The sequence below is a fragment of the Augochlora pura genome, chromosome 10, assembly GCF_028453695.1.
Source record: "Augochlora pura isolate Apur16 chromosome 10, APUR_v2.2.1, whole genome shotgun sequence".
In the NCBI taxonomy this organism is placed as follows: domain Eukaryota; kingdom Metazoa; phylum Arthropoda; class Insecta; order Hymenoptera; family Halictidae; genus Augochlora; species Augochlora pura.
This window is the reverse complement of record NC_135781.1, coordinates 9841491-9902438: the sequence shown is the minus strand read 5'-3', so window position 1 is coordinate 9902438 and position 60948 is coordinate 9841491. Positions and strand designations below refer to the sequence as shown.

The 60948-nt window shown below is 33.1% G+C and overlaps 14 protein-coding genes across 25 annotated transcripts; 4 read left to right on the top strand and 10 right to left on the bottom strand.

Moving 5' to 3' along the window:
- Positions 1-978: 978 nt before the first annotated feature.
- On the bottom strand, positions 979-6360 carry LOC144475509 (odorant receptor 10-like). Of its 3 annotated transcripts, XR_013494881.1 has the most exons (7): positions 4635-6360; positions 3497-3833; positions 2628-2840; positions 2310-2423; positions 1789-1944; positions 1548-1656; positions 979-1270 (listed from the first exon to the last, which is right to left on the bottom strand). XR_013494881.1 is itself a non-coding variant. In XM_078191476.1 (6 exons), exons 1-6 carry the CDS (start codon positions 4889-4891, stop codon positions 1606-1608), a joined length of 1128 nt encoding a protein of 375 aa, XP_078047602.1. In that variant the 5' UTR covers positions 4892-6360; the 3' UTR covers positions 979-1605. The 3 variants fall into 3 exon arrangements, 2 of the variants coding, with proteins under 2 accessions (XP_078047602.1, XP_078047603.1); XM_078191476.1 differs by having other exon boundaries at positions 979-1656; XM_078191477.1 differs by lacking the exon at positions 2628-2840 and having other exon boundaries at positions 979-1656.
- A 132-nt stretch (positions 6361-6492) lies between these two features.
- LOC144475506 (uncharacterized) lies at positions 6493-11067 on the bottom strand. 2 transcript variants are annotated; one of them, XM_078191471.1, is made up of 6 exons: positions 10664-11067; positions 9685-10021; positions 8783-8995; positions 8594-8707; positions 6737-6892; positions 6493-6607 (listed from the first exon to the last, which is right to left on the bottom strand). In XM_078191471.1, exons 1-6 carry the CDS (start codon positions 10918-10920, stop codon positions 6557-6559), a joined length of 1128 nt encoding a protein of 375 aa, XP_078047597.1. In that variant the 5' UTR covers positions 10921-11067; the 3' UTR covers positions 6493-6556. The 2 variants fall into 2 exon arrangements, with proteins under 2 accessions (XP_078047597.1, XP_078047598.1); XM_078191472.1 differs by lacking the exon at positions 8783-8995.
- Positions 11068-12237: 1170 nt separating this feature from the next.
- LOC144475502 (odorant receptor 13a) lies at positions 12238-19170 on the bottom strand. The gene is made up of 7 exons (XM_078191465.1): positions 19029-19170; positions 18120-18372; positions 16270-16624; positions 15944-16174; positions 12724-12837; positions 12467-12622; positions 12238-12383 (listed from the first exon to the last, which is right to left on the bottom strand). The coding sequence occupies exons 1-7, from the start codon at positions 19033-19035 to the stop codon at positions 12333-12335; spliced, it is 1167 nt and encodes a 388-aa protein (XP_078047591.1). The 5' UTR covers positions 19036-19170; the 3' UTR covers positions 12238-12332.
- On the top strand, positions 18332-33509 carry LOC144475514 (ubiquitin-conjugating enzyme E2 S). 3 transcript variants are annotated; one of them, XM_078191486.1, is made up of 8 exons: positions 18332-18451; positions 19014-19147; positions 19228-19553; positions 31691-31994; positions 32142-32289; positions 32783-32973; positions 33043-33171; positions 33251-33509. In XM_078191486.1, exons 4-8 carry the CDS (start codon positions 31977-31979, stop codon positions 33401-33403), a joined length of 639 nt encoding a protein of 212 aa, XP_078047612.1. In that variant the 5' UTR covers positions 18332-18451; positions 19014-19147; positions 19228-19553; positions 31691-31976; the 3' UTR covers positions 33404-33509. The 3 variants fall into 3 exon arrangements, with proteins under 3 accessions (XP_078047612.1, XP_078047610.1, XP_078047611.1); XM_078191484.1 differs by having other exon boundaries at positions 18344-18466; XM_078191485.1 differs by having other exon boundaries at positions 18367-19147.
- Etf-qo (electron transfer flavoprotein-ubiquinone oxidoreductase) lies at positions 20558-26959 on the bottom strand. 3 transcript variants are annotated; one of them, XM_078191462.1, is made up of 10 exons: positions 26857-26959; positions 26685-26782; positions 26527-26589; positions 25797-25904; positions 25377-25725; positions 24987-25293; positions 24685-24926; positions 24231-24625; positions 23930-24151; positions 20558-21675 (listed from the first exon to the last, which is right to left on the bottom strand). In XM_078191462.1, the coding sequence occupies exons 3-10, from the start codon at positions 26558-26560 to the stop codon at positions 21512-21514; spliced, it is 1821 nt and encodes a 606-aa protein (XP_078047588.1). In that variant the 5' UTR covers positions 26561-26589; positions 26685-26782; positions 26857-26959; the 3' UTR covers positions 20558-21511. The 3 variants fall into 3 exon arrangements, with proteins under 3 accessions (XP_078047588.1, XP_078047590.1, XP_078047589.1); XM_078191464.1 differs by lacking the exons at positions 26685-26782; positions 26857-26959 and having other exon boundaries at positions 25797-25899; positions 26527-26670; XM_078191463.1 differs by lacking the exons at positions 26527-26589; positions 26685-26782; positions 26857-26959 and adding an exon at positions 26230-26516.
- Positions 27190-28810, top strand: LOC144475515 (uncharacterized). Its single transcript, XM_078191488.1, has 3 exons — positions 27190-27449; positions 27696-27869; positions 28086-28810. The coding sequence occupies exons 1-3, from the start codon at positions 27323-27325 to the stop codon at positions 28250-28252; spliced, it is 468 nt and encodes a 155-aa protein (XP_078047614.1). The 5' UTR covers positions 27190-27322; the 3' UTR covers positions 28253-28810.
- Positions 28318-29841, bottom strand: Pex11ab (peroxisomal biogenesis factor 11ab). Its single transcript, XM_078191482.1, has 3 exons — positions 29461-29841; positions 29189-29304; positions 28318-29111 (listed from the first exon to the last, which is right to left on the bottom strand). Exons 1-3 carry the CDS (start codon positions 29514-29516, stop codon positions 28585-28587), a joined length of 699 nt encoding a protein of 232 aa, XP_078047608.1. The 5' UTR covers positions 29517-29841; the 3' UTR covers positions 28318-28584.
- Positions 29996-31796, bottom strand: Arl6ip1 (ADP-ribosylation factor-like 6 interacting protein 1). Its single transcript, XM_078191483.1, has 5 exons — positions 31522-31796; positions 31224-31357; positions 30803-31040; positions 30639-30723; positions 29996-30556 (listed from the first exon to the last, which is right to left on the bottom strand). The coding sequence occupies exons 1-5, from the start codon at positions 31546-31548 to the stop codon at positions 30390-30392; spliced, it is 651 nt and encodes a 216-aa protein (XP_078047609.1). The 5' UTR covers positions 31549-31796; the 3' UTR covers positions 29996-30389.
- Positions 33510-33894: 385 nt separating the features above from the next.
- On the bottom strand, positions 33895-36596 carry Ref1 (RNA and export factor binding protein 1). 2 transcript variants are annotated; one of them, XM_078191481.1, is made up of 6 exons: positions 36267-36596; positions 35567-35704; positions 35333-35480; positions 34913-35053; positions 34718-34821; positions 33895-34030 (listed from the first exon to the last, which is right to left on the bottom strand). In XM_078191481.1, exons 1-6 carry the CDS (start codon positions 36474-36476, stop codon positions 34028-34030), a joined length of 744 nt encoding a protein of 247 aa, XP_078047607.1. In that variant the 5' UTR covers positions 36477-36596; the 3' UTR covers positions 33895-34027. The 2 variants fall into 2 exon arrangements, with proteins under 2 accessions (XP_078047607.1, XP_078047606.1); XM_078191480.1 differs by lacking the exon at positions 33895-34030 and having other exon boundaries at positions 34037-34821; positions 36267-36595.
- Positions 36597-38050: 1454 nt separating this feature from the next.
- Positions 38051-41116, bottom strand: LOC144475665 (BBSome complex member BBS1-like). 3 transcript variants are annotated; one of them, XM_078191770.1, is made up of 8 exons: positions 40800-41116; positions 40565-40662; positions 40331-40505; positions 39954-40163; positions 39577-39872; positions 39240-39489; positions 38991-39170; positions 38051-38934 (listed from the first exon to the last, which is right to left on the bottom strand). In XM_078191770.1, exons 3-8 carry the CDS (start codon positions 40490-40492, stop codon positions 38308-38310), a joined length of 1725 nt encoding a protein of 574 aa, XP_078047896.1. In that variant the 5' UTR covers positions 40493-40505; positions 40565-40662; positions 40800-41116; the 3' UTR covers positions 38051-38307. The 3 variants fall into 3 exon arrangements, with proteins under 3 accessions (XP_078047896.1, XP_078047897.1, XP_078047895.1); XM_078191771.1 differs by having other exon boundaries at positions 40587-40662; XM_078191769.1 differs by lacking the exon at positions 40565-40662.
- A 71-nt stretch (positions 41117-41187) lies between these two features.
- Positions 41188-43391, top strand: LOC144475666 (uncharacterized). 2 transcript variants are annotated; one of them, XM_078191774.1, is made up of 8 exons: positions 41188-41325; positions 41400-41766; positions 41840-41912; positions 41988-42114; positions 42179-42295; positions 42356-42544; positions 42650-42808; positions 42879-43391. In XM_078191774.1, the coding sequence occupies exons 2-8, from the start codon at positions 41538-41540 to the stop codon at positions 43068-43070; spliced, it is 1086 nt and encodes a 361-aa protein (XP_078047900.1). In that variant the 5' UTR covers positions 41188-41325; positions 41400-41537; the 3' UTR covers positions 43071-43391. The 2 variants fall into 2 exon arrangements, with proteins under 2 accessions (XP_078047900.1, XP_078047898.1); XM_078191772.1 differs by having other exon boundaries at positions 41188-41766.
- Positions 43392-47665: 4274 nt separating this feature from the next.
- On the bottom strand, positions 47666-54230 carry LOC144475664 (protein dispatched). Its single transcript, XM_078191768.1, has 10 exons — positions 53578-54230; positions 53367-53504; positions 52637-53293; positions 52180-52561; positions 51904-52105; positions 51429-51816; positions 50764-51342; positions 50314-50614; positions 49942-50242; positions 47666-49872 (listed from the first exon to the last, which is right to left on the bottom strand). The coding sequence occupies exons 1-10, from the start codon at positions 53719-53721 to the stop codon at positions 49638-49640; spliced, it is 3327 nt and encodes a 1108-aa protein (XP_078047894.1). The 5' UTR covers positions 53722-54230; the 3' UTR covers positions 47666-49637.
- Positions 54231-55694: 1464 nt separating this feature from the next.
- On the top strand, positions 55695-57814 carry S2p (membrane-bound transcription factor site-2 protease). Its single transcript, XM_078192956.1, has 6 exons — positions 55695-55824; positions 55938-56228; positions 56300-56650; positions 56724-56882; positions 56950-57207; positions 57289-57814. Exons 1-6 carry the CDS (start codon positions 55750-55752, stop codon positions 57655-57657), a joined length of 1503 nt encoding a protein of 500 aa, XP_078049082.1. The 5' UTR covers positions 55695-55749; the 3' UTR covers positions 57658-57814.
- A 150-nt stretch (positions 57815-57964) lies between these two features.
- Positions 57965-59074, bottom strand: Tfiia-s (general transcription factor IIA subunit 2). Its single transcript, XM_078192957.1, has 4 exons — positions 58899-59074; positions 58514-58618; positions 58295-58424; positions 57965-58226 (listed from the first exon to the last, which is right to left on the bottom strand). Exons 1-4 carry the CDS (start codon positions 58968-58970, stop codon positions 58195-58197), a joined length of 339 nt encoding a protein of 112 aa, XP_078049083.1. The 5' UTR covers positions 58971-59074; the 3' UTR covers positions 57965-58194.
- Positions 59075-60948: the final 1874 nt, after the last annotated feature.

The following is a 60948-nucleotide window of genomic DNA, read 5'->3' as shown; positions in this document are numbered from 1 at the left end:
TTCTTCAAAGTTTGAATATAGGTAAGAGTTCAACTGTGTGGATAATTTGAATGTAAGGTAAATAGTAATTTTGGGTCTTTAAATAAAACTTTACATTCAAACAATATTTGATATGAAGATAACAATACTCAAATAACTGCAATTATTTCAGTTCTGTCGTAAATATGAAGTGCCACAACTTTGCACAGCTTTTATCATTAAGAAAGTTATTAGAAATGGCGAAAATTATTTTAGCAAATTTATTTTAACTGAAAATATATTATCGAGTGATGCTCGCTCATGTAAAAAATAAAATACATTTACCGTGCATATAGAAATCCTCACAAAATTGAGGGCCAACGTAATATATTTGTTACATATTTCGCTCCTAGCATATTGAGAGAAAATGATATTAGTGACGTAGTAAACCTTAAGGGGATTTAAAGAGAGGTTCGAGTGCAGCGATCAATAAAGGATATCATGGTAGGAAAAGGCAGAATTTACTCTCGCCCGGAACAGTACCGCGCTGACTAGCTTAAGCTGGGGCCTTATTTCTTGACCATTTCGGAACATGTTCAAAATCCTGAGGCAGATAAATCTTTTTTAAATGTAATATTTATATCGCTATTGTTTGCAATTAAAACTACCGCACTTGGCATTCTATTAGGTTGGTGCATATGAAATGTCGGATTTCTAAGCGAGTATATAAAACTGCATATCTTTTTTCAAAAGCTATTAATTTAATCAAAATGTGCCCCATTTGTTTCAATACACTTTTCCCAACGCGAGTTTAATTCATAAATGTCTTTCTTCAAGAAATTCTGATTTTTCGGATCAATAAACTGTAGTATGGAATTTTTCAGACTGTCTACATTTAATTCTCCAACAAAACAGGAGATTTACGTTTCTAAAAACATTAAATAATAGCAAAGTATACTATATTCAATCGCAATAGGAAGTCCAGTTTGCTTACTAAATGACTGTAAGAAGAAAGTATTTTTGTGTCATTTCTAAGTGATGAGATTGTTTGTAAAATGCAATTAGATCTTTATTTTCGTAGCTGCTTAATAATATAACTATACAAGCTGTTGAAGAATAATATGTAATGCTCTTGATTGTCAAGCCGCTACATTAGCGTTGTCTCTTAATTCGCAAGTGATTCAGGCGACAAAAAATTAAAAATCTGGCTAAGCTTCTTTTGCACCGCAATAAGGAAACCTTACAATTAATCTTCATTTGAGAAATGATATGGCAATGCAACGATTTAAAGTAAAGAGTGAGGCAGAGGTATCTGTAAATAAATATGTTGGCTGTGAGCTCTATGAAATTATAATGTTGTCAGAATTTCAAGAAAAATTGAAGTGTTAGTGTTGCTTCCGCCACAGCGAAGCAAGCATTGAAACGTTTTTGCATTGTAGAGATTAGTGTTGGCGAGAGAACCATCAAAATCACCATCAAAATACTGAATAAATTGAGTCCTCATAATTATTGGAGTTTACAATGTTATTTGAATAGACAAGCACGTCACTCGAAATAGTGTACATGAAAATAGTTCAACAAATAATTACAAGAAAGTTCACTATCCGATGTACAGCCATTTTTACACTCTGGCGCGAACGGCAATTTTTAAAATATCGCAAGAAGTACCGACATGTAAGACCCGGACGCTTTCATAATCTATGAACACAGAAAAATTACGAACACAAAATTACTACTGGAAATTATCTTTAGATGTGTTGCAAATTGCATCCGTGAGAAGGATAAAGCGATTTGCAATTAACGATCGAATAAATGTAACAGAATCTTTACCTTGGTGAAGCTTGCTAAACTAAGGGTTGAGAAGTTGCCAAATGTTAGTGGCAATCCTGTTTGAGATTTTAGAATTAGAAGTATCAATTGGCGAGTGATGTTAGGTTGTAAGTCGTACCAAGATACTTGATATGCTGCTTCGATGATCATGTTGCTCTAAAATAAAAAGAGAAAAATTAATGCGTTTGTTCGATATATCTGATGAAATATAGTAAAGTTTAGCGATTATTAAAAATTATTTCTTCAATGATTAAACCAGAAAATTTTTCTGTTGAAATGTAGAAAAGAGTTTATCTGTGTGTATAAATTTTCTAAAATTAATAAGATTGTACATTGATTTCTAGTTTAGTAATTAATTAATGATTCTTCTCAACTTTTACATATGTATCGCGTAAATTTCAGGTAGACGTAATCTATGAAGGAGACATATTATTTTGGAAAAAAAAAGATCGAATTAATTATTACTCATATATTCGATGGAATTCATAAAAAATTACAATTTATATATAGTAATTAATTACTTTAGTATTGAGATACTCTCCAGCACAGCAATATACGAATATTTCTAAGCATATCACGATGTAGGCAGACACATTCTTTAACAATAAGGAAAGTCCGTCATCTAACCGTGTTGCCTGAAACACAAAATAGCCAGCAGAATTACAATCAAGACATCTTTTTTATATAATGCATTATTAATAGTTCCTATAACGATGCTAATAATAGTATAGGTAATTCATAGGTGATTCATGTGCATTAGAATTTACGAGTATAAAAGACGTAGAATTTAATTCTTCAAAATCCAACAGGATGAATAACACGAAATCATTTCTGCTTACTGTTATAACTAGATATCCAAGACAGCACGTAACAAGAGTATTCGATATCAATTGACATAGAGATATATGTGTAAAGAGTTTCTCAATCCGCTGTGTAAAAGCGACTATTTCTTGATGTTTAATGATAACGAATCGTATTTTCTCTGTCTCTTCAGTGGTTATGTTCGTTATTATATCGCACAATATGTCTATGAGGCATCCTGCGTGAAGTGTCTGAAAACGATGATACCAAATGATAAGAAAGAAACGTTGTTTTTGCTATATGTAAATTATAATTTTAAACAAAATGCTGTTAGTGCTTTATAAAAGAATATTCAGAAATATTTAGTATTAATAATTAGCTCAAAAGTCACTGCCGTTTAAAATTTGTACAGTGTCTGACTCTTTGTATGATCTATGGAACTCAAATGCCCTCATGCAAGCTCGATAGATTTTATTCAATAATAAACTTTACTTGTATAGTTTTATTATTGAATAAAATTTATCGAACTTGCATTGGAGCATTTTTACTTCGACAATATCAAACGGATATCTACGACATACGAAAGGCGAAAATCAATTGCACAGCTCAACAAAATTCACTATGCAGTTTGATATGACACGGAGGCATATTTATTAGAAACATTTGTTTTAAAACATTCGCATTGAAACAACTGGTAGCGTTACCAGTGGCGTTAAAACCTTGAGGTCAACAAATGTATTATAAAATGAACTGATCAAATTTAATTAAGTTTTAAGAGACGTTTGAACATAGAACATTCTGTATTCACGCTCATCTCTATCAAATGCAGCTCAAGTTGAACGCAACAGAGCGTGCACCGTGTCAGAATCGAAAAAGCGATTACGCAAGCATAATAATGTATACTTACCACCATAACAAGCAGAGCACCGAACATGCCGAAGGTGAACGAGGTCGCCGTTTGATGCAAAATTTGCGCAGCAACTACGAGCTCGTAAGAAGGGGATTCGTTGATCTCGAACGGCAAATCCATCTTCAGGAGGAGCTCTCGGGGCATCGTGTCGTTGGTTCGTAGAAATGCGAGACCCCCGGCTGCGTAAGAGACTGCTGATGCCAAGTAAAGGAACGCAATTGCGGACGTTAAACGATGTGAAAAATCCGCTGTTTTCGATATCACATTATTCGTATCGATAACAGCATATTTCACACAATCTTCCTCCATGGTTGATATTATTTCACATAGCACGCTGCGAGATATCGTTATTAAAGGCAACCGGTCTTCTTCAGCTAAGAGTTATAGTGACAGGCTGTTAGATTAACTTTCGCGATCGGGAAATCAACTGCTTCGAGTACGAGTAAACGAAAGGAATTAACACTGGAACGATCGCATAGAATTTCAGAGTTCTTGTTTTACAAATGCTAAAATTGGAAAAAATATTTTGCAATTGCCAGATGCACCTATTTGTTATGATAGTGCTCGACGATTCTAGTGTTAATCATCACACATCAATTTATTCTACATACTCTGCAGCCACTTCTTTGAAGTTCTTCTAAATGTTGTGATCGAAATTAACATAGAGATTTAATAATTTCAACTTTACATTGGCATTTAAACAATTTTAATTTAGTAAAAAATGATCGAACAACGGTAAACTCATCTCAAACGTACGATAAATTTTTTACCCGGACGATAAATTTCGAAAGAGGCTAACGGTGAATTGTTTGAATAATTATGTGCTACAAAATTAAATTTTTTATTCATAAATAAACAGAATGAAAGAGTAAAAAAAATTTAATATATAAGTGAAATATAAAGTTAGTTATGCCCGAAAACACACCGAAGACACCTAAATTGTCTCCACTACCCTACGTACGTCGCGTTGCAATATGTTGTTTTCAAATTCATGAACGAAAGAGTTGCTACGATCCTAACTCACTCATATGTATTATGATATATCATACAATGGCATTGTACTAATAATTTAGAAACTCAATTTATTGTTCTAATTTGTTGAAATTAGATTACGTCTATAGTAAAAACAACTTACCTGTGATTCATCCAAATAATAAACAGCTTGATCATCACCAAAGTGTATGGTAGTGACATGCTCACACATTCGATTATTTTGATGAGACCGTCGCTTTTGAAATGCGTAACTATGTATTTGTACTGGCAGAACTGCCACAAAGCCATGGAAACTATCCAGTAAAGTTTATGCAGACTCGGCAATGGTGTGCCGGGCCAAATTCCGACGAAATGAAGGCCATACCGAACTGTTTGACTAATTGTATTCCGTAGTGTCATTTCGCGGCTGAACCTGTTCCCTAGACTTCGTGCTTTCTTTGGTACGCCGTGTTCTATCGTACTCGATGCATCGTGTCAATCAGTATTACACCGGACAGGACATCAACCAAGTCCCGTGGTAAACTGCAAACCCACTCGGAAACCATGCTCGAGCAGAAGTTCCTGTAAGCGTGGCCTCTGACCACCGACCACTTGTTTCTTTTCACATGGCCAGCATAAATATTCAGAATAAATGATTGCAGGTTTCGATAGAACAGAAACAGACGAAGAGAGATTCGCCAGAACACAAGTTTTACTTCGAATGATCCGTATAGTCAAGTTTATCGCATAAATGAGCGATTTCCATTAAAAATACAAATGACCGCGCGGCGACGCGTGAGTTCGTTTTCTATTGATTGGAATTCGATTGAGTTCGGCGAGCCGAAGTTTCGAAACTGAAGAAAAAATTGTGACATCGCTCGAGGATAGATTGAAACGGTAATCCCGTTTCTGTCGCGAAATGCCGAGCACAGAAAAAGTTTCTACCTACGTGTCTTCTAATTGTCGGAAGTCTATTACGTTCGAAGCTTCCTGCCAATCATTGTTGCACTCGGCAGAACACCAACGAAGTCCTACAATGCACAGAAAACCTATTCGAAAATTACTCGATTGGTCGTGGCCGTGGTTCTTTTTCACTTTTCGCACGCGCACTCATTTTTTATTGATTCATGCAGGATTTTCAGTAAAGCGAAAGTTCTGCAAAAGCTTAAATACTGTATGAGAAACCAATTTGTTTTTCAACATGTTACTTGATTTTCGACTAAGAGTGATTATGTAATGAAAAGGTTAGTATTTCAACAAAAATTATTTAAATCGGTACAATTTTTACGTTCCAGTATTTAAAATTGCTTTGGATTAAATAAATCTGAGAATCATAGTGCCATAGTTGTCACGATAGAGATTCACTTTATATATATATACTGCAATTGCTTATTTTTATTAACTTAAATTACTGCAGCAACAGTCATTCAGAAACCCCATAAAGTTAGCAGAATTCGTGCGTTCTCCGTATTTCATAATTTCTCAGCCTTTACAGTATAATTTTTTTACAGCCCAGATCAGAACTGGAGATTATCTCGTTCGCGATAAAAATGTGCCTTCCGAGTCCTGCCTAGATCTTACAAAGATATTCTAAGTGTTTGTTTCCGATTAATTAACATTTTACCGACCTGTCATTCGGCCGTAAACAGTTTTATATTTTCGTAACACTAGCATTAAACTAATTAACAATTATTTATTTTATTCATCACGAAAGGTATCTAATATTTAAAAAATTACACACAATTGGTTGCCATGAAAATTGATTCACGGGCTACCGGTCAAGATAAAAAACCGATTCATAGGCTACCAGTTGGTAAAGTGTTACTATTATTTCACTGTTTGTCCTAAAACAATGTTGCAACATGAAAACAAGAATGTGATACGGAGATACATATAACAAGAGACAATTATTTCTTGAGCTATAAAAATTGTATATTCGAGATATGTATGCCTGTGATTTTCGAAAGAAATAGTATTAGAAGTTGCGTGGAAAAATAAAAATTACTTCACTTACAAACGTGTTGCTTGAATTTTAAGTTTTAAATTGTCGTATGCTATATATACAATACTTGCAAGGTTTAAATTTCAGGACATCGCAAGAAGTACTGACATGTAAGACCCTGACGCCTTCATGATCTAGAAAGAGAACACGCATAAAGTTCTTTATACCGTTTGAATTGCTATATACACATATTTTTATCTATAAGCAAGCATCTTCTGCAAACATTAGCCATCGTCGTCATACATATAACATAAAAATCTTACGCTTGTGAAACTTTCCAAATTAAGGTTCGAGAACTTTCCAAAAGTTAGAGGTAGTCCCTTTTGAGCTCTTAATATTAAAAGCACAAGTTGTCGACTTTTAATCGGTTCCATGTTGTACCAAAGCGATTCGTACACCGTGTTGCCGATCATTTTGCTCTAAAAATTTGTTGAAAATTTAGCAATATACGCATACGTATGTTCATTGTAAAATATTAGATGTTTATGTACTTTTGTCGAAAACAAATATGAGAAATACAGTAAAATACAAAATATAATTAACCTTCATCCATTCCTCGTGTCAATTTGACGCGTACTTTACTGATTTGTGATTAATCTTATTTTGCACTGATTTCTTTTACCTTAATTTTTCATTCTCGCAGAAAAAATGTACAGAAACAATTATTTACAAGGAACTAATTAACACTGTGATCGCCTGAAACTTACTAATACTTTTCAATGATCGAACTATGTTTAAGAGAAATCAGATAATTCTCTGCTAAATGATAATTTCTACAAAAACTTATCACATTATATTAACTTTAGCATGTTTATGGAAGGGTCAGAAAATGTCCACAGAGTTTTATATATAAATAACTATTCTTCAAATAGAAAAAACAAATAACCCGGTCTTAAGCGAACCCTAATTTTGATTTAAAATCAAAATTACTTTGGCAACATCCCAATACTACCTTAAGCGTTCTAGGGACACAATCTTACATATTTTTTAGATAATGGACGAGATTGTTGTAGTCGTTGAATAATTTTTTTAAGAAATTCTTAGCTGTCGATCTTCGACTTTAAAAGAAATATTTTTAAAAAACTGACGTTGTTAAGTTGGAACAATGAGGGTTGAATGGAGGTTGAATCGAACGATATATTAATCCAAAACATGAACATACTACTGAACATTAAAATCAGTAACAGAGAAACTAAGCTCCTGTTCAGGTTCGTAGCCGAAACAATTTGATTCAGCGCAAATATGTGCAATTTATTTATTATTGATCTAATTATAAGTGTGTTTGGAAACATTGACGTTGTTGACGTATTAAACCGGAAGGGGGGGGGGGGGCGAGCACAAAGAGAAGCCTGAGTGCAGCGGTCAACAAAGGATATCATAATAGCAATAAACAGAGCTGTAGTTCAGTGTTTTAGATTATATTGAATCTCCGTCACAGCTTTCGTCCGCACTGCTTTGACAAACAGGAATTAACTGAAACGAAGTTCGACCGACACCACCATTGACTGTCAACAACGTTAACCCTCGACCGACGAGATAGGGTTTCAATGCCTTCGTAGAACTTCACAAGTGATTAATTATTCAACTATATCTGAATTCTTGATGAAATTAAGTAGAATCATTCTACAAAAATCTTTTGCGTTAGTTGCAGAATACTGGAGACCAATCAAAATTTGTTCAATCTTCATCAATCATTCTAATAAGTTGACGATAACATATGTTTATGTAATATAGTTAATCACAGATGCATTGAATCTGCAATCTGCATGAAACACATAAAAGATCGAGATCCAAGAATAATTTGTTCACTAAAAATCATAAACTTTAACAGAAATTAAGATTTTTCTGTTGTTACTAAAAAAAAACTCAAGGTGACCTTCACATGCTGACAAAAAAGTGAAAAAGATAATTGTTACATTGTGCGCTCCCTTCGAACCATTTTTGCACGCATCAATCATAGGGTTGTTCGAAAATTTCGTTTTCAATCTTTTAATTGTTAGTGCTTTTTCTGATACTCTTACAACACGAAACCTCTTGGAAAAACGCTATTACTTTCCGAACAACCAAATGTTTTACTCCCTGTAATGAATTCCAAACATTAATTGAGTTTATTCAACAACCTTAATGTCGAGGTATTCTCCAGCAAAACAGTATATAAACGCTTCCAGGCAAATAACATAATAGAACAGTACGGATTTGATCAGCATAGGAAGTCCGTTGTCGGTGTTCAGCGTCTGAAACGCAAAATCATTTTCATTCGAAAAATAGATATGCGCTACGTATGCGTATTCGCTTCTGCAATTACATACAATAACAATAAGATAACCTAAGCAACATGTAATCAAAGTGTTCGAAAAGAGTTGGCTAAGAGCTATGTACGTAAAGAGTTGTTCAATCCGTTCCGCAAACAAAATGATTTCTTGTTGTCTGCTGATGAAGAACCGTACGTGTTCATTATTAATCGTAGATAGATCCGATAGAGTGTGGCACAAAATATCAACATGACACCCCAGATGAAGTGTCTAAAAATAATGATTTTATCATTAAACCGTTGCAATAAATAACAAAATAAATTTCTTCTTTAATATAATAAAAGAAATGGCTGACATAAAAACAGTCTTAGCAACATATTCGTCCACAGACATAATACAAATTACACAGAAAGTATTGCTTATATGACCACAATTAAAACAAGGTTAAGATGTACCACCCTGTAAATTAAAAATTAATATCTAATAAACGGTGGCTCAAAGGTACAAATTGAGTTTGAGGCTTTTTAAAATGTTAGAGGAACTAGTTTGTTAGATGGTGACTGACAATATTTTTTTAAATATCAATTCTTTTGATTCAATATTAAAAAAAGCTATTTTAGTTTTAAAAAAAAGTATTCTGTACACATGCATAATATGTTCTGTTGCTGGAACAAATATGTTCCAATATTTTACAAACGATTGATATTTGTACTTTTATGTTTTCTTCAAATCAGAAGCTTTCCACAAATCGTGAATTTTATGTATTTATAACAACTACGTGTAATTGAACATTTGAAACAATAGAAAGAATGTTCAAACATTGCTAAATGGTTTTCTACTTATTAAAAGTGGATAGAAATTGCAAACTGGCTCCCGTTTCTTACAACTGATCCAGAACGTTTTTACTTTACAGAAAGATCCGCAGTGAAGTCGTAATGATTGAACACATTTCCGCTTACCACCATCAAAAGAAGAGCGCTGAAGATGCCAAAGGTAAATGCCGATGACGTTAGAAAGAGAAACTGTGTTGTTACCACGAGCTCGTAAATCGGTGACTCGTTTGTCTCGAATGGCAGATCCATGTTCAAAAGAAGTCGATGTGTCGTTGAATCGTTGCTTTGTTGGAACGCTAAGGTACCGGCTGCATAGAAGCCCGCTGATAGCGGGTAGAGGACAGCAGTTATGGTTGTTAAACGATAGGAAAGCTCTGCCGCTTTCGGTATCAACTTGTTTGTATCGATGGCCGCATATTTCTCACAGTCCTCTTCCATTGTGATCAAAAGATTGCTCAAGACGCTACGAGGTATCAACGTGTCAGATATGTCCTTTTCGTTTCATCGAGGATTACGTAATTTCTGTTTTATAGCTCAATTTCAGTTATCGATCGAATGAAAAATCTGTCCGTTCAATGGTAATCGAGTGTCTCCATTTATTTTGCAATAAAGAGACAGCTCCGCTCTCGTAAAGCAATTAAAAATAAAATACGGTTTCAAACGTACTGGGAATTGATGGTTAGCTAATATTCGTGATAATAAATGATCAGACTAAGAAATAGCATTTCAATGTTGGAGCTACCTCATTCTTAAACCAAAATAAAAGAAAAATGAGCATCGATTAAGGAGAATTAAGAACCTTCCATAAAGATCCGCAGTTTAGTTACAGACGTTACTGTAATGAACGATGTACGCAGAAGTAATAATATTTTAATGACGCAACGAAGTATAAGTTTACGAAGCTGTTACTTCATTTCGAACATCCGTATCATCGCTTGGATCTAATTTACTTTTACACAAAAGAGAAAGATCACGATTTTCAGCGGTACAGAATACGTAACAAACATGTGTTATGTCTTTCAATTTTCGATAAAATATATTGTTGAACAGCACTATATTATAAATTTTATGCAGGATTGGGACTAATCCATTTCAGACAATTTACCTGTGATGTATCCAAGAAACAGTCAGCTTAATTGATACTAAAGAGACCGGCAAAACGATGGTCAAACTGTCGATCAGAGCTTCGAGACTCTCAGTTCTGAATCGTGCTATTATGTATCTGTACTGATAACCTTGAAACAGAACCATGAAGATCACCCAGAGAATTTTGTGTAAACCCGGGAGCGGTGTACCTGGCCAGATGCCGGCAAAATGAAGACCGAACTTAACAGATTTGCTGACTGTACTTGGCGATTTCATCTCACCGCGTTATTTGCTTTCTTCTTCTAAATTCCGCTCCCCTTTGATTTGAAAAATTTCATTATCTTTCGAACTCCACCGTATTTATTGCTCTCCTGGTTTCTAGCGTCCTGCATGGGACTGAAAACTTTCACGAAATTGTTGCGCTGCGTCGGTAGTATGCTCGTGCAAGCGATCATCGCGCATGATCTATATACATATTTCAAATAACGCTGCATGTATCATAAGCTTGTCGAGAATGGAAACGAAGGAAGGAGAAGTTGTTGTAACTTTCTTGCATTGGTAAATGATATTCATCGAAACTACAGAATCTGACGGGCAACACGCAAGAACATGTTAAATTGATTCGATTATGCAAGTTGCGGCGAATTCAAATTCTAAAATGGCAGAGGAAAAACGTTTATAAATAGATACGAGCGCTTACAGTTTCCAGGAATTTTCTTTCGCGATAGAAATACGAAAAGGAAAACAGTTATTTCATTCTTCCGGTTCGAATCCGTAACTGAAGTAGTTTCCGGATGAGTGACAGTGAAACGGTGATCGGAGACTATGGAAACGCCGATCTAAATACAGTTCTCAGCGAGTGTTACATTTTACCGCATCGAATATGACGATCTTGATTACAGTCCTCGAATAAAAGAATCAATTATTGATTTATAAATTAATTTATGAAGTTTATAGATTAAAAGCAGATCGAATATTTAAAATAGAAGTGTAAATAGTCATTGTATAGAATATAGGAGGCAATGACTGCACTCCCCTCCCCAAAGGGCTCGGAATAAAGTGCGCGGCAACAGAGCAGTATCAAGGCCTACGCCTCCTGACTACCTTCGCGGCGACTTGTTACCCCGAGATCTCCTCTTTCGGCTCATTTCGGTAGCGTTTAGGCGGCTACAGATAAAAAAGAACAAAGAATGGTCTAGGGCCAGCAACTGTGCTCCCTCCCTGAATACTGTGCTTCAATTGCTGTACTCCCTCTCTGAACACCATTTTATTCTTCTTTTGTTCGATATTTTCTAAAACTTTTTTATAAGCTCTATAGAAAATGTTACGATTTCAGTATCAAAAATTGAAATAATTTTTGCGGTAGTTTCAGAACTTCAGTGTTTTACATATTTGATTTTAACAAATAGATAATTAATTGAATTTAAATAAAAAAATGTAATACCTCTTACTTGATAAATATAAGGTTAATCATGCTAGAAGATGAACTAAAAATACAGTATTTGGCTACGCCACAGTAACTGATTCCCTTTTCCAATATAAAGTATAAAAGGTCAGATAATTACCGGAGGATAAAAAATACTGAAATTAATTCGGTGGTCTCAGATGTTTATTGAAATATGTGTTGCATAATTTCTGTGCATAAAAATCAATTTCTATTTGCCATGTTGTGAATCGTTCCTCCGTTGTTAATACATGGCGTACAATATGGAAATATACGAGGCAGAAGCCTTCATAACCTGTAAAATGCGAATGATTCCGTCCATTTTTCTTTATGTTTTATTAGTTAGAATATCGTGTTTACAGTAAAAAGGATACTTACGCCGGTAAAGCGTTCTAGCGACAAGTCTATTATGTTTCCAGCGGTAATTGTTGACCTTCTTTGGGATCTTGCTATTAAAAGTATCATTATGCGACTGTCATTGGGATCGAGGAGATACCACAGTGAATTGTAAGCCGCAATATGAACCGATGTACTCTAAACTCAGGCAGGATATATTTTATAATTAAATTATTTTGATTTTCTTAGGTAGATTGCACTAATTATTGTTCGTAAACAATTGCAAAACTGGTGCTCACCTTAGTGCTAAGATACTCTCCTGAGTAGCAAAAGATGAACGCTTCCATCGCGATGCAGAGATAAAAAAAAACTATCTTTACCAGCATTCTTACATGATCATCAGTATCGAACGACTGTAATAATCAATTAAACATTGATCTGTACTTGGAAATTGAAAAAGGTAATCGAAAATATTGTTATTATTGAGTTGGTTAAAGAAACCTTCACTTCGACATTTATTCATATATTAAAATGCAAATGCGACATTGGAAGGAACTCGAGAAATCTTTTTGGATAACTCAGTAATCTGCGGAAAGAAAATTTCGCATGCGCAAGGTGATGTGTAATGCATGGTGGAGTCTCAAAGGACTGCTACTACGTGCGAAAGTAAATCGGAAATGTAGAACGTTTTCATATTATCACATCGAAGAGATATTTTCCATAAATATTGGAGAAGACCTCATAAATTCGATGTAGTTGCAAAATTGATCACTACGATCAACTGCTTCAGAATCATGTAATAATCTTCGACAAAATGTGTGAACTTTCACTAAAATTTCTGAACGCTAATAGACCAAGACAGGTTCAATAATACAACTAATACAATCTTATTAAAATACAGAATACATGAACATCCTCTTTGCATATTATTATATTTCTTGAAAATTAACTCCTCTGAAGGTCATTTGAATGTCAACACATAACAAATGATCGATTTGTCTTTCCATTAGCGATAAGACTAATCACGATACTTGAACGCATTTAGAAAAAAAACACCAATGATATGTACCACAATCGGCGACTTAATGAAACAAACATTTTTATTCCTAAAGAATTTACCATATCACTGATTACGGCCACAACAACTACCGTACTATCATATTTAATAAATTTCTATAACACCCATGAGGTATTATTGTTAATGTGTTTTTCTTTTATTAGTGATATTCCTTGTGGACTTATTGTACTATATCGGGCGATAATTTCGGATCGACTATAAATATGGAAAATAAAACATAAAAAAAATTTTTGATTTAATTATGAAAATTTTATTGAACAATGTTCTCAATGTTCAGATCAATTTATTTGAACCATACCTTAATCAAATTTTGACAATTACATCAAAAATTGTCTTCAAGATTTATTTTCTATATTTATCATCGATCTATCGACGTTATCGATCTATCGATCTATCTGCCGTTCTAATGCACCACGAGTAGTTACTACGGTCGCGCAGATAGATGCACCATCAGAAGGCGTAGTCCTCGCGGCATCGATGTTGCATGCTCGATCGTTCCGTTCTCTAATCTAAACCATCCCTGATAAGTTATATCTCTAATATGTATATTAAATTCCTTTTATACTGAATACTCAATCTGATTGGATCTGTATCCCTTTAACATTTTTTGTGAATACTTTTAAAGACTAAAAGAAAACGACTATTATATCTAATTATAGAAGAAGGTTTCTCAAAATGATTTTTATTCTACTACAATCAACTTCCACGTCATATTAATAAAAGTTAAAGCATTTTTACCACATTCAGTAATAAAACTGTACCGAACATAAAAGAACATTGCCTGCCTTGAGAGTTAGATTGAGGGATAAACACCTTAAAAATTGATAATTCCATAACGAAAGTTTACGTTCAATATTGAATGCTGATCGTTCACAAAAGTTCGCGCGAGTTCGTTCAAAAGGAAAATGAAGAGAGCGGAAATGAGAAATGAGGAAAACGTAAGAAACTTCGGAAAACTTGAGCCAAGTAAGAAAGCACTAAATGGACAAGTTAACGCGTGAAGTTTCATGGCAGGACTGTGGTTGTTTACGTATTTTTAGCTTGCGGAGATTCCGTGAAACAATGAAACGTAAACGGTTATTGTTGAACGCAACTATTAATATAAAAAAAGAATACCACTGTACTTCGTGAAATCGAATAAACAGCAACGGTTACTTAATGGAGAACTGAACGCGAATACTTGTATAACGCATAAAGATATAAATGTCAGGAATAAAAATTCAAAGAAACAGTAAGCTCGAAGAATCAAAACCCAAAGAAACATAACAATAAAAATTATTGTAATGACATTTAGGATGCTACATGGTATTATCTTCGTGCCTTCGTACCTCATAGTACATACAGTTGGTATACGAAGTATTCGTACACCTTTTAAAACGGAATAACTTTTTTATAATTGCGCTAAGCAATCTAAATTTTTTTGGGATGTTAGAGTTTACTAGATGGTACTTACATGGTAATATATGCAGATGTGGCAAGATTGCAAAGTTGAAGCTCTCATAGTGTACTATAAAATGTTACTTGTTATGAGTAACCTGAATTTTGAATAAATATATGTATATTTTGTTTTGTAGGGAAGTGGCATAGTATTGCAGAATATTATGAAAGAGAACACATTAGTATAAATTGGAAGGTTTGGAGAGAAAGCTGGAAGGGAAGTGATGTCTCCATCTTGCTTAGTGTTCAAAGGAATACAGCAAATAGTAAGGACAAGCAACGCATGCGCGGGGTTCCCGCACAGCGGCATGGCGCATCTACTCGGTGAATATTATAATTTTGAACCACGATCGCGACGCAGTGTAGAGCCTCTGTCCGTCTCTTTTCTTTTGCATGAAAACTCGCATTTTAATCATTAATTATCAACACTCTTGTGTATTTCCACTTAAAATAAACTATCTATTTATATTGCGCAGCAAAGCGACATCTTTCGAGGAGTCATGTGCTGCTACTCGTACGGCGCGTTTGTTTGTCAGTTTGTTTTCGGACAAAACTAATTTTCAACACAAAACGAAACTAAACAAAATAAAACATGAAACGAATTTAATATGATTTATTCGATAAATATAATATTAATTATTCCCAAATACAAACCAGAGGCACAACAATTGATCACCGTACAGTAACCTGCTGCATTACACTTTAAATACCAGTTACAGCATTTTTTTCGAAGGAAAGATCAAATCAGATTTAGCAGTGTCTGTTATAGTAGAATTGTCACTTTATAGATACTTTGTGGTATTTCAATTAACATTACTTGGTAATTCTGTAGAAAAATAGGGTTTGCATTGAACAAAATCTTGCACCTCGAGTTTCGTTCTACATTTTCAATTTACTCTGAAATTGATCGCATACTTTTTCTATTACGGTATGTAAAACATTTGATGGAAATTATGAGGCGTTTCTACTACTTCAAAAACGTAACGGACGAAAGTCTTACTCACTATCATCATCATGAAGCCTATACAACAAATACTAATCGTGTTGCACAACATTTGCATCAAAGCAATGAACGAAAACAGGCACTCGATGTATTTTGTGAAGTTAATGATATTCTGATGCTTTTTGAATAAATATTTAAAAGTATGTTTTTGCAAACCATGCTTTTTGCCCTTAAACTGAATGCCTTCTAAAACTTGATGCATCACTTCTACCTGCCCTCCAACGTGTAATATCTGTAGAACGAAATATTAAGTTAACGAATCGTGAACAGATCATGAACAAATAGAAAACAGTGCTATAAAACAACTTTTTCATTTACAGGTATTACCAGCGTAATCAGCAGAGCATCCACGGTAGCTATAGCAAAAGCAACCAATAATAATTGGCAAATTTGTGCGATTATTATGTATTGGAAATTCAGTCTTTCGTAAGCTGCTGATGGAAGTTCCATTTTGATTAACAATTCGGCAGACTCTGGAGAAATATTATTGTGACCAGTGCTACGAATGCCGTTGATGTACACAATACTGTACATGAGCACTGCGCAAACGTACATGCTCAGTATCAATTGGGAGCAGCGATTCGTCAGTTTAACTTTCTCTACCATGGTGTCTACATTTTCTTTCGTAATGGAAGTGTTATCCCAATCAGCATCCATTGTGATTAGAATGGTTTTAAATACTCTGCAAAAATAGCAAAAACTTGTTAATAACGGTTGTTTTGTATCAAACAAGAGTTTGAAGATCTTCTAAATGATAATCCCCTAAGCAACTTATTATGTTACTACTACTGAAACAACCATTGATATTGGACAGCTTGTGAAGAAATCTAATGAATTAAAAACTTTACAAAAAAATTTTACAAAATATAGTCAGTACACGAATGGTTAATAATATTTTTTATGATATTTTGTTACAATATTATCAGCGGCTAAACAAGAATCGTATGTTCATAAATGCCTCGTCTAACGATCGCAAAGAGCGTAACAACAACCCTAAGCCCACGGACCCTAACTGGCCCAAACTTAAGATGCTTCCGTTTATGATCCTGTTGGGTTTACTACCTCGAAGGTGTTCTTATACGGAGTCGTAAACAGAGATTTGGGTCTGACGGCCAATAAAAGTTATTATGACGGTGCAAAATGGCGCTTCGGCCAATAATGTGCAAGACACCCTTTCAAGCAATTGCTGGGAACTTTTAAAGCGCTAAAAAACGGCTTTGGGTCCGAAGACTCTAGCTGAATTGAACTCGCGAAAGGACCTTCTGTTTATAAACTAGAAAACAGTACAGTCTGTTTATAACCCTGAATTTACTGTCTCATTACATTAATACATTCCTCCATTTTGGGTATGCAATACTACACCAGTAAATGAAATTCTAGAACACTCTGATAATATTGAGATAAAATTTTTACAATGAAATTATTTAACGACATTTGCATAATAGGAACATGTCTATTTTAGATTGCGCAATATTCGTCTTGTTAATATCAAGAATAATACGTCAATTTAAAGGAATAAGTCTACGTGATTGGCCCGGTATTAAATACGAAAGTAATGTAAAAAGTTTGTCTTAACGAGTGATTAAAGGATATTAATTTTTAAAAATTACGTTAGTAAAAACAATATTATATCCTTCTGTTTTCTAATTTTTATGGAAAACTCCAGTGATCAATTATAGTTTTCTAACATTATATGTTCTACTGTTGCTTCCATTAATTTTCAAAATGATGTCCACTGCAAGATATAATGTTCGATATTCGCAAATTCGAACAGCATTACCAGCAATGGTTAACAAGCAGCTCGCATCTAGTGGTTGCTGTTTAGCCAATTTTTGATTTAAAGACAAAGCCGTTCACACCCGTTGCGTCTGGCAACGTTGAATAGATTCCAATAACACGAAGTTATTGAAACGTTTATGACTTTTCCATAGAGAATGTTGCATTGCACATTCCATTTAATACATCTGCTACATATAGTATACAACAGTACGTCACAATTATTTGCATGAAAATTGAGACCAAAAAGACTCTGTTCTGCGCAACAAATGCACTTAATATTTGATCTCAGTATTTTCTGAATAATTATAGCAAAGTGTTATCTTATTTATTAATACCTTTCTATTTTATAAATTATGATATTTCAGACAATGCTGAGCGACAAAGCAAATGCTGCTTACCTGCGTTTAGTCCAGAAGATGATCAGTTTGAGGAAGGTCAGAGCGTATGGCATAGCACAGCTTACGCATTCTATCAAGTCTACCAAGTTCTCAGAATTGAATCGGTTCTTTACGTACCAATATTGAATGAATAATGTTGGACTCATCATTAGTACCCAAAACAATCGAAAGAAATTTTCGTAAGCCGACGGCCAAATTCCAGTCAATCGTAGGCCAATTTTTACCGGACGAATGATGTTCTTCGCAAGCATCGCTTTGAGAAATGATATTGATTACCACAAAAATTGAAATTTCTATAGATCTCCATTGTTTTTCTTACACGTATATGTATGGTAAGGCAAAACAACGTAAGTCATATGTTCCCATTTCATAGAATCACTCAAACGCCGAATCTTTTTGACAAAAATATAACCAACTATGGTTATATTTTCGACAACATTTATCATTTTATTTATCAATTATTTTCAAACTTATTTTTTAAAATACTCCCTTTGGGCATCTGAATGGAGCCTCAAGCCCGTCGTCCAAATGTTAAAGCTTCAAATAGCAATTCATTATCTACATAATACGAAATACAATACAAATGTACGTCTAATCAGAGTTTACATAATTTTGTCAGATGTTTCAATTAATATTAACATTGATTCTGATGTAATCAAAATACTACGAGATGTAAGCGCGTATGTTCGTTAAGTTTTTTTAAATTTGGAAAATCTTTTCACTCATATTTACTTGCTTCATTAATACAGAGTAAAATTTTTGGCTTCTAATTTTTTATATAGAAAACAAAATGCTATCCTACAAAGTGCAGTTATGTCATAAACTGAAATGCAACGTATGTTGTTTTGCTTTGCAATAGAAAATATACAGTAAAATTTCGATTTATCGCAATAGGATTGTATCATATACCGATCATTCACGAAGGACGAACAACAATACACTGAGATGTCGCCAAACCGCTAAGACCTCTCGCGGATCGACTACCATAAAATATTTAATACCAAAACGAAAGTTGCAACGTAGAATACGTAAGCATACAACATAAGTAAAGCAAAAGTTGAGCTGTTTTTCCATCAGAATCTAAAATCGCGAACTTTGCCACCTGCAGATTCTCGGACAATTTTCTATAATGTAATAGAACACTGAAAAAACTATAATGGGTAGAAACAGTTTTGTCGGCACTGTTGTTCCAGAGGAAGTACGGTAATGCCTCGATCATTGATGTCTTTGCAACGTAGTTTCTGAACAACGAACTCGAGTTGCAGTTGTTGACGACAAACCATCTCGATGAATGTTTATAGCAAATTACAAATGTTGTTCATATTTTTAGTGAACAGATATATAAAATTGTTCAATAATATTAGCCCATTGTCAGAGTTGTTAAAACAGTGAAAACAAAATGGTTCAACATCGGATCAACCTTAAAAAATCAACGTAAGTTGCATACTTTTATATACAGGATGAGCCGAAATTCGTAGTATAACCAAGTAGAGAGAGTGATTTTACGTGAAAAAAAATAAGAAAAACTTTAGTATGACATTGTTCTATCAGGCGCACCGTTTGTAACAAACTTGAGCTTGAGGTTTGATCATATTTGTGAAGGATTTAATTGTCATCTATTCGTCTATCCACAGTTAACTCCATCCGAAGTGTTTATAATCATTGATAATGGTGGAAACATTTTGTTTACTAGATAGTTCGCAACAATTGATATTTATAAACACTATCTCGGACGGAGGCAACTGCGGTAAAAGAATAGACGATAACCAAATCCTTTACGGTGATGAACAAACTTTAATCCTTTTAGTGCCGACAGAAGAGTCGTGTGTATCTGACAAAAATGTACAAAATTTGTTTGATGTAGTTTGATAAAATTTCGGAAAGATATTGCAAGAATTTTGTAAAACCTGATAATTATCAAATTTAAAAAAGAAGGAGAAATAAGAAATGAAATAGTTATTTAGTAAAAATATTAAGAAAACAATATTTTTTTAAGCATAGCCAACAACGATGTATCGTTCTTTGGAACTAAGAGGATTAAAGTCGATTTTCTTGAAAACAGGCACCACAAACAAAAATATTATATCAAATTTTTTTCATTTTTTTCACGTAGAATCAGCCCCTGCTCGGTTGTATTACGAATTTTGAACCACCCTGTATACGAGAAATTGTTTTGATAACAGAACGCACTCTTACTCTATGTTGTTTTTAAAATATTAATAAGACACCTAGTTTTAATATCGTAATAAGAAAATAACTTATTTATAAATAAATAATTTATCTACATATTATAAATTAAAAAATATTCATATTCTTAATCATTGTTAAAACATTAGTTTAGGAAATGAATATTTATAATATGTTAATCATAATTCGTATTATGGAAGGATTTTTCGGCTTTCTATTAAACGCAGAAATACATGGAAATACGAGGAATAATTTTTGCATTACTTTATTCCAACAAACTTTATTTAAACATCGCTACATCGTTTACAAAAAGTACATATTTGTTGAGTCATACAATTATTATTGATGTACTTATGTAATCAGAATAGAATTTGATTTGAATGTATAACAATAAAAAATATATAAAATATTCTCTAAAAATACGGAAGACATCATGCTAACAAAAAGTTTCATTTCGATCGACGGTTCATTTTTCAATTTGTTGCGAATTTTATAATTCTTCACCTTCTAATTATTAAAACAATTCAGAAAACGGTATAACATATTGTGCAACAAAATGAAAAATAAAAACCATCACAGTTCACCGATCTAGCTACAAGATCTTTAATCTAAAAAATTTACAAGTAAAAACTTTATAAATTCGATCATTTTTAAATGAAATTTACAGACTCCTAGTTGATGGAGTCTTTTCAATAAAAAAAGATAATTAAAATATATATTTATTAAGTATATGTCTCACGGAAGAAATCTATGAAACAAAAATTAGAAAGTGGCAGTGAAATTTTCAACATAATGCATTTTAAAAATTGTGAAAATCATTAATTACTTTCTGCATTAACGTTTACTTTTTTATCAAATGTTGAGCGTAGTATATATTCTACATAAATATATATATATAATTCATCACATATAAAATATTTCTCATTACAACTATTCTCTTAAATAGTATTTAAAGAGTGTAACACTGTTTAAAAATTGATAAGTAAAACTTTTTATGAATTCGATAATTTTACTGTACTCTATGGTATAAAAAATATCCAGTTATTGTTGTGTCGATTCGTTTACAATTTACAGAATTATGTACAGTATTAATGATTATATACTTTTCATTGTTGAGTCTCCAGTCGTTTACGCAAACATTGATCTCACGTAGAAAAATATAATTTGAATGCAGCGTGAATATTCAAGTAATTTTCAATTGCAATTTACATCCCATTGTAAGCTGGACCACCACCTCCTTCCGGCACGACCCAGTTGATATTTTGACTGGGATCTTTGATATCGCATGTTTTACAATGAATGCAATTCTGCGCATTTATTTGCAGTCTTTCCCCGTCTCCGGATTCTAGCGGCACAAATTCGTAAACGCCTGCCAACAATAACAGATGAAAAATAGTTACAAATTGTATTATATTTATCTAACTATCCTAGGAACAACGCAAATCATATTTCACCACATTTGTGAGAACTATGCAAAAATATCGAAACTGCTGGTAAATTGCAATCGCAATTTGAATCCTATATCAAGAAGTCATTTCCAATAACATAATCTAATATAATTTCGTAGTAAAGTATCCCTCCTAGTATAGAAAAAAAATTTCAAGTCCAATTAATATGTTTAATGTGTACGTTGAGTATACTCGTCACAAAAAGATGACTTTTGCATTGGAATTTTGCTATAGTATTTACTATTAAAGTAAAATTGATTAGTCTAATGACATAAAAGAAAATTAAGACGCAATTATATATAAATTTTGTAACATTTCATTTTTCTTTTAATTTCATTGTTCATCATGCATTTACTCTGCTTTTGTCAACAACACTTGTCACAGGTGAATAAATAATTAAACATGGAAATGCACATTCTCAAAATAAAAAGGTTAATAGGCTTGTGGTAGTTTGAAAGTTCTCCAAGAAATATTTATTAAAAATGAAAGACGTGTGTCAATCCGTTCTCCTAGCGATGGATTATCAGAGTGCCATTACAAAGGTCAAATTGTGCTTTCCGCGCCAGACAGTCGATAACCTGTTCCCTTCCACTTTCCAGACATTCGAATTGTCCTGTAGGAAAACAACCCCCATCGAGCTCCTCCCCGTTACCCCGACGACCGATCCTGGGGAAAGCAAGAGGTTGCTCCACGAGGGAAATAGAAAGAAGGTAGAGTGCAGTAAATATCAGAGGTGGTGGGAGGGTTGTAAGCACGGCAGACGTATAAATTTCACCCGTTTACAGATGCCGTCTTGTATCAAATCTGTCTGAGAAACTACACCAAACGTCTGCGATCACCAGACCACAAATAATTTTATCAATTTCTTGACTACGACTGTTTATGCGAATTTCCAAACACAAATTTTCAAATCCACAAAACAAACTTCGTTAAAGAAATTCGTAAACTAAATAATTTTTTTAGTCCTAGACATAATGTATGAATACCTTGAGTAGCTAGTATATTTACTATGAAATTGCATTCTGAAAATATTACAGTATAATAAATAGTAAAGTTATAAATAATAGAGAGACGATATCCACATTTTTGAAAATGGTCAGACAAATCAATTTGTTTAATTGCTCAGAGTATTTGTTGAGTTGAGAAAATAAGGGATAGACAAGTTAAGTTCTTATTGCTTTACACCACTCCAGGAGATTTGATTTCTTTACTCTTACATTGAATGGTTGGTGAAGTGATGAATGGTGTGCAGACGATGCCTACTTTCTTTAGAAAGAGTCAGAAGAAAAAATTCTAAAGAAGGGTTGGTGCCCGCAACTACGCGCACCCTGAATTCGAGACCTGTGCCTGGTCGAGGGTAGTCTAGCCATGAGGGGTGTTCGAATGGCCTCAAGTTCAAGGACACATCGGTCGATAAACCCAGACGAGATTCGTGGAGGGAGAAGAAAAGGAGCAAAAGATGGAAGAGGGGAAATATGTACATAGGGGAAATGTGGATGAGAGCGAACGGTCCTAATCGAAATTGCCGAGACACGGGAAATGGTGAACATACAAGTCGCTAATGGACGTCAAATTAAGTATGGATGCTTCATTGTCTAATGTCGACAGTGACTCATCATCGATCTCCATGAAATGGAATTGCATTAGTCATATTGATGAGGGCAGTATTTGTTTTTACAAATTTTGAAAACCGACTATCTTTTTAAAAACTACGCTGTATCAAGACCAGTTGATATATCCTAAATTAATTAATGAACTGCACGAAATTTATTCGTTGTTGATAGAATATATTTAATAGGAAAATATTATTTGTAAATTATACTGACGATAGAATTAAAAGAATTGAACATTATAATATAAGAAAACAAGACGAGAAATTGATATAAAACTTTAGAAATCTATCTTGTGTATTTCTCGTTATTTATTTACATACTTTCTTATTAATATTTATTCCTAACTTACCTTACATGTTTGCTCAACGGTTACCATTTTTACTGCTGTTTATACGTAATTTAATTTCTAAAGTGTACTCTCGATAAGCATTGTAGCTTACATATTATATCTTTTTATAGTTTTAGAAAACTCAAACATATATTTTTGAAAAGTAATTTATCTTATGCAAACTTTATACAATTGTTAAACGATAAAATGTGTGAAAACAAATGCATTACTCACCAGCAGGACAGAAGCGACCTTCCGGTCCAGCGAAAACGCCTAAATTTCTTTTTACTGGCACAGTATCATCGGCTAAAGTCAAATGAGGAGGCTGATCAGCTTCATGATTCGTGCCAGTAAGTGCTACTGATGACAGCAAATCGAATGATATTTGATTGTCAGGCTTGGGATAATCGATTGATGTGCATTCGGATGCCGGTTTCAACTTTTTATAGTCTGGACCTAGAATTGTTGCATTCGTAATAATAATGGTAATGGGATTTCCTAATTTCGTAGTATACTTTCTAACAAATTATCGTACCCCCATGGGACAAAGTCCATGGTTCCCTTCCACCAATTAGCATAGAAAATCCAGAGTACATCATGCCTCCATAAAGTCCAAGACTTGTATGGAAACTTGGCCGTACATTCCTTACAGCTTTCAACTCCTTATAAATCCAACTACTTTTTATTTTGTTAGTATAAGATTTTGGTTCTAAGCCTTTGGTAGGTGAAGGATTTGTTTCGTCATCAATAATAGCTTCCACGACACTCTCTGCTGCAAGCATTCCACTTTTCATTGCATTATGCGTTCCCTTCACTTTCGGAACGTTGAGAAATCCTGCTGTGCAGCCAACTAGGCAACCACCAGGGAATTGAAGTTTGGGAATAGCTTGTAAACCTCCTTCGACTAAAGCTCTTGCACCATATGCTATTCTAAAATACGAATTTAAATTATAAAAACAGAATATAAACGTGGAATCTGCAAAGTTTACCTTTTTCCATTTTCCAGTACAGGTTTAATACTCGGATGATGTTTAAATCTTTGAAATTCTTTGAATGGATGCAAATAAGGGTTTGAGTAATCTAGTCCTACGACGAAACCTATCGCGATAAGAGGTGCATCTTCATTGAGGTGGTATAAAAAAGAACCACCGTAAGTGTTCTTTTTTAATGGCCAACCAACTGTATGTTCAACAGTACCAGGTTTATGATTTTTTGGATCAATTTCCCATATCTGTGGTAAAAGATTTATTTATTGCAAATGTTTGAACTGTACAAATTTTGTATTAATTACCTCTTTCAATCCTATACCATAGGTTTGAGGCTCGCAATCTTTTCTAAGATCTAGTTTCTTTGAAACCTGTTTCGTAAGATGCCCATGACATCCCTCTGCAAAAATTGTACACTTTGCATGTAATTCCATTCCCCGTTCAAAGTTATCTTTGGGAGAACCATCTTTCGCAATACCAACATCATTTGTAGCAATTCCTTTAACAGAACCATCTTCATGATAAAGCACCTCTGATGCAGCATAGCCAGGATATAATTCTACTCCCACAGCTTCAGCTTGTTGTCCAAGCCAAGCTACAACATGGCCCAATCTATATGAAGTAATGATGAAAAAAGAAACATTCTGAAAAAGTATATTAATAGGGATCTATTTTCAATTATTACAATGTATTACCTAACGATGTAATTGCCATGATTATACATTGGCATTCCTTTTAATATTGGAACTGGTATTCTACCTTTTTCAGTAAGTATTGCAAATTTATCATGTGTAACAGGAGTATTTAATGGTGCACCTAACTCTTTCCAGTTTGGAAAAAGTTCATTCAAAGCAACTGGATCTAGACAAGCTCCACTAAGAATATGACCTCCAATAGTAGCAGCTTTTTCAACAACAGTAACTCTGAGTTCTTTCCCATGTTTTTCAGCTAATTTACGAGCTTGAATGGCAGCTGATAACCCAGCAGGTCCTCCACCAACAATCAAGATGTCTGTTTCGTCCACATATCTTTCCATATTTACATCTGCAAAAAGTATTCAATGATTTAAATGTATTACATCTATAGACATAATAGTTACATTTCTGTACATATACCTTTCCATCTTGGATCAGAATCTCTGTGTACAACTGTATAATGCGTGGTGATTTTTGGAAACTTTTCTTGTGAGTAAGCTCTTTGAAACAACCATTGCAACCTCTGTACTGCCAACAGAGATTAGTATAGTTTGAATAGAGTAATAACATTCAAATCCTTTCACAATTAATGTAAATTTTATACACTACACAGTCATAAAATTTAGTATTAAAATTTTTATGAAACTATATTCTAAATAAATTCGAAAAAGTTTACGTCTATATACTGCATACGTAAATATTTACGTCTACATTTTTTCTAAACATAAATGTTCAATCAGTTCAATATCTGTCACGTGAAATTTGACAGTTCTATCTACATGATATAAACAAAGAAAACAAATGAACTCTAACCTCCACAGTAATATTCTTTTACTTGACTTACTATACATACATTTCAAACTACGAATTATCTGCATAGATGTATATCTATATCGCAAGACCAAAGTTCACTTGCGTTACGTACGTGTGAGATACTGTAATAAACTTTCGCATCATTAATCCGTAGATTTTATTAACACATTTATATTTTACATCAAACTTCGAACCATTTTCACATAGTTAACAGGGTGATTTACTAGTTTAATATGCGATTTGTTTATTATTACCAATAATTATCGAAATTCGTATCGATCACAATAAAACACTTTTGTAAAATTAAAATAAGTATATTATTAACACATGAACTTACGGCTAATTGATGATTTAGTTATTACTCGAGCCATAATTGAACATCCACAGTAAAAAGGGTGATCTAAATAATAGGTATTATATCGGTCAATTATAATACGATAACTACTGGTAACTACTGCCAACTGTTGCTGTAAATGTACTCTACGTAATACATACACTTTTTAAGCTGTAAATACGACTATTTGACACAAGTATAGATAAAAGTATCTGAACGTTGATTGGGATCTCAATTTAGAAATGATCACTAGCGCCTTCTGTTCAGAATTTTGCATACTCAGTCGAAACTTGCAAAATCAATTTCTTACAAAATAACGGAAACCTTCCTTACCTTCCAGTCAAAATGTTTTATCTGCGATTATACAGATTACACATGCCTCATAGAAATTTGAATTTATAACATCTTTAAGTGAATCAGAAAAAGGGTTTGCTCGTGCCATAGTGCGTGCGATAAATCCCAAATTTCTGGATGCGTTTCATAATTTATTAAAAAGTAGGAAATGACTTTTAATAGCTGATAATGTCCCCAAAATAACGTAAAACCATTCAATTAGAAAGCTTGTTCAAATTTGACAAAATGTCAATTATTACTTATTGATTCAAAACTTTATGCAACTTAAAAATATTTTATTTAATAATTTAGTTTTATCAGAAGCAATTATGATTGAGGTATGTAACTTTAAACATGGCTACGTAATATAGTAAAAAGAAAAGTTTTTGCATGACATAGATAGAAGCATAGTGCAGTTTATGCAGCTGATTCATGCATCTCGATCAGTGAAACCAACAATTACAAAATGTCGAAAAATATTATGATACATTTAATAATATGTAGTATCGGTGTGCTTACAGGCCTGTCAGCCTGTATTTTCTTTTTTGGTATTCACCGAAATAAGGAGGTTGGATTTTGGTCAATTCTAATAGGTTAGCACCTATTTTAAAATAATAGTTACCAATAATATAATCTCAGAAACAAACAAACCTTCATTGTATCCGAGACAATCAAAATTTGTATACTATTGTTATGTAGAAACTAAAACAACTGGCTGTTAATTTTTACTTTATCAATTTGTATTATGATTTTTAAGTATTTTATAGCTAAAACTGATTGTCTTTTGTTTGGTTTCATAACACAATACCGAATATATACCCATTTTCGATATTACACAGGTATTGTAGCTGCGATATGTTTTCATTTACATTGGGTCGAAGGGAAAGGAACTTTAGTAAGATGGCACTCAAAAGCTACATTAGCTGTTTTAAATTATATTGGTTTTTCAAGTGCCCTTTCTGGTTTCACAGCGATGATTTGGTACCTCTTTGTTACATTTTATTATAACATTCGTAAGTTTATTACTTTATTTTGAGTGTCGCTATGATCAAGAGAAAGCACCTTAAGTATGCTCATAATTGCCATAGTTGTCCACTTTACTTCTACATTACAAGGTTGAAGTAATAAGAGTGGCATGGACAGCTATTGTGATTGTATACATACTTAAAATATCTTTCTATAAAAAACAGACCATAGAGAAATTGTACAATATGAGATTAACATTTCAGCAATTGAACCACTTTCTACAAGTACAGCAATAACAGCTGTTTATGCGATGATTTGTGGTAAATGGGGTATTATATTAACATATCATTCTCATAAATTTGAGCTGATTATTCAGGAACAGCAGACACCAATATTGACTGAAAGTAATGCCCAAGATTTGTTATATTGATAAGAGTGAACAAACCTCATACATACTAGATCTTTATACATTATTAAAACATAAAAGTTTATAAATCTTTTTTTAATAAAATATATTCTCATAAAAATATAACAAAATCAAATATGTGTACAAGCATACTTCATTATCCCCAACCCTTGTGCAAAATCAACGTCTTATTTTTATCATTATCTACTTTTTCAACAATGTCGAGGTTCCTAGAACCTGTCAGTATTAAAGTAAAAATTTTTATAAAAATTGGTATAAAAGTACTATTTAATTATTGATACAATTTGCTTTTCATTTGTTTTAAGAAAGAACAAAATAGAATGTACAAAAAGATTTTAAGATGGTGTCAATTTATATATTGGATAAATTATTGTATAAAGACCTACAAGTGAAGACATAACACCACACAAACCTATTGTACCAGGAGTAAGTTTAGTGTAACCTAATGCTGTTAATGGAATTAATAAATCACATCCATTTTTAACTGTATCTATTACAACTTCTTTATGATTTTTCATTGGAATCAACATTTCATATTTTTTCCAAGTATTTAACGATATCTTTGATGTATTCAAAAATGCATTCTTTCCCTCATGTCCCAAAATTTTAACAATTTCATGAATATCTCGTATAAGATTCATAATAATATTCAATAACCAACATTTATTAGATATTTTAGTCCACTTTTCTATATTCACTTTATGCAATCCTACACGACCAATCCAAATTATGTGGTCTGCAAATAGAAAAAGAGCATTAGCGATTTTTGATGCTACTAAAATAATTTTTAAAACAGTATCTGGATGTTTCATAATTTTTAGACCAGCATGTATGCTATCCAAACATCGCCCAAGACGTAATACTAAAAGAAATCAGAAATAGATAACATAAATAAATGCCCAAATTGCTCTAAAATCTTGAAGATTAATTATAAAGTACATTTTCTAAATGAACTTAAGGTATATTCCAAACTTCTTATAACTTCTGCTGAATGTTGTGTTATATGAATGCTTTGACCATAGTACCAATAAGCACGACTTCCATATTGAAGCAGTCTGAAATATATATATATATAACCAAATTATTCTTTGTTTCAATATTTCAACTCACATATTAGTTTATAAATTACAACATTTTGCAAGAAGCAACAGGATTCTAATAATAAATTATTAATAAATATTAATATTTATTATAAATAATAAGTTATTTACCTGACAAGTCTATCTCTGCCTGCTGTTTGTTCATTTAATTTTATGATTTTCTCCATGGTTCTTTTATGTATTATAAGAATAATATAATTTCACAATATACTGATTCAAGAATTAGTTAACATAATGCTTAGTCGATATAAAATTGAGATGTAATTATATAGTTTTATTAGTATAATTTGCAAACAAATAAAACAGAATTTAACCAAATCGATGTAACGAATTAAATAGATATTTCCCACTCATGTTTATTGATAAGATTGAAATTATAATAAGTCACGGTATAATCATAAAATACTTGTCATTCCACTTTTGATATGCATACTTATTATTGTGATCGTAAATCTCATAAACGATGATAAACAAACTGATAAACAAAGTGCGTATAGGACAAACTAATAAAAACATACTATCAGCGCCACCTAACACATACTTTACCAAAAGTACCCGCGAACTTTAAATTTATTAGTCGCTGAAAATGGTTGCACGTAGTTAAATCGGTCAAATTAGCATTTATTACTGACCATGATGCATAAATCGATTTTATTAAATACTATTTGTGCTTACACGAGTATTTATGATCTGAAAATTGTCTGCAGTAACGCAATAAACATTTTCAAAATGTTACATAAATATTGTCGTAAATATACTTAACATTATACAACTGTATTATGGAATAAATATTATATATAATAAAAATACGTTCGTAAGTATTAAAACTTCAATTATTAACTTTTAAATTAAACAAATTCTAGAACTAGAGGAAAATTAAACACATATTCACGGTATAAAAGTGCATTGGCAATGAGTTACATGAAATATTATACAAAATTTCAGAAGAAAGAAAGCATAATACACTGTTTATGCTTACGCTTTTTAAAAGCAGAAAGTCTACTTCTTCCTAGATATGAATAAGTACGAAAAATATTAATTTATCTTCGATAACAAATTATGCAGAGAATAAAGAGCAACAATGAGCATACGTAAAAAAGAGCGACTGTGATTTTTTTAGATTGAAATAGGTGATCACGTATAAATGTTATTGCTGATATTGCACGCCCCTTATGTCTGAATCCTGGTAGAAGCAAAATTGCATTCACTGTAACATTTATATAAAAAATTAAGAAATTTACATTATACAAAAATGCACTGCACAAATAAATGAAGTTTTTATTTATTACCTGCAATATAAAACAAAAATAAATTGTTGATTGTACTTCCAATCCATGTACAAAGTATGAGACAAGTTATTATTCCTGCATAATACTGAAACACAAAAATAAAATAGTTGAATAAATATGAAACAAAATATATCATTCTTACTATTTATTTTCTTTTAGCTTACAAAATTTGGACGAGTATTTCGTGTTTCTAACATTGATGCCCATAAATCTTGAAATTGTAAAATTGTGCCAGAAAGGTTCTGACAAATCTCATTCAACTTTTTCTCTTTTTGACCTGTCCAACCATTAGCAGTACACAAAAGTGATGTCATAGGTGGAACAAGATAATCAACTAAGGCTAACACAAGAAGGGTTACAGATATTATTGTAAGAAAAGCAGGTTCCAATATCCATATTAAACTGTAAAAGAAAACAACAAGAAAGAGCTACTTATTACATGAGACAAGACAAATAGATTTAATAAATAGTAAAACAATATTTCTAAGTTAAATATTAGGAATGTAAATAAGATATAACTTCAAATAAATTGTTTTATGTAATGCATTAAAATAAATTCCATGAATGAGAAACAATATTGCTTACAAGAATATTGTACTTGTTACTCCAAATATAAATCCAGGATACCAAGAGCGTTCCCATAATAGAATGGAGTTCATTGGAAGTATTACTTCACGCCAACATTCCATTCTGCGTTTTAATTGCTTCATGTGGTGTTCCTATAATAAATTTGTGTTGTTAAAGAAGATAAATGAGTGTCACTGTCATTGATTTTTCTCCCATAATGAAACTATGATTTCATATTTAAAATGGAATTTTTTAGATAGAAGTTGTACCATATATTAGACAAAATCAAAATTAAATAAAATTAATAAAATCTGACCCTTTCTATTGTTGCACTGTCCGTCATCCTGTTCAATGTATAACGAAATATTTAAATTCGTTCTGACAGAGAATACGATATAACTGCAACGTGAATGTGAAATTATGTGAAACTTATTGTAGAACACAACTATAGTCTCCTTGCATTATCCAGTCTTATATGCTTCTAGATTCGAACATTTCTTCGTCTTTTAATTCAATTACGAAGACGATTGTTCAACAAATGTCCAAGACGCCGGATACCCTTTTTGCTTGAAAACACACGAAATGACGAAGAATCGACTTCTGCCTTCGAGATTATTGTAACTCGCACGCGATTGGCTGTCAGTTCAAAATGTTGGTTATTGCAGGCGATGCCGTGCTGATGTTGTGACGTTAAAGATTTTCTAAGAGTATACATTAAATAATCGCGTCCTGAGCGCGTGTAGTTGATATTTCCTGTAAAATTTGTTGAATATGGCTGCTGTAAGTTCTGTAAGTATACGATGACACATATTATTCCGTAACTGTGAACGTTTAACGATGGTGCTTCTTGTTTATCCCCTGGTTAAGGGGATAGGCTTCTTCGTTGTATACATTCTCACATGCTTATTCAACCTGCTATCATGATTTATATTTTAGAAATCAAATGTCGAAAATCTATCCCCACAAATAATCCGACGGGTAGCCAAGGAAATGAGCGAATTAGCTGCACAACCACCCGAGGGTATTCGTGTTATTTTGAATGAGGAAGATGTTACGGATATCCAAGCAATTATAGAAGGACCATGTAAGATCAATGCTTACGTAATTATTATTTTTGTTAAATGTAAATGGTATAATATTTATCAAACAGTTCTACAATTATTGTACCATAACCTATTCATATGTCATTTACGTATGTATAGGGTGTCGGAAACGTTATGACCATCCGTACTATAGATTATTCTTCATAACATGTTGCACAGATATTTGTAAACAAAAATAGATTTTTTACTTAGAAAGAGTAAAAACTTCTGAAAAAAACGTATGTCAGAAATACCTTGATTTTTTAGAATTAATGATAAAAGTTTTTAAAATTTCTAGTTACCACAGAACTTTTATCTAGTCCTGCAATGTTACACTACCATAAGTAGAAGTGTTATTCAAATTGTTTTATAAAGTTCATATTGTGAAGAATGAATGATCATAATTTTCTTTAGCATATACATGTAAATGTGAATATATTTGTCAAACGTTTATTTTAGTTTTACGTGATTACAATAATATTTCTTTGACACTAGCTGGAACACCATATGCAGGTGGTTTCTTTAGAGTCAAATTAGCACTTGGTAAAGATTTTCCCCAAGGACCACCAAAGGCTTTCTTCCTAACAAAGATCTTTCATCCAAATGTTGCGAAAAATGGAGAAATATGTGTTAATACATTAAAAAAGGATTGGAAATCAGATCTCGGAATTAAACATATATTACTAGTAAGTTCCTTATAATTGAATAAATATTTAATTAGATATAGAAGTTTATAATGTAAATTATAATTTTAGACTGTAAAGTGTCTCTTAATAGTGCCAAATGCAGAATCTGCTTTAAATGAAGAAGCAGGTAAATTACTTTTAGAAAGGTACGATGATTACTCTGAACGAGCAAAAATGATGACAGAGATACATGCACAGGTAAAGTATTACAAAGCATCTTAAATTCACTCATATCTATATCCAGCATAAAATTATGTGCAATGAACTTGTGCCTCAGGGAAATGGAAAAGGCAGCAAAGCGGGTTTGGAAAGTTGTGCTTCCTCTGAAGTCGGAGGACCTCCCTCCAAAAAGCATGCAGGAGACAAAAAAATTTCAGCAGAAAAGAAAAAAATGATAAAAAATAAAAAAAGGACATTAAAGAGATTATAAGAAAAATTAACTTCGTTTATCTATCTTTTATAATTTAAAACACTGGTGTGGTAATGTTGCCTCATATTGTACACAATTATTGCATAGTAAAAGTTTATTATCTAAACACGACTGATCTTATTATTAAGTATTTAGAAAATTAATAATTCCAGAAGCATTGATGAATGACTTCCTAAGATGCAAACAAGTACAACTCTGTAGTGATCTACTTTACAATCACGAGTGGAAAGTAATTTAATCCACTCTGGTATCTAGTAGTAAATATTTTTACATATGTACAAAATACCTCGTGTGATTATTTAAATAAATAAAGAATGTTCTCGAAACCAGTGTTTTCCTTCACAATATTCCTTTGGATACAAACTGTGCTTTTAATATAATAACAAAATAATGGAAATATTCGAAATAAAACATTTAAAAAAAATTTCTACGCATTTTAAACAAACAAAAATTTTATCAAAATACAAAACTGCGATTAGGTGGGAAATAAATATTATTTCATTGTCAAGAGTATTGTTATTTATTAGGTAACGATTCGTCAGTTTGTTTGCTTCAGTCTTGTGCCACTGCATTGCCATTCATACGCTGCATATTTAGAAGCGTATACATTGTCTTACAAGCCCATTACTGCACAGTAAAATATTTCATTAGTTGTTGACTAGATAACAGTATGTCACAGCCTTATTCCACTATGAGCTATTAACTACGCATAGTGGTAAATTTCATTATCCATGGTAAGAAAACAATTTGGTAAACATAATGTACAGAGGTATGGTACTATTAATATATAATAGTAATTGACATATATAGTGTATAATAGGATACTCTACAAGGTGTAAACTAAGTTTAAAAGTGGATACTTAGATCATTCGTTATTCTATGAATCAAAAATTAGATTGAGGGCTAGAAGCACATTCTGTACTTTGATAAACAACAACTTTTAAAGATGAATTTTACTGTATTTTTCATCTGATAACCACACACGCACGATAGTACATACAAATCCATACAGTCTTTACATCATAACTTTTTTTTATTTTTTCATTCTTGTCTGTTGCGGTATCATAAAAAAAATTATGAACTTCTATAAATCATCTTTCTTAAGTCTGTAAAATTTGTATGCCAATTTCCAGAGAAAACGTCAAAAATAAAAAAAAAACTCGTTTAAAAGAAATTTGTTATAACATTTTGCTAATGATACAGTTATTACTTATTTTATATATTCTCATGAAAATAAGGGAAACACATTGCATCGTGTTACGTCGATTTTGAACAAAAACTTAAGAGTGAAGGTTTGTGACGTTGTTACTTTACTTCTTTAACATAAGCTTCCAATTCAGCATCTAGTTCCTCAGCCGTGGGAGTTTTCATCACTTGTCGACTGCCTCCTCTACCACCACGTCGACCGGTTCCACGTCCTTTAAATAGAAAAATTATACGTTTATTAATTGATTTATTTCTTTTTTAAAAAAATTTGCATTATCATCTCCGATTTATAGGATTATATACCTCTGATGGGGCCTGTGCCACGATTACCCCTAAAGCGGGACTGAGGTCTCTGTGTGTAATTACTGCCAGTAAGTCTCGGGCCTCCACGGATCGATGTGACTGGTATTTCAGAGGTAGCAACTTGTATGTTCATTTCACGACCTGCCGATGTACATCACACATTGCAATAACAGATGTGAATATTTGTGCAAATCATAATTCACTAGAACTTCTTTGAAATTTTTGTTTTTCTTTAATTTCATCCCATGTTGGAGTGTTTATGGAAGAATAAAAGAGAAAATGCTCAAACTGTATGTCACTAGGTATAAACTGGAGACCAGATTAATTATTGATACTGAAACCCTAAATATAGGCGGAATTTTATAATTAAAAAAGTGACATTCAAAGAAAAAATTGTAATATAAGCATAAAGCTACACACCATCCAATGGTACACCATTGTACTGTTTCATTGCTTTAATAGCATCTGCTCTTCTTTCAAATATAACGTCCGCAGATCCCAAGGATCGACCGGACCTATCATAATGAACTGCAGCTGACTTCAAGGGACCAAATTCGCTAAATAATTCCTAGAAACACACATAAATGAAACCATTAAAAATCTGTTTCAATTGATTTATTAATATATTAACTTGAATTTGTTTAATTACTGTACCTGAATATCTGAATCTGATACACCAAAATCCAAATTGGATACAAGTAGCTTAGTTGTTCCTGTACTACCTATCGCACTTCGGCCAACCTTTTTTACTCCATCGAACATATCATGCTTCCATGCACTGTTTACATCACCCTATGAATAAAATACACATTTGTCATAAACTTTTTTCTTAATAATAAAACTAGTCACAGAATTAATTATTGGTCTTTATCACACACGACATTAGGTACGCGATAAATTAGAATGTTTTAGTACACAACACTTTTTTTGGAATTAACCGGAAAAATAGTGAGAAACTGTACGAAATTCAAGAAATCTGAACTACTTGAACAATTGGTACACCAGGTGCAAAAACATCTAAGAAATGACGCACGCAATTATCCTTAAAATTAAGCGCCTTCATATAAGTTTAATAAAAAGGTGAATTACAACAACGCCAAAGAGATATATGAAGAAAAAAAATCATTTTTGTCGGAAATCTTATAAACACCGCATAGATGATGTCTTGACCTTCATGAAACTGACTTACTTTGAGATATGATCATTATACCGTTGAAGATTAAAATAATTTATACACGAGCATTTACAGCGGAAGTAACATGATAGGTTCCGATATTACGATGCACATGAGATGTCTATACAATATTAAATAGGAAAAGTTCAACGAAAAAGATAAATTGAACGAATTTCTTACCCTTGTGTATGGAAGAGAACTTCGTGTAATGCCACCACGACTGCGTCCCCGCATGACGCCACCACCAACTCTTTGAGGTCTGCGTACTCCTCTACGAGGTGAGTTACCGGCGCCTCTTCCTCGTCTACTACCGCCGCCGCGCGGTCTAGTCCCTTTGTTTTGCTTGATAATGTCATCCAGACTCATTTCTATTTTATCCACCATCTTCATTTGTGCTACCTTTCGTAAAACGGCACTACCACAGGAAAATCAGCAAAACCAACCTCTTTCGTCTTCGTGAAATGATGGCGGCGAACGAAGACGAAACAAGCGCGCACAGAAACCTGGGTATAAAGACCATTGATTAGAAATTGTTCTCAAGAGACGAAAAATTGTATGCAAAATGTATGCCATCATCAATTTCCGCTTTGCCACCAGATGGCTACGAATACAGTAATGGGTCCTACTTCTGCACACCTCCAAACTGCAGCGTGATTCGTTGTGAAGATTGGTGTAGAACTTCCTTTTGCTCTGGTTGGCTGATGATTCTTTGGTGAGACATAATCCACTGCGGATTGGGTGCACAGTAAAATGGTAGGATTACGCAGCTCAGTTCAGGGGGTAAGAAAAGCGTGCAAGTCTTATACGTAGTCTTTGTGAGTAATTTATTAAATCGAACTACGTTTCGTACACTGTGGTTTGGACTTATGAATCATATGAACAGTTGATAGTACCTACCTAATCCGTAATAATTCCGTGTACTCTTAAAGCGCTGTTGAGTACTTTCGAAGATTGTTCTGAAATTACTGCAGAATGGTATTAACCAATGACATTTGTGAAATCTCTCCTGATTTTCTTCTAGATCCTAACAGCTGCCGAAGTGTGGAGGAACAAAAAATTACTTTCTTTTCAACTGTACGTCGGAATTTATTGACTTTTTAATATACATATTTTGTAAATTTTCGAATAAAGTATTGTCCTTGTATCTAAGAATATACATCACGGGTTCTACTCCTGCACACTTCCAGGTCGCAGCTCGATTCGTTAATAAAGGTTAATATAGAAATTTTGTTTGTTCTGATTCAGTGGCGATTTACTGATGAAACAGTGCTACCTTCATAATCAAGGAAAAAGAGAGAAAATAGCGAGTGAGAAAGAGCATGAAATTAGCGTAACTACATGACGAACAATATAGTTTGTCTCGCTCTATCGTGGTTGCGGTCTGATTCTTTCCGCGCATCCATTCAATCGGCGCGCCATCAAAGGCATGCAGAGCGAAATATATTCTTAGATCTATGGGTTTAACGCACGGATCTCAGATCCATGATTTAGTGTAACGGCGTAAGTTTTGTCGAAATATGAAATCGTCATAACTATTATCTGTAGAAAACTTTAACCAAGAATTTGACCATTTTGTTATTATGTGGTTTGGCGGCACATCTTACAAATGGCGCTATTTAAAAATTTTTAGTAGTATATAGTTTTTACTGGATTTATGAGGGTACTTTTCACTTTCAACAATCAATAATCTTATCTATTGATTAATTGACTGTTTGACGATGTAACTTCCATATTTTACATTCATATTTACCAAACATCTAATCGCTTAGAAAACAACAAATATTAAAGTAGAATTTTACACTTTTATAATTTTAAAACAAACTTTTCGTAAATACAGTGTAAGTATATTAACTTTACAGTAATTGACCAAGATAGAACTTACCAGAATTGGTCGCAACCTACCACACAGATACGTAGAATTCGTTTAAAATTACGTTACGTAACTTACTAATTAAATTAATTACTAACTTACTAATTTAATTAATAAACTGAGAAAATACATAAAACATGAATCCTCTACATCGATCTTTCGATAAATCGTTTTTAAATGTATAAAAGATTCGGGATGAAACAGTTTCTTTCCAATATATTCACTTTAAAATCAAAAGTTTTTGGAAACTTACTTTTCAAAGCGAACTACATTAAGTGACAGAAGACATCCTATAGACCTATTGTAAAATACATTTTTCTATATAATTATTGTTTCATCATTATGAAAAAATTACACCTCAATATCTTCTTCAGCAGCTGGTAGAACCACTGTCACCACGTTAATTGGCTTTGTTCTAGCTTTCTTACACAACAAGATCTGCACTCTTCCTGATATTCTACTGGTCAGAGTTGCATTTAACGCCATAGGAATCGGAATTCCGCTTGGCAGTAAAGGGACATCTATAACACGTGGTCGGACATCCGTGTTTTCACTTCTACAAACGATGTACAATCCTGTGTCGGACATTTCGTCGGACACATTCGTCAGCGTGATACGAATCTGATAGCTCGGCCCTAATCCCAAAACGGTAGCCTCCATCGTGATCAGGCATGGTCCAGAATCTTGACTTTCGTTTAAAGACTCCACCGTCTTTTTAGCGACTATTAAGCGTAGTCGTAGAAGACCCTGCTGAAATGTGCTGTGGATCTTTTTCGCCTCTGATCGTTCCCGTATTGTTTGCTCGACGAACAGTCGTGTTTTCTTTGGTATCGTGAATTTTGGACTATCATTGGTCAGCGAGTCCGTAGTCGTGTTGTGGATGCTGAAGTCAGCAGTCCTCTTTAAAATCTTCACACAAAGTCCACCGCCCACGGTGACCATTGCCATGGTTCGTTCCTCTTGACCCATTCGACCATACTGAAGCAACAAAGAAATATAATCCGATTGTCTGTTAACAATGAAGGAAACATTACCTTCAACGCTGACACCGGCTCCATAATTTTCAAGGTATCCACATGATGCTTTCCATCGTAGATCCGAATACCGAAACCAGCAGTGCTCACAGCAAGCAAAGACAGCCCGCTTTGTGGCACTGGTAAGCTCGCTGAATCAAGAATTGCCCCCGGAACGTCAACGTTCCATAGTTTAATGCCCTATGGGATTAATGCTGCCCTTACCACTCTATTCAACACATCGTATATTGTAAGCATTACTCCGATTACCTTTTTCGAAAAGCCAACTAAGGTACCATCCATAAGAGTTACCGCGACATTATCGTTGTTGAGAACTGAAATAGCCACAGCCGGTGCAGGCAATTGTTCCCAAAGTTTCATTGGCGATCCTCTTTTTATCGCGCCGATCTTGCCATCCCTTGCGATAATCAGTATTTTGCCGTCGCCTGTCCATAAACCGGTGCAAGCGAACGCTACCGGTGCCCATCCGACAAAATGCTTGTCCATGGCAGTGAACGTTCTATAAAAAAAAAATAAGAGATCAATATTTGCCCATAAAATCAAACATATTGTAGATGCCCATTTTTAATGACGGGCATTCTATTACCGAGGATCCAAAACAAGAACTTCCCCGAATTCCGTGCCGAGAACGATGCAACCGCTGGCAGGATTGGACCACGAGTCTTTTCGAATCACAGAAATGGCAGACAACGCATTACTTTTAATTAGTGGAATCGTTTTGTACTTTGCTGCGAATTCCGCCTTCAAACTCGGATCCATGGAAAGGAACTTCAATGTCCGCGGTGAGATGAATCCTGCTCCAAATTCTTTCAACAGCAATTCTAATTCATCCGTTAGCGTAAGCACGTTCAACTCATCTTCGAGTCCTGCTTTATGCCAGATCTGCGCGGTGTATCGATCAAAGTCATTGTATAAAAAGAATTGGGTAACATTAATTCAAAGAAATAAGCAGATTTCTCAAACCTCCCGCTCTTTCGGGTGGACATCGAGATGTGGCAAGGAGTATTTATAATAGGGTCTCATATTTTTGAAAATGTAAACACTCGAACCGCCGCCAACGGCTAACACAGACGACCTCGGTTCACCGTTTTCAGTGTATAAGCCGACTACTCCGCAGGTTCGATCCACCATATTGTGCTCGGTTATCTGATCGCCTCCTTTGTAAACTCGTATCTGATTTTTTGAAAACAAGAGGGAAAACATATAAATATGTCGAATTTGTTCGACATTTTTTAACTGGTTTATTGATCTGAGAAATACTCTGAATTCGTGCCAAACGGAATAATAAACGATTGCGAATTTGAAATATAGTCTAATAGACTGTAAAGGCCGTGGCGTACTTTCGCTGAACTAGTACCCAGTGGACCCAGGTCAACGCAAATGAGTCTAGCATCTCCATCTCCGGTGACATCAAGCATATCAAGCGCATTCGGTAAGGTGTATAATTTAGCTCCTGGTTCCCAAAGCGCTTCCAGCCATCGATTGGTACTCAGACCCACCATATTATGCTCGGCTCTATGTAAATTTCCCAATAAATTATTCAATGATAAAATTACCATCTGGTATACACATACAATAACAATCCAAATCAATTACGGTGAAATTGACGACTGTGTCGTACGACTCCAAAAAGAAAAGTAGCTGTATACGTTGTCAAGTTATGTCGCGGAACCTTTAAGAATTGAATAAAATGCACAATTTTAATTTTCTATTGCAAAACGGAACGATCGGAATACACGCTCCATTAATTTGCTTGCTCGCTCCGAAAAGAACTATTGCAAATACACTTTATGATCGATTGTGTCTTACCCTAGTCCATGCATAATCGAAACTTCCTCCTAGTATCCGATGAAAGTTACTTGTAATCGTAACACATTGTTTTATTCCTCATCGCAAGATTTTTTTTACCTTCTATGCACTGCAGTGCAACACGACAAATCGTCATATTGCCATCAATGTACGCAATTTTATAAGAGAATTCCGTCCCAGCACGACACAGATCGCACACTGTACGATTTCCACTCTTCGATCGCGACAAACATTGATCATATCGAAAGATCTGTTGGGAAAACTTGTCGAACGGTGCAACAGCGTCAACCTTCGGCTTTGTTGTGCGTCTATGTATCCATAGAAATGTTCGCATACAATCACGCGTCGATGAATATCTATGATCGCGGTCAACCCTCCGCGCATTATATCAATGGAAACCGGATTAATTTAAAGTCGCTTCTCCACGTTCCCACAAATCGTAGCCGAAAATATGTTTTAGTTTACAATTAGCAAAATAGTTCTAACATTCATGTTGGATGCTATTTTATCGGATGCATTAAGAATAGTAACATCTACGACGTTGACACATCGTTGTGCACTTTGAAAATGGTTGTAATATTTAGAAACTTTTTTTTATAGACTACAAACAATACTCGCAACTACTGAAGCGATCGAGACAATTTATTGTAATTTTTGGACATTAAAGATTTATTTCTGGCAAGACCTCGTGAAGAAGCGCGCCTTGAATATTTAAACGAACAATTCAATATATCAATAATGTCACACGCGCAGAAAACGGCAAATATAAATTCTGAACATACTCTGACACCGTTCGGATATCAAAAAAATAATTTGAAACCGAAAGCACGGAAGTTATGGCAGCCTGGGGATACAAATATTAACAAGGAGAGTTACAAATACCCACAGAAAGAACAATGGGATCAACTGGAATCCCCGCAATTCGTCGATTTTTCCAAATTACCCGAGATCGGTGACTCATTTTTCAGTAAGTGAAAACCTTATTATAATTCATACATTGTACGCAATATTAATGATTAAATATTTTCTGACTCATTTAGGTAAACCGAGGGTAATCGTGAGTACCCCGAACGTGAACGTACGTGGTATATTTAACGATAACTCAGTGATTGAGTAAGCGTTAAAAATATGGTTTTATTTCAAATGTACCGTTCTCGAATGTCTTGTAATATTTTAATGTGTTTCCAGATCTTTCGAAACATTTTCTTTATCTGGAATAAATTTTACTTCATCTAGGATAGAACAGTGCGACATTAACAACGAAATCGAGAACACTATGAATGAATCTGACATGAACAACACTGTTATCAAAACGGTATGCAGCTAAAATTTAATTGATCGGTTAATGATTCTTAATAAAAACTGAGAAAATGTTTTAGGATAAGAAACAAACAGAAAAATCTAACGAAGTGAAACCACGACTAAACATTCTTACAAATCCCTTCAGAAGACCAATGAAATGCAAACAAGAAAACAAACCAGAACATGTTGAAAAGGTACTTAACCGCGAATCACGTAAGTGTCAAAACAATTTATTAAATTATTAATTATCGTAGAATGTACATGGAGCAAAAAACCCGTTCGTATTTCGAGCGAATCCTGTTCCTAAATATCTAAAATCACGAGCAACAGTGATTGATGAAAATAATAAAAACACTAACAACAATGTTGGGAAAGTGCAGTGTAATGCCATTGTTAAAGACCAGAAGTTATCAAGTTGTTACAAAAATAAAACAAGTACGGAGGCAAGTAATCGCTCGGTTCTCAATGATTGTTTTACAATTAAATTATAAACGTGGAAATAAGAAATTTAACATCTGAAAACATCCTTTTTTCGTATAATGATTTAGGTTTGGAAGAAACCGCCGTTTGTGCCAGATTTGGCAAGAAAGAATTTAATGAGACCGAAAACTCCACCCCTCCAAACGGCGGTACGAGCGGAAGAAAGGAAACAATTTAATAATATTTTGAAGATGAAACAATTGGAAATGGAACAACTTAGACAGATGGTACTTGGAATCATAATAATTTTATAATAACTACTGTTACATTGAATAAAATATTCGTATAACAAAATAGGAGCTTGCTGCTAAGAAGATTCAAGAGGCGAAAGAAATCGCGCTTTTAAGAAAACAAACTGTCCATAAAGCACAACCTGTCCCGAAGTACAAATTAAATTTGCCGAAGGTACCAAAACGACCGTTGACTGATACTACAACCCCTTTGACATTAAAACGACGTCGTATAGATACTAATAATACATGTCAATAATTTAATTCATATTAATAGTTATATTTAATATAGTCAATATGATTTTTATATATTTGATTATGGTTCTGAAGCATAGGACTTATATCATGACGCATAAATAAAGCTTTCCTTTTTGAATATGTATTAATATGTAGACACATGTTAACACGTTTTTGTACATAGGAACGTACATAATTCATGATTCTACGGTAATTTCCGCTTAATATATGCAACTTCGAGAACTGAAGGAAAGCAAAGGAAAAGAGAGAAATCTTTTCGTCCTGATCCTGTTAAAACAGGGTTCGGAATTAACCAGCGCCCAATATGAGGATCGTGAGAGCTACGCCTTCTTCAGTGATCGTTTAAGTACAACATGCTCATGTTGTGTGCTGATTAATTCCGTATCCTGCGCTAAGACACTTATTAGTATAGCTATCTTCGAAATTTTCTAATAGGAGATGCGCAACATGGATTTAGGTCGAATATGAAAACGGGAAGAATATTTATTAATTTATAATTACATATGTGCCTTATACGCTATATATTACGTAATCGCTAATTATACTTTTTATGAAATTCTATACTATTTGTAGAAAATTTGGTACTTTATGATATAAAAATAATCTTTGATAAATTTACGAAGTTTATTAATTATTATCTCACAATCGTTTAACATCAAGAATGCATGAGGAAATAACAGATAACAGATGGTAGATACCATATAACCTGCACTACCCAATTATTTGTCTAAGTTCCTAAAAAAATTAGATATCTCATCCAAAACGTTACTTGAAAATTTTATTTTTTGTAATCTTGTCTGAAATGAGTAGATAGATGGTAATAGTATATTATGATTTTTTATTCCTTCATGCCCATGTTCAGTGCTCACAAATTTTAATTTAACAGCTTTTCTAATAATCTCATTCGATCAGTGTTGTGGCTTATTAGATTTTTGTTAGATTATTAGAAAATTTGTTTAAATCTCCTTTTATGAAAAGTATCATTCTTTTCTGTTTTTAATTTTACGTTACTATCTTTTAACCTCCTGACTTTTCTCTTGAATTTTATGATAACTGCAGCCTGCTTTCTTTATATGTGTTACATTCTTTGATCTATTTCTTGGCTGACTATAGTAGACTCAAAGGTACTGCTTGTACTAGGATAGATCTCATATTTTATCAATCTTTCATCATAACTTGTTGAAGGGATATTTCCTCTTCTCTACTTAAAGCATTATAAATTGTATATAAATATATAAATGACATACATGTATAACAATATACCTAATAATATACCAAGTAAGAATCATAAGGGCATTCCCAAACAACATGAACAAGGAGGTAAGAGATGTTTTTTCATGAAAAAATAAAAAGAAAAAATTTTTTCCTACTTTTTACTTTTATATAAGGAAGTATCTCCTACGTACTTATAAATGTTGTTTTTGGAATAGCCTGTATAATAAAGTTATATTTACCAAAATTATTTGCAAGGACTGCATATGTGCATCTTGTTCCATGTCAATTAAAATATTATCATTCTAATTCTTTTTGTATACAACTTTAGGTTCCTGTTTAATCAAATAATCTTCAAAGAATATTTGAAAAGTTGTTATATTTTTTTATTACATACCAGACCCCCTTGGGTTCTCAAGATATACAATAGATTACTATATCTACCTTTCCTATGACCAACCACCAGGTATCAAATCTACATACTTAAAAATCATCTAAATCAGTAGTATGTTGCCCTAATTTTTTCACTTCATACTTGCAGCCTATTGTGCTCTGCGTTATAGTTTGATACTTTCGCTAATTTGTACAATGTACAACACACAATTTGCTGCCATGAAAATCCATATTACACATTGTAAGGCGATCAATGCCATTTGACAATATCTACAGTCAGTCCCATAAGTATTCGTACCCTCATTGCTTATAAGAGAAATTTGTTGAAATCAAGAGATGCATGTAAGATTTTGCAATAAACTTTTTATTATGTATAAAATAGTACACATGTATAAAATTTATTTATACCAACTTATAACAAAATTTATTAACTAATAACAAAAATATATTGATTTTTATTCGTACCAGTGTAGATTTTGTCAAAAAAATTGCATATTAGAGTAGCTTTTTTACTTTATATTAATTTTCTAGTATTTAGTGGGTCCACCTTTATGCCTTATTATATCGTTTAATCGATTTGGCATACTTTCTACTAGTTTTAATGTGATATTTGGTTCAATAGTATTCCAAACTTTTGTTTTTTAGCATTTGTTTATTGAAAATTTCATACTCGTGCAGTCTTTTATCTATTTCTGCCCATAAATTTTCTATAGGACTTGTACCTGGTTTCTGAGGAGGTATATGTTAAAAATGGGGAACATGGGAAAGTATCCACTCACAAACAATCTGAGCAGTATGTTTCGGGTCGTTGTTGTGTTGGAAATAGTAGTCATCTTCCAGACCAAGCCTAATCACATTTGAGTGCAGATTTTCTTAGAGTATATTTTTATACTTTATCTTATCCATAATTCCATCGATAAAGACAAGTATGCCCACTCCGAATACCGCCATACAGCCCTACACCATCATGGAGCCTCCACTATTCTCTACAGTTGGTTGTACATTTTTTAATTCTAGTTCTGTATTAGGCTTTCTACAAACTTTTCCTCTTCCGTCACATCCAAAAATGTTAAATTTCGAATCATCTGAGAAAATAACTTTCTTCCAAAAGGTATTACTTTGATTTCTGTACTCCTTCGCAAATGCTAATCTCTTTGTCCTGTTAATTTTACTAATGAAGGGCTTCTTCGTCTGTGTTCGACCATGAAAATTTTTACTTCTCAATATTCTTCGACAAGTTTCAGCAGAAACCTTTTTATTGAACATGTCGTTACACATTGTAGCTAACTTAGGCGCACTAATTCGAGGATTTTTTTGCACTTCACGTATAACAGTATTTCTTTCTCGAACTGTTAAAATCTTTGGTCTTCCAGTACGTTTGTTATTTAACAAAGTATCACTTGTTTTCATCCGTTTAATGATGAATTGAATCGTCGATTTACTTCTGTCTACTATTTTTGCTATCTCAACATAACTTTTGCCTTCTTGGTGTAATTTAAAAATTATTTTACGCTCCTCTAGAGTAGTCTCGGACTTCTTTCGACTCATTTCTGATTATTGATGTTATTCTGAAAAAGTTTCGAACTAGACTACTCTGTTGGCATTCACCCAACCGACTGTCAACTGTGGAAATTAGTTTCGATATGAAATGACGGTGTAACAAAACAAAATCGTCTCTGCTAAGAATAGTACGAATACTTTTGTGGACTCTTATTACGTATTACGAGGAGTAAAATCAATATATTTTTGTTATTAGTTAATCAATTTTGTTATAATTTGGTGTAAATAAACTTTATACATGTGTTCATTGATAATAAAAAGTTTATTGCAAAATCTGACATGCATCCCTTAATTTCAACAGATTTCTCTTATAAGCCATGAGGGTACGAATATTTATAGGACTGACTGTATGTACATTAGTGGGTTCTACTCCTACCTACAGGCCGAAGCTCGATCTGTTAGCGAGGGAGAATGTAGAAATTTTCTTTGCTCCGATTGATTGTCAATTTACTGGTAAGTGAGTCCTGCCCACATAGTCAAAGAAAACGAGGAAAAATAGAGAATAATCTGATGTTGCAAAGCACTGTACGTTCTATCTCATTTAGAAAAACGCGTTAACAATCGCTACATTAATTCAACCGTTGTTAATTTGACTCGTAACTTTAAGAAAATATACCATCCTGCGGAGAGTTGCAGTTGCAGCATGGATGCTGAAATTCGAATGCAACTACCGCAACGCTAAGTTTAAAATCGATTCTAAGACAATGCTTTAACATGTTGACGCCGGCGCCGATATTCACGATATTTTCTGTGAGTCGGCGCCCGAAATTTACAAAAATTAAATAATTATGTTTTTACTATTGAATATCTGTTTATAATGTTCAGATAGAGTAACATAAACCTATTTTGTAGTATCTATTTTGTGAAATGCAAGCAAAATGAACAAATGTACGCAGCCCACGGGTCTGACAAGCATGACCCACCGGTGGGTCAAGCCGTCGTCAACGTGTTAATGCAAAAGTAGCGGTATGTCCATCCGAGCTGTTCGTTGACACCTTGTCCGATGGTTACAGCTGCAGCATGCACGTCTGAAATGTTGGAAGGCATGCTACAGCAACGCGTGACTTATTCATGCTCTTTTGACCACTTGCTGTTTTCTCTCTTTTTCTTTGACTGTAAGGACAGGGCAGGCTCATCAATAGATTGACACTGAATTAAAGCAAAAAAATTTCTACATTAACCTTCGGTAACGGATCGAGCTGCGGCCTGGAGGTGTGCAGGAGTAGGATTCATTACTATACAATCCTCAATGTTCACATTGTGTAACATGGGCTATTGGTCGCAATCTGAGCGATCTTGGCAAACTGGGTAACTGTTCATGCTGGACGCTGGGCACTCGGCTCAACCATTTGCATGATTTGCACGCTAAATGCTAATTATACATGCTGATGACACTTAGAAGGTAATATTTCATGAGACGTAATGATCGGTTTTGAGTTTCCCAAATGTCGATTGAAGATTGTTATATGTAGGTACAATTGTATTATAAAAATTTAAGATATATTTTCTTCATAGTGAACAGTCACATGCTTATCGCAGCTTATGCTGGATGAAACATTAGATGTATACATAGTTACATGACATTGTTTTTTTTTTTAACATACATAACAAGATCACTGTAATATATTGTAACATATACAGATACATATGTAGGTATATTCAAGATTTCCAAGGCATTCTAGACAATTCAGATTAAATATCTTTACATTCATTATGTATAAATCTTTAAGTAATTGATGAACAAACACACATATTAGCTAACTTGATACAGTTCCTGTAATAGCACCGATTTGTAGTCATTGTGAAGCACAGCATTGTATTATATGAATTGTTGAGATCTATTCATGTTTTGTATACAAAATCTTAACATAACTGTATAATAAAATGTAATTAAAAAAGCTAAAAGTATAATAAAGCATATTAATGACACATTTTTTCGTTATAAAAAAATAATTTAAACGAATATTCATCTATGTGATTATTATATGAAATTACATAAAATTTAAAGGAATATATGTTTTATTAAATCTCCTTAATATGCTGCAGCATTTATCAATGAAAACAATTAAAATTCGTCAGTCTTTTTTTAGTACCTTGAAAAGAAATCATGTATAATATCATATTTAGTTATTTTGTAAATACACATACATGCATTGCATAGCTTATGACCTTGAAATTATTACCTGCAGAGTGATGGATTTAAACTCATTTCAGTTTCTACATCTATAATTCATAATAAGTTCATTCATTCAGTACATATAATACAATGGTAATATGTAATTTGCAAGTTAAATAGTCTATATTAAATAGAACTTCATTAAACAGTTCTTTGTTAAAGAATTTGTAAATTGTATTAACACTTCTTTTTATATATAAAAGCAAAATGATTTTAATTGCAATATAAAAATCATAGTAAAAGATCTACAAAATATACTACAATATATATAAAACTCAAGATTGACTTAAGCCTTGTAGCATGGAAATATTCGTTGAAAAAAGTTTATAGTATAAAAAATGCTTATGCAAAAGAATTGTGTATAAGAAGTCAAAATGCATTCGAGAGATATGTAAATGTAAATTTAACGTTGTTGTGCTTTAGAAATATTATTCATATCGAACACATCATCTACAATTTACTACAGATCTACATCTACGAACACATTATACAGCTCATGTTATCTAAAAAATTAACAACCAAACATTTGGCACTGTAAAGTCTTCACTCGCATTATAATGGTTACAGAGTATACATATGTACAGGATGCTACGAAATTAAATGTTATGACCGTTACAACGCGATTCTCCATCTTTCCGTCAATAGATTTTTCACAAAAAAGGTTGCTGCAAAATTGACCTTAAGTATGATTTTCAAGATAGATTTTCAATTTTCTTATTTTGCATGTATCATCAATGTGACTATGTTATTATTTGTTATGAGAGCTATTGGGTTTTGATTCACGATTCCTTTGAGACCATTGTTCCTCCTGACGAGTACTGTATAATGAAATAATAAAATGATAAAAAAAATTAATCTGGAAAATGATGCTTCAGGCCAAATTTGCACCAACATCCCTTATAAAATCTCCATCGATTCAAAGGTGTGGAATCACGCTATAACAGTCGTGACTTATCATTTCATAGCATCCTCCACATACATGCATAACTTATAAAGGAAGCCCAATGAATATTAGTACTTAAAAAGTACGTACATAATATCGTACAACTATTTTAAACACAGCCAGTGACACGTCAGTTACACATGATCATAACGTTATATAGGACACAAATTACATTTGAATGAGTTCATCGATTCAACATTTGAAGGATCGTACATTGTATCGTATCCATTCATTTGTACCAATAGTATTATTTCTTAAAACAAATATATTATTCACCTAGCATTTCAATGGAGTAACGCTGATGTCGGAGATGGAGGTAGTGATGACGATGGCGGTGGTCTCGTGAAAGTCTCTATTTCGTTACAGTGGAATTGACATGCTGTACTAGACGTACTTAGTGTAGATTCTGACCACATCCCTCGTCCTTTAAATTTCCTTCTAGTCCTACTATTATCTGTACTTTTTTCAGGCACATTTCTAGGCTCATTTTTACGAAGGTACTTCCATAATACATTCAAACTGCAATCATGTTAAGATTGTTGTAAAATTATTTGTAAAACCAAAATTTAAATAAGTTAAAACAATTACCTTGGATACTGGAACTGAGCAAATTGAAATGACGGTCCCATAATTGCCAGCAATGGGCATAAAAAGAATGTAGCATATGACCAACTTATGCTCATTACAAGTAGTAAAAATATACCAATCTGAATATATGCTAATACACATGATGGCAACATAAGAGCACCAGCAGCTCCGCTTGTAAGAGCAGCCATCAAAGTTGGACCTCCCATTTGTGAAAGTGCTGTTTTCATTCTGTCCTCTTTCTTTTTAGATGTACATGCTCTATAGCTTACTACGTAATGCAAACTGAAGTCTACAGTTAAACCTAAGTAGTGTGTAGATGTTAATATATGTATTTTGTAAAGCATCAAAGCTAACAGACTTAAAAATACGTACCAATGGCAGTAGACACTGTAACACTTTCCAAAACATTTAATTTCCAACCAAGAAGTATTAGACCAGCAACTGTAACTATGATTGCTGCTCCAATTGTTATGATAGCATACAAGCTTATAAGAGGATTGAACGTCACAATGACGAGTACCGTAAGTGCTAAAATTAATGAAACTCCTATTGCCCAAAGGGTACCTTCATACAATGTCCGCTGTAACTCATAAACTTCTAATCTGCTTACAAACCAACCGCCACGCATACCCAGTGGTGCCTTGTTCAACTGATTTTGCATCCAAATTTCAACCTACAAAGCACATTAAAGATTTTAATGATAAAACCTAATATATATATATAATAATATATATATATATATATATATATATATATAGCTATTCAATAATTAGGTGTTTTTCTAAAACATGTAAAATGATAATGTATTATACATATATATACCTGGTGAAAAAATTGGTTCATATTTGAATAAGAGAGACTGTAATTATATATACTGTCATATTCAACAACTAAGACTTTAATTTTAGTGATCGGCATAATCACTGAACCCGTTTCATTCGAGGTTTGTGATTGTGTAAGAGCTGGATCATTTAAGAATTTTATACCAGCGGAAACACCTTGACGGGCCCACCAATGCGCCGGAGTATTATGCAATTTTGCACTGGCTTCAGCTGCACATTGTTCCAATACACTAGAATTGTATGGAAATTTATTCTTTTCACAGCATGGCAGGTAATTAATATGCGGATCAATGGGGTCTTCGCAGCGTCTTTTCATCCAGTTGTGTAATGATTCAATAAAACAATTAGGAAGCAAAGGTCCCAAAGTTTCACGGTAAAAAGGTTGACTTCGCAGATCACGGCAAAATTGTTGTAGCCATATCTGTGACTCTGAATGAGAAATATCGAAAGATTCATCCCATTCTGGAGTACCAATAAAATGAGGATCTAAGTAGTTGCCATTATCAATTGGTTTAATACCCCATATGAACCTTAACGGCAGCACATCCCCATTGTAAACCTGAAATCATAGACTCTCTTATTGGCTATAACAAAATTTCGCACAATAATTGAATGAAGAAAATATTAAAAAATTCTTTCACATACCGTTTCACGTTTCTCAAACCAAAACTTGTGCGAATATATTAAATCATACTTCTCAAATGTGTGCGAGCTATCGAATAATTGAAACTCAGCTGTATCCGGTAATTCCAGGCCAGGATATTTGAAAACAACAATACAACATAATATTGCGATGACACCCAAACTTAGTAACCAACACCAGCGAAAACCAAACACAGTTTGTGTCAAGAACACATTAAAACTTGTGGCGACTCTGTCTCCAAACAGTCGCAATGGACGAATAATTTTTCGCATCACATAATTTGCAGGAGATAACATGTTCCAGCTGAATCGTTCTGACACTACTACACACGCTGGTAACCAAGTTATCATTAGAAAGAAATTGGCAATAACCGTCATTCCCGAAAATAAGCTGGAAAGTAAAATGATTTGTAAAATATATCTTACACAATTTTATTGTAGTAATTTCTATGATTCAATTATCAAAGAAAATTTATACCTGAAACAGTTAATAGCTGTAACATTACTAACAACTGATGCGAAGAAAGCTACCGCAGTAGTTAGAGATGTAACAAACATAGATGGTACAGCATGTTTCATTGTTTCTTGCACCAGTTTTACTAAACCATTATCTGATATTTTTTGTTGCTTTCCTTTTTCCCAAATTTTACAGTATATAAACGCATCGTCTGCACCAATTCCTTATGAATGAATAATTTAATTTAATTATTATGTGACGATATAAGTATCATAAACTAATATTACAGAATCTTACCTACAGCGACGACAATGGCCAATAGATTCATGAATGGAAAGAATTTAATGCATAAAACCAAAGTGTAGAATGCATATGAAATGCCAAGGCTAAAAATTACAGCTATAATAGTTGTGGCAGTTAAAAACAGGGAGCCAGTATATGCCCATATACAAATTGTTACAAAGGCAAAACCAATAAGTAACAGTATTGAATCCGATACTAATAATTGATCAAATAATGTACTTTTTAAACCCAATTGCATTCCTTTTACACAAAATTTTCCATATGATAAATCACCATTGTTCAGTTCTCTATAAAAATCTAAAGTGGCAGAACTTGCAGCAATTGGTAAAAATATCATTGCATATTTTAATGTTGAATTCAACTTAGAATCTGGTTCCTGTAAAGAAGACAGAAATTGTATTAAAAAATACACAAATGAAAATTTGTATTATGCAAGAGTCGATTTTCTTACATGATCAGTGATAAAATTTGTATCTAGCAAATAGTGCAGTAAGTGATAGGCTGCATTGTGTATATAACATTCACTTGGAACCTCTGCTCGACAATATAGGTCTTCTGCACAATTTGATTTCAACCGAAAGCTCTGATAATAAGATACACATCTTCTTAAAAGAGTTTCTACTCGAGTAAGATCATTTTCTGTCACACCTAAGCAAGAACTTCTATTAGACAAAAGTGCAACATAATTTGCCGGTGACCAACTTCTGCAACATTTATGTTCTTCACTATTCTGTTCCATTTGCATTTGACATAAAGAAGAAAAATGAACGTTTGATCTAAGCTCTGCATCAATGTGACATTGAGCTAATAGACCTTCCATCGACCATAAATTAGAATCCTCTGAATTTTTGCCAATAACCACTCGAGCATAAACAGAAGAGGGTAAATTACAAAAAAAGCTTTCATTATCAATGTGGTCTTGATTTTTATATCCCTTTTTCAATTCTATTATTTCTTCCCATTTATCTTTAGTATTAGTTTCATTTGCTTCTTGTCTATCATTAATTATGTCTGCCTGATACTTTTTTCCTTGTTTTCTTTTATTCTTAGGTCTCTTCCTAATAATACCCTGATTAACCCTACTATGATTTTGTCCATTGCCAGAATTCTATAAGTTTTTAAACATATTGTAAAGTTACTTTATTTTCAATAATTCATTGCTAAAAATTTAATATATGTACCTGTTCATGTTTTTGACGTGCAAAGTTATAATACTCTAAAGGGTTGTCAGTAAGCTGTCCTCCTGGTTTACTTGCTTCCATTAAATTTTGCCAAGCAATAAGACGTTGGGCTAATGTTGTACCTCTTGCTTCAAAGCCCTGAATAAAATACAAATAATAAATTATATGATAGTTGATACAGGTGTGCTCTTATTAGTTCTTGTATACTTACTAATTGGGGGTCAGAGAAATCTGGAAACTTCTTGACAGTTAAGGGAACAATTAAACATGTTGAAGAAAATGTAAGTATTCCCAATAAAATGGTATAAGGATGATTAGCTATAATTCGAGACAACCAGCACACTTCCATTTCCATTATGTTTTAAGTCATATCTTTCATATAATAATGATTGAAAATGTATAATACTTGAACAATACTGTCGTAATATTAATCCAAAATTCGAGCTGTCATACGATTGCCACTCAAACAGTCTTTAAGTTTAACAGGAATGTTTAATAAATAAAATGCTGTATAATATCACAGTATGGTAATTTCTTGCGTGTATAATTCCAACAAAAATCGACAGCCAAGACTTGCAACATAAACATATTCCGATTTCGATCTCCTCTCAATTTTAATTCACATCATTATATTTTTAATTTTGTTGTGTAAACATTTTGTTGAATATTTTCATATTTATCATCGAATTTGCAAAGTTTTACTTTTTACGAATGCAGTAATGTTCACAAAATGTCATACAAATAGATTGAATTTTATATGAAATAAGGTGAGACATGGTATCTTAATTTAAAAAGCAACATGGACTTCCCAGTTAAAGGGGTGGCACGTGTTTACATTGTCAGTTAACAAGAACAAGTAACAAATGGTACGATCCGTGGAGGCATATACTTAGAGGGCCTAGAGTTGGAGTCCTGTGATATACGCTTAACAATTGGCAACAATCTATGCAGAAAATGGTCCCCCACTTCTTCAACACTTCTAGGCTGCAGTTCGATCCGTTACCGAGGGTCCACACAGATATTTTCTTTACTCTGATTGGTTGGCGATTTACTGGTGAGGTAGTGTTGCTCTTGCAGTTAAAGGAAAAGAGAAAAAGAGCAGCGAGTGAACAAGTTACACCAATGAACGATGTAGCTTGTCTCACTCTACCGTGTTTGTCATCTCACCCTTTTCGCTCATTCATAAGTCTGACGCTCCATTTGAAACACGTAACACGATATTCGGACCTGTACTTTCGCCGCGTAAGATGCTAAATTTAAATTGAGATATGTCTCAAATGCATGTCTTGCCCCCAAATGTTAATGCGAGACAATGAAGTTTTCTGAAAGATGAAATACGGCACATTTTAACGTATAAATACCATTTTTAATTAAATTCTGGTCTTCTGCACAAATATATTTGGCTATGGAGATTTCAATACTATCTTCGCAACCAAAGTATTTATTCTATATAAAGAATTATATACGTATTTTCGTCGCAGACGTTTTTACATGTGCTTGGTATTTCATTAACATTCACATGAAGATGAATTACCTGCCATTTGTGCTTCGAAAGTATTTCTTCATCTCGAGTTGTGTTACTTAATTTTGTTTAAACATGAGGTAGTAAAACGGACAAGAGAGTACTAGAAGATTTTATTAGAAAAAGAAGTTCTTATAATTGTTAAACAATTAGAAACAATAAACTTATCGGTAGAATATTTTCGATGTAACTATTGCTCGACACATTCATGGTTCTAAAATTACTGTGTGTTCTATCCTAAAACTAACCCTAAACTACCCTAAAACCACCGTAAAAGTGCCCTACGACTAGCCTAGAAATACTCTGAAACTTACCTAAAACTGTACTAGAACCTATCTGGTTAGAGCTTTTCTGTTCTCATCGGCGTGATTGCCAAATACCAGTGTATTTTCAGTAGCGTTGTTCATTTGTAATAGTATGAATGGTTTACGAACAGTTTATAATATTTAATAATAAATAAAATAGTTTTCAAAAGTATGTCAATCGTACGGAGTCATCTTTAAAACATAAATGTTTCGAAGAATCGTTACGTGGAAAAAACTCTATCGATAAATTTACTGTTTCTCTTGTCTGTCTTACTATATCATGTTCAAACAAAATTAGCTAACACAACTTGAGATGAAAAAAAGACTTTTGATTTATAAACATTGTGCTAGGCGTGCAAATGCACAAAAAAAGTGAGGCCGCAAACGGTTTGTGCTGTTTTGTTCACTTGCTATTTCCTCTCTTTGTCATTGACTATGGGGGCAGCACTGTTCAGTTGTGAATCGTCAACCAATCACAGCACAGCAATTCAATATACCTGGATATGGTTCTTGAATTGAGAGATCACTGTAGTACTCTGTGATACAGTCGTAGGCAATGGATGTTTTAAGTATACTGATCACAATAGGTCTTATTCACTGTTTGTTATTCTTTTTTGACCTCATTTTTAAGGTATACATTATAAAAAACAAAACAATAACATTAAAAATAATTTTTGCACGGATAGTCAGAAAGTGTCTCATTTATAAACATCATATAAAATAATGTTATTCTCTATCTTTCAGACATGCTCACATTATCCATATATTTACTTTTTGAAAAACAGTGGGATAGAAGTTCAAGTTTTAAGGATAAATTGGATGACAACATCGTTAAATCGTAGAATAAGAAAATGGGGAATTACATATTCCAAATTTTGGAGTGCTTGGTTCAATGCAGGGGTTATTGTTACTATTACTCTTTTACCCCTATGTACAATTGCAATCTTAAAGATGACTTTCAATATATGGATGAAAATATATAGCCCAACGCTTGATAACAACAGCATTAATAATGATCTTACTTTAGAACCAATGGTAACTTGTTTTTCAATCAGAAATCATATAGTTATTTATTTAACTTATTTACTTGATACACTTGCTTTCAGCTACCTGGTATAAATATGCCCCTTAGTGAGGTTGGATATTTTATTGTTACATTAGTATTATGTTGTGTTGTGCATGAATTAGGACATGCATTGGCTGCTGCAAGAGAAGGTGTCCAAGTATTTGGTGTGGGAATACTGGTTATTTTCATAATACCTGTGGCTTATGTATATTTAAGTATTGTTCAACTTCGTTCATTACCAATAAAAAATCAATTACGAGTCACATGCGCAGGTATCTGGCATAACGTTGTACTTACAATAGTGACTGCAACTATTCTAATGTCTTCTACATGGCTATGGGCACCTTTCTATTTATATGGTAATGGAGTGTATGTAAAAACTATTTTACCGGTAAGTGAAGTATATTTGTATATCTATTCTTTTATTCCTGTAATACTTTCTTATTGTTCAATTTTTTTCTCAGAATTCATCTTTATTGGGTCCTGCAGGACTTTCAGAGCAGGATATAATATACAAAATCAATGACTGCAATGTAAGACATAGCGAAGACTGGACTGATTGCATTTTAAACACAACAAGTCAGCCTGCTCTAGGATATTGTGTTAAACAATCACTTATTCAGGTAACAACATCGTTTAGTATTATTTATTTCAGTAATTAGAACCATTGATTTTGTATGTTTAATACAGGAACATGATGAGTCAATTCCATCTAGACCAAAAGCTAATGGTGTTGTAAATTGTTGTACGTCAGACAGTGAAGCTAGTGGAAGCTTATGTTTTGAATACATTGAGGGTCCGCAAGCAGCTCCTCTTCATTTACCTCCACATTCTTGTCTCCCAGTTAGAATTATAACAAATCAATCACAAAATTATTGCCATGCAAGTAATCAGTGTGTGTTTCATGATACTCATTGTTTAAAGCCTTCTCTTGATAATGTTAGTAAGGTACGTGAAACTTGAAAATTTATTTATCTTATTCTTGAACTACATGATGATGATGATACTATGATCGTATATAAATTGTAGATTGTTCAAATACGAAGAAGAGAAGGGAAGGATGTTCTATTTTTTGGTCATCCAGCAGATATATATCACACAGTTGACGTATCTGATTGGATACCTAAATATACATTTTTAAACCCTAAATTACCAGAAACTGTGGTGATCCTTTGCAAGTATATTACTATGTTCTCTGCAGGACTAACAGTTGTCAATGTTCTGCCTTGTTTCTTCTTAGATGGGCAATATATTATGGATGCATTTGTATGTTATATATTAAAATATACACGACAAAATAAACGTCTTAGACAACCAATTGTAAGAGCGTTCAGAAGTATAGGTACATTGCTCCTTAGTATTAACATCTTATATCCACTTATGTCTAAATTACTATAAGTAGTAAAACAAATTTTTTTACTATTCAAGATTTATATTCATAGTACAAAGTTACATTGTAATGAATTATTATGTTCATATATAAGCTTAATGCCATTTTGTATCACTTATTCAAATATCTTAATAAACTTTGCAGTCTCATTTGTAGAATTATTTACATCTTTGGAATAATAAATTGGACCATATAAAAGGATTATATTACATAATATACTTGTCTGTCCTTTGAAGATAATTTGTTCTACATACAGTATGATACATAAAATCTATTAATTACCAAATACAATATAAAAATAAAACTAATGCTACATTCTGGTAAAATCAAGTACACTTTATGTTTTTAATTTTAATACAATATTATGGTTAGAATTATCGTATGAGAAAATTTATGATCATGGGAAACTGAATAATAATTACATACCTATATTAAATATAGTGTATTTTGCTTATATTGTCTATTGTAAGGTTCCTGTATGGCTAGTACCTTATTATTAGTGATATAATAAATGTAAATATATTTAATTATAAAAGGAAATGATATTATCGTTTTGTGGCAGTATCTGCATCCAATGCTGAAAAAGAATAAAATCTTTGTTTTGCTTGTTTCAATTCTGAATTGATCATACAACGTTCTACTCACCTTTTCCATCACAGGCAACAATCTTAACTTTATCAACTATTGCAACCTCTTGAACTTCGCGAAATTCAACATCATTTAACATAAAAGTCCATACATTGTCACAAAATCTATATGTATTTAATTTGCCAGCCTAAACATTTTATAACATTAATGTGATAAAAATAGCAAAAATAGATTTTATATAATTACTTTTAGATATGTACAATTAAAAATATATACCTTAAATGAAAGTCTTGACTTAACCCTGGTTGCAAGAGCTTGGTTGATTGCCTTATCAAATTGCAATAACACTTTAATTGCTAACTGTGGTGTAATTTGTCCATACTATAAAATCATATTACATAATTTAAAATGAATTCTTTAGTCCTTGTTAATATTACAAGTGTTAGTGAATAGAATTGTATAATTACATGACAAGGAAAAAAACTAAATATATTGTTAAAAATGTCTTCGTAAGTTTACTTATAACCGTACATGATAATCAAGCATCATTATTATGTATCGTTATCTATTTTACATAAACATTAACATATTATTATTTATATCTAGCACTTATTCACCGAAAACTATAACCTGACCGCTGAACAATTTTATGTTATCATACCTGAATTAATTCATCGAGGCTTTCTTGTAATGTATTACCTAATGTAGTATTTCGATATAATTGATAAGACATTGTCTTTAAGGTACAGTAAGCACACTAATAAAATAAATCGATGTTGGTTAATGCAAAGGAAACTTCATGCGTAACAAAAATGCTCTTTCGTCGACGTTTGTTGATGAACTGTGTCCACATATAATATATGTACTTGATAATATTCATGCCCGCGATTTCGGAATTTCCGGTACAGTGCTGTTCCAAGTGGTTATTCACGTAATTAGTGTGACCAATGTATCACAAATTTAGAAAATATACGTACAAGGCCGTTCTACTTAGTAATTTATACAATACAAAAATAACTTTTTTTTATCAAATTTTTGTTAGATTAATCACAACAATGATAGTTTTATCACCTTATAAATATTAATTCAAGTTTGTATTATTGTTACTTACCAACGCGTGATAAGTAAGTGATGGGTAGCGACATCGAGAACTATAATAGTGCACATGTTCAGCAACTTTTTGCATAACTTTTGAATTTTTTTTTAAATGACAGTTATACATTAAATTTTACATTTCGAGCAAATAATTATCGTTTTGACAAAAACATGAAGATACTTTTCATTTACAACATTCTTTCATTCTTTCGCGCTAAAATTCAGGGCAATGAAATAATTCGCTAGGCTGAATCCTACTACAGTAATGGTTCGATGAATGACGTAACTTTTCGATTCAACTCCTGTCGCAGTGCTATTGCTACGCCACTGTAATTTATCGATTTCTTCGCTACGCCGATGCCGAGGTTTGACGGAGTCGATGAACACGTGTGCTGCGACACGCGCCGCGGCTTCTTTGACTCTAATTCCCGGAAGACAACTCATGATACTATAAAAAACTCTTTTAATTCTAAGATTTTGCTGTCCCTCGAAATACACAATACCATATGTAGCATTGTCTTTAATACTTCTTTTTGACAGCAGCACAGCTTAGCTGTAGAGCGTCAACCAATCAAAGAATGGCAGTTTGCGTACCATATTTCAAATTTCTTAACCTTTTTGTCTCTGGCATGAGACAATATGGTGGAACAATACTGTATATGTATAAATCGTATATTTCATAGATAAACATTACTATCCGAGAGAAATGGCTAAGTGTAGGTGAGAATATAAGGAGAAAGTTTCCACGAAATTCTTTAACGAGTTTTTTTCTTAGCGAGATGAATTGAGGATTGAGAGATCTTCACGCGTATAAAGCAGGTTCACTCTATTAACCGATTTTAATGAAACATACATACATACATAATTAAACAAACCAATTAAACAAAGTAATTGATTTAAGATTTGCGCCTCAATTTGACAAACAGGATTTCTTTAACACATTTACTGAATTATCTTTCTACTAAATCATTCGAGAAATGTTAACTTATCACGAAACCAATTTCCTCGTAAGTACGATGACTAATTGACCTGATACATCCAATATTCTGAAAAGTGAAATTGTCAAGGTTTTAAAATTTATATTTGTAAATCATGGGTCCGGATTACTGATTGTTAATAATTGATGAGAAAACTACGTTCTCTATCAAGTTTTAGCATTCAACGTATTAAATGGATGAACAATGAACTCGGCACTCTTTACGAAAATAATGCAAATGGGTGAAGTTCATTTGATTATCTGAAACGATAAAACCGAAGTCATGAATCGATAATCTCATTTGTTTATCACTTTTTCTTTCTCTATAATTCGCAAAATACTTCGGTTCAATTACTGTACGCACGCTATCACGAATGGCTAACACACGAATTTTTCGATAAGATATTACTTTACCGAACAAAGGAAACTAGATATATGTACTCGCCATGGCAAACAGGTTGATAGCTTTTCGGACGGAATAACATTTTTAAGTTGGTCCAAGTGACTTAAATCTGTTTGAAATGCTTGTCCAATTAGTTTGCTAGAAAATTAGTAAAAAAAGTTGCCAATGGAATCCATTGGAATCTTTCAATCCCATTTTTGAAGTCTTTCCTTCCCCACTCTACAGCATATTCCTATT

Bases quoted from the DNA above. Each gene is read 5' to 3' on its own strand.
- LOC144475515 (XM_078191488.1), top strand. From the start codon at position 27,323: ATGTCGAAAAATATTATGATACATTTAATAATATGTAGTATCGGTGTG. The intron at 27,450-27,695 runs GTTAGCACCTAT...GATATTACACAG, and splicing joins ATTTTGGTCAATTCTAATAG to GTATTGTAGCTGCGATATGT. The intron at 27,870-28,085 runs GTAAGTTTATTA...TTAACATTTCAG, and splicing joins TACATTTTATTATAACATTC to CAATTGAACCACTTTCTACA.
- LOC144475664 (XM_078191768.1), bottom strand. From the start codon at position 53,721: ATGGAAATGGAAGTGTGCTGGTTGTCTCGAATTATAGCTAATCATCCT. The intron at 53,294-53,366 runs GTACATATATTA...AAAAACTTATAG, and splicing joins CACGTCAAAAACATGAACAG to AATTCTGGCAATGGACAAAA. The intron at 52,106-52,179 runs GTAAGATTCTGT...TTCATTCATAAG, and splicing joins GGCCATTGTCGTCGCTGTAG to GAATTGGTGCAGACGATGCG.
- S2p (XM_078192956.1), top strand. From the start codon at position 55,750: ATGGATGTTTTAAGTATACTGATCACAATAGGTCTTATTCACTGTTTG. The intron at 56,229-56,299 runs GTAACTTGTTTT...ACTTGCTTTCAG, and splicing joins ATCTTACTTTAGAACCAATG to CTACCTGGTATAAATATGCC. The intron at 56,651-56,723 runs GTAAGTGAAGTA...TTTTTTTCTCAG, and splicing joins ATGTAAAAACTATTTTACCG to AATTCATCTTTATTGGGTCC.
- Arl6ip1 (XM_078191483.1), bottom strand. From the start codon at position 31,548: ATGACGGACAGTGCAACAATAGAAAGG. The intron at 31,358-31,521 runs GTCAGATTTTAT...AATTTATTATAG, and splicing joins ACAGTGCAACAATAGAAAGG to GAACACCACATGAAGCAATT. The intron at 31,041-31,223 runs GTAAGCAATATT...TTTCTTTTACAG, and splicing joins GTAACAAGTACAATATTCTT to TTTAATATGGATATTGGAAC.
- Ref1 (XM_078191480.1), bottom strand. From the start codon at position 36,476: ATGAAGATGGTGGATAAAATAGAAATGAGTCTGGATGACATTATCAAG. The intron at 35,705-36,266 runs GTAAGAAATTCG...TTTTATTCATAG, and splicing joins GTTCTCTTCCATACACAAGG to GGTGATGTAAACAGTGCATG. The intron at 35,054-35,332 runs GTGTGTAGCTTT...GTACATCGGCAG, and splicing joins CAATGGTGTACCATTGGATG to GTCGTGAAATGAACATACAA.
- Pex11ab (XM_078191482.1), bottom strand. From the start codon at position 29,516: ATGGAGAAAATCATAAAATTAAATGAACAAACAGCAGGCAGAGATAGA. The intron at 29,305-29,460 runs GTAAATAACTTA...TATATATTTCAG, and splicing joins GGCAGAGATAGACTTGTCAG to ACTGCTTCAATATGGAAGTC. The intron at 29,112-29,188 runs GTACTTTATAAT...GATTTCTTTTAG, and splicing joins CTTAAGTTCATTTAGAAAAT to TATTACGTCTTGGGCGATGT.
- LOC144475509 (XM_078191476.1), bottom strand. From the start codon at position 4,891: ATGACACTACGGAATACAATTAGTCAAACAGTTCGGTATGGCCTTCAT. The intron at 2,424-2,627 runs GTAAGCAGAAAT...TTTGTGTTTCAG, and splicing joins TTGGATATCTAGTTATAACA to GCAACACGGTTAGATGACGG. The intron at 1,945-2,309 runs GTAATTAATTAC...TTTTTATTTTAG, and splicing joins GAGAGTATCTCAATACTAAA to AGCAACATGATCATCGAAGC.
- LOC144475506 (XM_078191471.1), bottom strand. From the start codon at position 10,920: ATGAAATCGCCAAGTACAGTCAGCAAATCTGTTAAGTTCGGTCTTCAT. The intron at 10,022-10,663 runs GTAAATTGTCTG...GATACCTCGTAG, and splicing joins GTTTCTTGGATACATCACAG to CGTCTTGAGCAATCTTTTGA. The intron at 8,708-8,782 runs GTATGTAATTGC...TTTGCGTTTCAG, and splicing joins TAGGTTATCTTATTGTTATT to ACGCTGAACACCGACAACGG.
- LOC144475502 (XM_078191465.1), bottom strand. The intron at 16,175-16,269 runs GTAATACCTGTA...TTCGTTCTACAG, and splicing joins ATGCTCTGCTGATTACGCTG to ATATTACACGTTGGAGGGCA. The intron at 12,623-12,723 runs GTGAGCACCAGT...GCCTGAGTTTAG, and splicing joins GAGAGTATCTTAGCACTAAG to AGTACATCGGTTCATATTGC.
- LOC144475666 (XM_078191774.1), top strand. From the start codon at position 41,538: ATGTCACACGCGCAGAAAACGGCAAATATAAATTCTGAACATACTCTG. The intron at 42,115-42,178 runs GTATGCAGCTAA...AAAATGTTTTAG, and splicing joins ACAACACTGTTATCAAAACG to GATAAGAAACAAACAGAAAA. The intron at 42,809-42,878 runs GTACTTGGAATC...ATAACAAAATAG, and splicing joins TGGAACAACTTAGACAGATG to GAGCTTGCTGCTAAGAAGAT.
- Tfiia-s (XM_078192957.1), bottom strand. From the start codon at position 58,970: ATGTCTTATCAATTATATCGAAATACTACATTAGGTAATACATTACAA. The intron at 58,619-58,898 runs GTATGATAACAT...ATGATTTTATAG, and splicing joins GCCTCGATGAATTAATTCAG to TATGGACAAATTACACCACA. The intron at 58,227-58,294 runs GTGAGTAGAACG...ATTCTTTTTCAG, and splicing joins TGTTGCCTGTGATGGAAAAG to CATTGGATGCAGATACTGCC.
- Etf-qo (XM_078191462.1), bottom strand. From the start codon at position 26,560: ATGGCTCGAGTAATAACTAAATCATCAATTAGCC. The intron at 25,294-25,376 runs GTAATACATTGT...TACTTCATATAG, and splicing joins CATGGCAATTACATCGTTAG to ATTGGGCCATGTTGTAGCTT. The intron at 24,626-24,684 runs GTAAACTTTGCA...TTCGTATTTTAG, and splicing joins GTACTGGAAAATGGAAAAAG to AATAGCATATGGTGCAAGAG.
- LOC144475514 (XM_078191486.1), top strand. The intron at 32,290-32,782 runs GTAAGATCAATG...CTTTGACACTAG, and splicing joins AGCAATTATAGAAGGACCAT to CTGGAACACCATATGCAGGT. The intron at 33,172-33,250 runs GTAAAGTATTAC...CTTGTGCCTCAG, and splicing joins TGACAGAGATACATGCACAG to GGAAATGGAAAAGGCAGCAA.
- LOC144475665 (XM_078191769.1), bottom strand. The intron at 39,171-39,239 runs GTAATCGGAGTA...TTAATCCCATAG, and splicing joins TAGTTGGCTTTTCGAAAAAG to GGCATTAAACTATGGAACGT. The intron at 38,935-38,990 runs GTAATGTTTCCT...TTGTTGCTTCAG, and splicing joins AGCCGGTGTCAGCGTTGAAG to TATGGTCGAATGGGTCAAGA.